General features: G+C 37.0%; 4 protein-coding genes and 4 long non-coding RNA genes across 11 annotated transcripts; 2 read left to right on the plus strand and 6 right to left on the minus strand.

Moving 5' to 3' along the window:
• Positions 1–1145: 1145 nt before the first annotated feature.
• LOC139194615 (uncharacterized) lies at positions 1146–2418 on the minus strand. Its single transcript, XM_070819499.1, has 4 exons — positions 2305–2418; positions 1855–2159; positions 1612–1761; positions 1146–1221 (listed from the first exon to the last, which is right to left on the minus strand). Exons 1-4 carry the CDS (start codon positions 2416–2418, stop codon positions 1146–1148), a joined length of 645 nt encoding a protein of 214 aa, XP_070675600.1.
• Positions 2419–5800: 3382 nt separating this feature from the next.
• LOC139194165 (uncharacterized) lies at positions 5801–9076 on the plus strand. The gene is made up of 3 exons (XR_011578941.1): positions 5801–6155; positions 6407–6938; positions 8308–9076. It is a non-coding gene; the product is annotated as an uncharacterized lncRNA (long non-coding RNA).
• Positions 9077–19457: 10381 nt separating this feature from the next.
• On the minus strand, positions 19458–21826 carry LOC103432459 (uncharacterized). 4 transcript variants are annotated; one of them, XR_011579162.1, is made up of 6 exons: positions 21484–21826; positions 21293–21362; positions 21088–21163; positions 20904–20999; positions 20451–20532; positions 19458–19724 (listed from the first exon to the last, which is right to left on the minus strand). It is a non-coding gene; the product is annotated as an uncharacterized lncRNA (long non-coding RNA). The 4 variants fall into 4 exon arrangements; XR_011579163.1 differs by having other exon boundaries at positions 21293–21389; positions 21484–21787; XR_011579164.1 differs by having other exon boundaries at positions 21293–21396; positions 21484–21787.
• Positions 21827–23901: 2075 nt separating this feature from the next.
• On the plus strand, positions 23902–27762 carry LOC103406656 (internal alternative NAD(P)H-ubiquinone oxidoreductase A1, mitochondrial-like). Its single transcript, XM_029099635.2, has 8 exons — positions 23902–24692; positions 25091–25304; positions 25400–25560; positions 25710–25775; positions 26013–26176; positions 26587–26701; positions 26923–27102; positions 27186–27762. The coding sequence occupies exons 1-8, from the start codon at positions 24210–24212 to the stop codon at positions 27336–27338; spliced, it is 1536 nt and encodes a 511-aa protein (XP_028955468.2). The 5' UTR covers positions 23902–24209; the 3' UTR covers positions 27339–27762.
• Positions 27763–28200: 438 nt separating this feature from the next.
• Positions 28201–30280, minus strand: LOC103406606 (selT-like protein). Its single transcript, XM_008345597.4, has 4 exons — positions 29481–30280; positions 29297–29370; positions 28685–29003; positions 28201–28526 (listed from the first exon to the last, which is right to left on the minus strand). The coding sequence occupies exons 1-4, from the start codon at positions 29661–29663 to the stop codon at positions 28416–28418; spliced, it is 687 nt and encodes a 228-aa protein (XP_008343819.3). The 5' UTR covers positions 29664–30280; the 3' UTR covers positions 28201–28415.
• A 287-nt stretch (positions 30281–30567) lies between these two features.
• LOC103406605 (putative disease resistance protein RGA3) lies at positions 30568–33858 on the minus strand. Its single transcript, XM_017324523.3, has 2 exons — positions 30949–33858; positions 30568–30856 (listed from the first exon to the last, which is right to left on the minus strand). The coding sequence occupies exon 1, from the start codon at positions 33856–33858 to the stop codon at positions 30988–30990; it is 2871 nt and encodes a 956-aa protein (XP_017180012.3). The 3' UTR covers positions 30568–30856; positions 30949–30987.
• A 6608-nt stretch (positions 33859–40466) lies between these two features.
• On the minus strand, positions 40467–52276 carry LOC139194398 (uncharacterized). The gene is made up of 7 exons (XR_011579166.1): positions 51960–52276; positions 51593–51704; positions 51207–51244; positions 50229–50292; positions 50062–50127; positions 49870–49969; positions 40467–40688 (listed from the first exon to the last, which is right to left on the minus strand). It is a non-coding gene; the product is annotated as an uncharacterized lncRNA (long non-coding RNA).
• LOC139194399 (uncharacterized) lies at positions 46254–48357 on the minus strand. Its single transcript, XR_011579167.1, has 4 exons — positions 48227–48357; positions 47959–48136; positions 47689–47827; positions 46254–47579 (listed from the first exon to the last, which is right to left on the minus strand). It is a non-coding gene; the product is annotated as an uncharacterized lncRNA (long non-coding RNA).
• Positions 52277–72089: the final 19813 nt, after the last annotated feature.

Raw genomic sequence — 72089 nt, forward strand, 5'->3', positions numbered from 1 at the left:
GATGATGCAGAACAAGTGCCCGAAACGCCCATCCCTGAACAAGCGTCGGGTTCGACCCGTTATCCAATTAGGCCTCAAGGTAAGAAGGCTTCAAAGAGAAAAGGAAGTGCTTCCAAGCATGATTATGCAAAGTACATGGAAGAACTTACTCACCATAGTGAATTGACTTTGGCGCGGGAAATGGCGAAATTTGAGGCTGATAAGGCTAGAGAGAAGGAGGTAAAAGCTGCACTGTTGAGAGAGAATTTCAAGCTAATCAGAGAGAAAAGAGAGCTACTTAGGCAAGAAAGGGAACTGGTTAGAGAAGAAAAAATGACTTAACGAGATCATGAGATTATGAACATGCCTTTAGAAGGGAAGTCTCCAAATTCTAAATATTTTTGGAAGTCGGAGAAAGAGGATGTGGTGCGTAGGAGGCGTGCAAGAGAAGCGAGAGCAAGAGGAGATGGTCCTAGCACGACAAGAGAAGATCATCCTAGCTCCACAAATTGATTAAGTGATGATGATTAGAGTACTTTTTGTAATCGGAACCCATAGTTTTCCAATCACCTTGGGTTGTAATTTATTATTTATTGAATTGAGTATTTTATGTTGTTTTGAATTTAGTATTTTATTTAAAGTGAGAATAAATTTATTTAATATGGTAATATATTTATACTATAAGAGAATCTTTATTCAAATGACATAAACACACCAAATAAAATTACATAAACACACCAAATAATAAAAACCTCACTAAAATGAACTAAAATAAAACACACCAAATAAAATTACATAAACACACCAAATAATAAAAACCTCACTAAATGAACTAAAATAAAACACACCAAATAAAATTACATAAACACACCAAATAATAAAAAGATCACTAAAATGAACTAAAATAAAACACACCAAATAAAATTACATAAACACACCAAATAATAAAAACCTCACTAAAATGAACTAAAATAAAACACACCAAATAAAATTACATAAACACACCAAATAATAAAAACCTCACTAAATGAACTAAAATAAAACACACCAAATAAAATTACATAAACACACCAAATAATAAAAACCTCACTAAAATGAACTAAAATAAAACACACCAAATAAAATTACATAAACATACCAAATAATAAAAAACACACTAAATGAACTTAATTATCTTCAGCTTGTTTCAATGCCCACTGGTGCTCTATCAAGTCATTTTGCCGGGCATTGTGCATGCCTGGCCTTTGAAATGCAGTATATCGTTGAATGACCCTTTCATTGTAACGTCCATCCCTTTCTAATGGCTCATGTTGCACGGGCTTATCGGTGGCGTCATGAGCACGATATATACGTGTTCTTGAATTGTTCATCGTGTCTGCCTCATATTCATCAACGGCTTCATAATCATACTCATCTTCCACAATCATGTTGTGAAGAATGGTGCACGTCATCATGATGGATCGAAGTGACTCTACATCAAACAATCTGGCAGCACCCCTGACGATCGCCCAGCGAGCTTGGAGGATACCGAAACAACGCTCCACATCCTTCCTGCACCCCTCTTGACATCTTGCAAAGTGTTTTTCCCTTGCACTTCGCCGACGTGACACTGTTTTGACAAATGTTGACCACCTTGGGTAAATGCCGTCGGCTAGGTAGTATGGCCCGTCATACATATGTCCGTTGACCTCATACGTGACTTTTGGTGCCTTTCCTTGCAAGACATTGTTGAACACTGGGGATTGGACAATGACGTTGAGGTCATTTTGAGCTCCTGGAACCCTGAAAAAGGCGTGCCAAATCCATGTATCAAAAGATGCCACTGCCTCCAAAATGATACTTTTTGCTCATTTTCTGTCTCTATAAGCGCCTTGCCATGCACTTGGATAGTTTTTCCAAGTCCAATGCATACAATCAATGCTCCCAATCATCCCAGGAAAACTTCGCATCTCGGCCTTCTTCAAAAGCTTTTCCAAGTCCATGTGAGTAGGTTTCCGGAGGTACTCTGCGGTGTAGATAGATTCGATTGCTCCGCAAAACCTCATCAGGGACTCAAGAATGGTTGATTTCCCCATCCTCGCTATCTCATCCACTTGGTCTGTAGCTGCTTCATACGCAAGCATCTGCAGCGCAACAGTAATTTTTTGCTCGGGAATGAGACCCATAACACCACAAGCATCCTTCTTTTGCACAAAGTAAAAATCATGGTTGCAACAACAATCATGATTTTGTTGAACAAAAGTCGTTCCATTCTAAAACGACATCTGAAGTATGTATCAGTTAATGCACTATTATGGACAAAATAATCGTCCAACAGCTTGTCACCTCGTTGTTGCCTGCTTCTATCAAGGTTTTTGGAACAGGTGGGCCTGCATATATGAGCCACAGCTTGGATGACTCGACGAGAATGTGAGTCTCTGGCCATTCTTGCTTCGTCATCTCTCCTTCTCCGCTCCTCATCCTCTTTCTTCTCATTTTGGGCTACATGGAGATTGAACATTCCTTCAGATTGGTTAAACAATTCTTCCTCTTCTTGATCGATTTCCCACATCATGCTTGAAGAAGAAGACATTGTAAGTAGAAACTATGAATAATGATACAGATTTTGATTTGGTGAAGAATGAAGCAGAAACTATGAATAATGATAGAGATATTGAGAAAATTGGTGTGAGATTTAAAAGGATGGATGATGGATTATATGAAGGATTCTGAAATGATTACGTTGAAGATAGTGCCACGTGGCATGTCGTCATTCGTTAAAAATCTGATCGAAATCTATCCTAAAAGATTCTGAAAAGATAACGACACGTGCCACGATGATATTGGATAAAAATCTTATCGAAATCCATCACCAATAATTATCTTTTCGGATAATGACACGTGGCGCAACGAGAATGATTTAAAATCTGATCGAAATCTATCCTCAAAGATTCTGAAAAGATAACGACACGTGGCACGATGACATTAGATAAAAATCTTATCAAAATCTATGACCATTAATAGTTTTGGGTAAATGACACATGGCGCAACGAGAACGATTTAAAATATCTTATCCGAAATTACAAAAAAAATTATTTTGTAAAAAAAAAAAAAATTATTTTATTGCCTATTGCCAGGGCTATTCAAGTGCAAAGGTGGAGATGCAAAAAGCATTTACTGTTTATTATGGCAGTTTCTGTTCACATGGTGGATTGAATAGTGGATTGTCTGGGGGGGAGGGCTCCAAGAGTAGAGTTGCTCTAAGGCCCTTTTTGTACCTGATGAGATGGCTATTTAAAACATCATTTTATTTATTCATTTTACGATAATATTCGCATCTCTTAGGAATTTCTCCCACGCATTTTCCCCATATAAATTTTTATAATTAGAACGGTTCAATTTCTTAATCTTTATTTGAATATTATCCCAGTAAAAATTATTTGAATCGAAAATTATTTATGCATCCAAACGTAGAACAAGTTATTTGCAAAATCATTCTTAATATTTCATTTACCTATTTCTTTTCTCTTATATGCAAAACTAATGACAACACTTAATAATAATGTACTTATACAACTAATACAACTCATGTACCAAAAACTATAGAAATTACACATAATTTGCATTTCTATAAACCAATGAGAGTGCCTATAATACGATATTGTACTGAATTTTAAAATCCAGACTTGTAACTGCCAAACTACTTGTAGCATAACCTAGGGTTAGGCTTGGTCTTGTTAACAAATCAAAATGGGTAGTGGTGGTAGCGCTTAGATCAAGTTCACCCGTTTTAGGAGGGTAAGAACAAGGTAACGGTAAGGGCAGTGAAATTGATTTTACTCCTCACTCTAAACAGTAATTGTCTTTGTAAACTGATGAATCTACGAGAATTTAAAATGAACTATGTTTCGCTAGCTATTGAAAGAGGAGCAACATGTGTTGCTAAAAAATCAATTATAAATTGACACGTGTCTAAATAATTGAAGTTAAAAACTATAATTAGACAATTATCCATTTGTCATTCGGCATGATTCATTTAAAATTAGATGCTTGAAAGGGTTAAGTTTTTTAAAGAAATCATTCAAATAGTAGTTCAAATTGAATTGTACTCCATTTGGACTGTTTTACTGAAACTATATTTTACGTCCTTCTCAAATCTTTGCCACGTTTTATCGGACCAACGACCGATCGTTAAAAGTAGGGGTGGGTTCGGTTTAATTCGGTTCGGTTTTTTGCCAAAACCGAAACCAAACCGAAATTTCGGTTCGGTTCGGTTCGGTTCATTTTTTTTTCGGTTTTTTTCGGTTCGGTTTCGGTTTTTTGTTTTTTTTTTTCTTTCAAAAAATGAAAAACATTGAAATTTTAAATTTTAACGTATCCAACACAATCATAACATAAGCATTCTAACTATAATCAAAGACAATGAAAATAAACAACTTGATTAGTAAAAGAAATGTGTGGGTGGATTTATTTAGTGTGTGTTGGATTCTTTTCCATCACAAATTCCCTAAGTAATCTACCCAAAATAAATGTTTATGGATTCTGTTACATGTTATATGAGAGTAGATTTGGAAAAGAAAGCTGAGACAGAAGTAGACAGTGCTATGGAGATGGATGTAGGTACTTCAGGATGAGGTTTGGTTCCGGAACCTTATATGGGGGATAAATAATAGGTTAGGGTTTAGAGTTTTTATAGGATTTTTTTTTTAATATTTTGAGCTTAAAGTTTGGCAACACATTGGGTTTAGCACATTTTAACTTACAAATTGGGTTTAGAAAATAATATCCAAAACAAATAATTAAATAAAAAAATTAATTTAATTAATTCGGTTCGGTTCGGTTTGGTTCGGTTTCTAGATCACTAAAACCGAACCGAACCAAAAGAATTCGGTTCGGTTCGGTTTTTTCAATTCGGTTCGGTTTTTTTGTTCGGTTCGGTTTTTTCGGTTTCGGTTCGGTTTGGTTTTCGGTTTTTTTCGGTTTTCGGTTTTTTGAACCCACCCCTAGTTAAAAGTATTGAAAGTTGCCCTAAGACATATCACGTGCTTTTATTTTGACACTCATAATTTTTCTTAAAATAAAAATAAATAAATAAAACTCTTAATGTGGCTTTCGCATTCTTTGTCCCCCTTAGTAATAGTAAACGAAAAACTTACAACTCGTTATTTGCCAAAGAAAAATAGGAGATTTTTTAGTGTGTTAAAAACACAACTCGATATATTAAATTGTGGACATTTGAGAAAAAATTTCAACCATTTTATGACATTTGTATACCGGCCAGTGATCCCGGTACATTAAAAAATTTCTCAAAAAAAAGGAAGAGATTGAACAACACAATTGGAACCCAAAAACAAAACGCAAAGTGAGAGAGAGATATATTTAATACAGCAAAAATGAATTTGAATCACCCCGGTTCTTCTCTTCAAATTGTCGACTTCTAAAGCCAATCCACCTATTGAAGGAGTGGTCGGATTTTTATTCCAAAATTAAGTTTTAATATTTAGAACCTAACCCATATCTGGTGAGTTACTGTGACCCATCACTGAAGTTATTGTGACCCATACACGCTGCAAAGCAAACTCTATAGCCTACCGACTTGCACGGATTGGACTAACTCTAACCCAAAGTTGTGAATGGGATACCTCCCGTCCGAGTGTTATTATTGATTTGCAGAAGAATGTACTCTAAGGCATTGAAAACTCTTATGTAAACGCTTGGGTTTTACCATATGAATGAAATGAAACAAATTATCGTATTTTTCATAAAAAAAAAATAAAAAAAATAAAAAAAACCATATCTGGTGAGTTGGTCGGTAGACCACTAAAATGCCCTCCTCTACTGTTTACCACTGTGACTAAACGTTATATGCCCCAACTCTTCTTAAATGGATAGTGCCCTTTTTATATCATGGAGAATAATATGTAAATTTAACAAAAATTTCAGCATAATTTGTAGCGAACCACTAAAGCCCGTTTCTCTAAATTTAACAACCAATTCAAAGTGGGCACCTTTTTAGTGCCAACTTGAAACTCCGGATTGTTCTTGAAACATCAACAGCTTCTCTTTTCCTTTATTAACTGAAGGATAGCAAAACAGCGATCGGCTGAAGTTTTCCTTGAGTTCTTAACTCCCGATCCCGGCGCGAGTTAGCATCTCGGAGAAGTTAAAGATACCTGAACTTGCTTTCTGCGGCGCAGGTTAGCCTTCTGTGACAAACTCTTGTATGATATATGTATATTATCTTCGTTTTTTGTCAATTTATTTGATATGATTGGGTTCGTATAAAAAAGAAAACAATTGTTCTGTTTTTGGTTTTTTATTCAAATTTTTTTATTAGATTTTAGGGACTTTCAGGTGAATTTTTTTTTAGACTTTTAGGCTGCTTTCTTTTTTTGATAAACGTTGCGTTCGATCTCTTAGTTTCTGAACTTTGTTGATTTCTTATCAGTTATCAAGCCTGATGATTGATGATTCTTGAACGAAAAGCCACAGCAAGGGAAACAAGCATTAAACAAAGGCAACCCCTAAAGTCTTCTGCAGCCACCCTAGTTTTTTTTTTTTTTTTTTTTTTTTTTTTAACACCCGCCACCCTAGTTTTCAGTAGCAGCAAGTCCTATCGCTGTCCTTCCTGCAGCAACATGCTGCTGCTCCTAGAAGCTACGGTCTTAGGGTCTTTAGGTGACTCCTTGATGTAAATCTCCTTAAATCAAGGAATGCTTTGTAATCAGTCAAAAGTCATATGTTTAGGCCTTAAATCAAGGAGAAGGTGGCGTGTATCTTCCCTTGTGTTTTTTTGCTTCATATAACGCCTCTTGCTGTAAACACAAAACATCAATTGGAAATATACCAAAACTCATTTTTCCACAATGATAGATGGTTCAAGTTTGTTTAATGCGCTCTCGTTAATTCCTGTATTCGTGTCACGAGTGTAAGGTTGGTGTTGGTGGAATCAATTATTGACAGTAAGACAACGCAACATGGTAGGTAGATCGTTGTTTATGATCATATTGTATTAGATTAGACTGTTGGTGTCGGTTGAATGAATTTGTGAGTTTGACAATGCAGCATGGTAGATTGTTCTTATTTATGTCATGATAGATTAGATTGTGTTAGTGTCGGTTGATGGAAGGATTGACAGTCTAACAATGCGACCTGATGGATTGTCGTCATATTCGTGTTATTAGATTGTGTGACATGAATTATAAATTATCATGTTTTTGTTCGTTACAATCTTCATGTATTTGTTTCTTTAGGTGCAACTTTGATTGATGGGTCGTATTATTTAATATGTTATGTTTGCATAGAGCGGAGTGTTAGCAACGTTTAAATATTTTTCACTTAAGGTGGCTCACATATTAGTCATTAATATTTAGTTACTGATATTGGTAATTAGTTAAGATATGAATTAGTCAAACAACCCACTCCAAGCATGACTCTAGTTGATTACAATCCACTAAGAGCATGACTCTAGTTGACACATAAGAGGAGTGATTTTGACTCAGCGAATCCCTTGATGGTAGGGATTAGTGGAGTTAATTTGTTTTCATGTGAGATTAAGAGGTATGTAGCCTAGCCTATATAAAGCCTTGCATTCCTTCTGAGAAAGGTACTCGAGTGGCAATAGGCTAGAAGTTCACTTAAACTAGAGTTATAGGAGCTTTCGATTATTTTGTGCCGCTAGAAACCTGTTGTTGGACAATCATGGCTGGATGTTAGTTTGAATTCTATTTACATGTTGCTCCGTTAAATGTGATCACCAAAACTGATAACATGTGATATCAGAGCCACCTTCAGTACATATTGTTCACAATTCAGTTTTCCTACGGCACGAAGTGATATTGTTTGATCGTGCTTAAGGGTTCAAACTTGTTTAATCTATTCCTATTACGAGTTATATTTCATTATTATATGGAACCTGTAAGTTGATGCCATATCCATGTATATTATGAGTTTTCATTTGAACTTAGTAAATTGATACATATATAATTGCTTCATGTTGATTTAAGATTAGCCACATCATCTTTAGTCTATAAAGTGTGTGCTTTAATCACTTAAGGAGTTTAGTTTTAAAAACATGAAATAAGGAATGAGGCATCTACAAATTACAGTAATCTAAATAACTACTCTACCAGCAGGAAGTAATTATTTAATATTAGTGAAAAGCAAAATGACAATGTAGACATATAAGTGTTGGTTTTTCTATTCCCACACGTATGGATTTTTGGTTTTGATGTCTTGATTACATAAAAGCATATGTAAATTCTTGTGTTATACAACCTTTGCCCACACGAAGGTGTGAATTTACATTTCGAAAGCATGATTATTGTTTGTTTTTTCTTTGGTTTGCAGTTATCTCTTTTGATTCATCTCGTGTTCCAATGTTGTGTGGTGACAATTTTTATGATTGGAACGACAAAGTCCTGTTAGCTTTGGGGTGCATGTATCTCGACCTTGCTCTCCGTGGAGATGAACTACCCATGCCCATGGAATCAAGCACTCAAGAAGGCAAGGCTGCGTATGATTGTTGAGAGCGATCTAATCGCTTAAATTTGATGCTCATCAAATCCAATGTGAGCAAGAGCATTCAGAGTTCAATCCCAGAATGTGATAAGTTGACAGATTTCATGAAAGCCATTGAAGAACAGTATGTGAAATCTGATAAGTCACTTGCTAGCTCCTTGATGCAGAAACTTTCAAGCATGAAGCACAACAATTCCAAGAGTGCGTGTGCACATTATGGAAATGAGAGACATTGCAGCTCCATTAAAGTCTTTAGAGATAAAGATTTCTGAGTCACTCTTGGTTAATTTCATTCTCAATTCTCTCCACTTGAGTATGGACCAATCAAGATTTCCTATAATATACAAAAGGAAAAGTGGTCTTCCAATGAACTTCTGACCATGTGTGTTCAAGAGGAAGAGAGATTGAAACTTGAGAAATTGAAATTTGCTCATTTGGTAATTAACGAGCATGAAGGTGCCAAGAAAGGTCCTAAGGTCAAGGGAAAGAAACTGATGAAGCATTTTGCCAACAAGGATGCATGCTTATGTTAACGAAGTCAAGCCCACAACGACATTCCTGCAACTTGAGGAGTCTTCATCAGTTCAAACTCTTCTCTTTATTTGTTCCTAGTTTATAGGATTGTTGACTTTTTCAAATGTTTGTTGTAACTAAAGCTGCGCATGCAATTTGATCAGATTTGTAATTTTTGAATGGTTCTTGTATCTCGGATAAGAGGAAGGGTTGAGCATTTTTGCAGGTCTGCCTGTCCGTTGGGGATGGAGGTCGACATATATAGGAGTCTCCCTAACATCAAGTAATAATGCTATTCCTTTACCCTGCTTGGTCATAGCACGGTAGTGGGAGCTGCCAGCTTCACATGTTTTAACTCTGTCAGAGCACTTTGAAAAAGTGGTCTGTAGTATCTGGAAAGCTGATGTTGCGTGTGAAGATTACAGACAAGCTTTATCCAAGGAGATCCAGCTCTTGAAGTTAGGAAAGTGGTGCCTCTTCGGTTTTTGAACAAGCAATCCTGTCGGGGATCTAGCTCTCGAGATTCGGAGAACGATGCCTCTTTGATTTTTGAGAAAGCAATCTTGCTGGGGGTCTGGCTCTCGAGATTCGGAGAGCGGTGTCTCTTCGATTTTTAAGAAAGTAATCATGTTGGAAGTCTGGCTCTCAAGATTCGGAGGGCGGTGCCTCTTCGATTTTGGAGCAAGGAATCTTGTTGGGAGTGTTTTCTCGAATGTGAGTAAAGGTTGGGCATGTTTGCTAGTCTACCTTGCCACGAAGCACAGAGGTTGACACACAGGGACTTTCCAATTATCCAGCAGTGGTACTGTTCCTTTAGCCTCTCTTCGATTTTTTAGAAAGTAATCATGTTGGGAGTCTGGCTCTCGAGATTCGGAGGGCGGTGCCTCTTCGATTTTGGAGCAAGCAATCTTGTTGGGAGTGTTTTCTCAAATGTGAGTAAAGGTTGGGCATGTTTGCTAGAGGTTGACACACCGGGACTTTCCAATTATCCAGCAGTGGTACTGTTCCTTTACCATTGTGGGTAATAATATGGTAGCTAGACCTTCAAAATTTATGTGTCTAAACTTTGTTAGTGTTGTTTCTTTGCTATTCTTTTACCCTTCTTGGTCAGAGCGATGTAGTGGGAGCTGCAAGCTTCACGTGTCTCAACTTTGTCAGAGAACTTTGGCAAAGTTATCTGTGGTACCCATGAGCTACTGTTGCGTGTGGGAAGTGGGTGATTGAACAGTACGATTCATGTGCTTTCTACTTCGCCAGAAATCTTCGACAGAATGCCCATAATTTCCGCAAAGCTGAGTGTGCGTGTGACAGGTACTGACAAGGCTGGAAAAGTAGGTGTCTCTTCGATTTCTAAGATTGGCCCTCGTGGTCTCTGAGCAGCTCAGCTTTTGAGAAAACAAGCTTCTTCGATTTCTGAGATCAGCCTTCGTGGTCTTTGAGCAGCCCAGCTTTTGAGAAAGCAAACGCCTCTTCGATTTCTGAGATCGACCCTCGTGGTCTCTGAGCAGCCCAGCTTTTGAGAAAGCAAACGCCTATTCGATTTTTGAGCAGGCGCCTCTTCGATTTCTGAAGCTTCGTCGAGTGCAGATTTTTATAGGGGCTGACATTAAGTTCCAAAGCACACTTGAATATCCACCAGTAGAAGCTCCATTCTTGCACTTCTAAGATCTTGATTTGTCCGACCTCTTCTCTCTTCAACACCTTTGAAAATGTCTGGCCCCTCCGACCGTCGTTTTGACTTGAACCTTGTTGAAGAGGCAACCTCGCCTTCTCCAGACAACATATGGCGCCCATCCTTCGTCTCCCCTACTGGTCCTCTTACCGTTGGGGATTCCGTGATGAAGAATGATATGACCGCTGCGGTAGTGGCCAAGAACCTTCTCACTCCCAAAGATAACAGACTACTTTCCAAACGGTCTGATGAGTTGGCTGTTAAGGAATCTCTGGCTCTCAGTGTTCAGTGTGCAGGTTCTATGTCTAATATGGCCCAACGCCTATTTGCTCGAACCCGCCAACTTGAATCATTGGCGGTTGAAGTGATGAGTCTCAAACAGGAGATTAGAGGGCTCAAGCATGAGAATAAACAGTTGCACCGGCTCGCACATGACTATGCTACAAACATGAAGAGGAAGCTTGAACAGATGAAGGAATCTGATGGTCAGGTTTTACTTGATCATCAGAGATTTGTGGGTTTGTTCCAAAGGCATTTATTGCCTTCATCTTCTGGGGCTGTACCGCTTAATGAAGCTCCAAATGATCAACCTCTGATGCCTCCTCCTTCTAGGGTTCTGTCCAGTACTGAGGCTCCGAATGATCCCCCTCCGGTGCCTTCTCTTTCTGGGGCTCTACCGACTGCTGAGACTTCTCCTAAGCAACCTTTGTGAAGGCTCCCTCTTGTTTGTTTATTTTGACTCAAGCACAAAACATCAATTGGAAATATACCAAAACTCATTTTTCCACAATGATAGATGGTTCAAGTTTGTTTAATGCGCTCTCGTTAATTCCTGTATTCGTGTCACGAGTGTAAGGTTGGTGTTGGTGGAATCAATTATTGACAGTAAGACAACGCAACATGGTAGGTAGACCGCTATTTATGATCATATTGTATTAGATTAGACTGTTGGTGTCGGTTGAATGAATTTGTGAGTTTGACAATGCAGCATGGTAGATTGTTCTTATTTATGTCATGATAGATTAGATTGTGTTAGTGTCGGTTGATGGAAGGATTGACAGTCTGACAATGCGACCTGATGGATTGTCGTCATATTCGTGTTATTAGATTGTGTGACATGAATTATAAATTATCATGTTTTTGTTCGTTACAATCTTCATGTATTTGTTTCTTTAGGTGCAACTTTGATTGATGGGTCGTATTATTTAATATGTTATGTTTGCATAGAGCGGAGTGTTAGCAACGTTTAAATATTTTTCACTTAAGGTGGCTCACATATTAGTCATTAATATTTAGTTACTGATATTGGTAATTAGTTAAGATATGAATTAGTCAAACAACCCACTCCAAGCATGACTCTAGTTGATTACAATCCACTAAGAGCATGACTCTAGTTGACACATAAGAGGAGTGATTTTGACTCAGCGAATCCCTTGATGGTAGGGATTAGTGGAGTTAGTTTGTTTTCATGTGAGATTAAGAGGTATGTAGCCTAGCCTATATAAAGCCTTGCATTCCTTCTGAGAAAGGTACTCGAGTGGCAATAGGCTAGAAGTTCACTTAAACTAGAGTTATAGGAGCTTTTGATTATTTTGTGCCGCTAGAAACCTGTTGTTGGACAATCATGGCTGGATGTTAGTTTGAATTCTATTTACATGTTGCTCCGTTAAATGTGATCACCAAAACTGATAACATGTGATATCAGAGCCACCTTCAGTACATATTGTTCACAATTCAGTTTTCCTACTGCACGAAGTGATATTGTTTGATCGTGCTTAAGGGTTCAAACTTGTTTAATCTATTCCTATTACGAGTTATATTTCATTATTATATGGAACCTGTAAGTTGATGCCATATCCATGTATATTATGAGTTTTCATTTGAACTCAGTAAATTGATACATATATAATTGCTTCATGTTGATTTAAGATTAGCCACATCATCTTTAGTCTATAAAGTGTGTGCTTTAATCACTTAAGGAGTTTAGTTTTAAAAACATGAAATAAGGAATGAGGCATCTACAAATTACAGTAATCTAAATAACTACTCTACCAGCAGGAAGTAATTATTTAATATTAGTGAAAAGCAAAATGACAATCTAGACATATAAGTGTTAGTTTTTCTATTCCCACACGTATGGATTTTTGGTTTTGATGTCTTGATTACATAAAAGCATATGTAAATTCTTGTGTTATACAACCTCTGCCCACAGGAAGGTGTGAATTTACATTTCGAAAGCATGATTATTGTTTGTTTTTTCTTTGGTTTGCATTTATCTCTTTTGATTCATCTCGTGTTCCAATGTTGTGTGGTGACAATTTTTATGATTGGAACGACAAAGTCCTGTTAGCTTTGGGGTGCATGGATCTCGACCTGCTCTCTGTGGAGATGAACTACCCATGCCCATGGAATCAAGCACTCAAGAAGGCAAGGCTGCGTATGATCGTTGAGAGCGATCTAATCGCTTAAATTTGATGCTCATCAAATCCAATGTGAGCAAGAGCATTCAGAGTTCAATCCCAGAATGTGATAAGTTGACAGATTTCATGAAAGCCATTGAAGAACAGTATGTGAAATCTGATAAGTCACTTGCTAGCTCCTTGATGCAGAAACTTTCAAGCATGAAGCACAACAATTCCAAGAGTGCGTGTGCACATTATGGAAATGAGAGACATTGCAGCTCCATTAAAGTCTTTAGAGATAAAGATTTCTGAGTCACTCTTGGTTAATTTCATTCTCAATTCTCTCCACTTGAGTAAGGACCAATCAAGATTTCCTATAATATACATAAGGAAAAGTGGTCTTCTAATGAACTTCTGACCATGTGTGTTCAAGAGGAAGAGAGATTGAAACTTGAGAAATTGAAATTTGCTCATTTGGTAATTAACGAGCATGAAGGTGCCAAGAAAGGTCCTAAGGTCAAGGGAAAGAAACTGATGAAGCATTTTGCCAACAAGGATGCATGCTTCTGTTAACGAAGTCAAGCCCACAACGACATTCCTGCAACTTGAGGAGTCTTCATCAGTTCAAACTCTTCTCTTTATTTGTTCCTAGTTGATAGGATTGTTGACTTTTTCAAATGTTTGTTGTAACTAAAGCTGCGCATGCAATTTGATCAGATTTGTAATTTTTGAATGATCCTTGTATCTCGGGTTTTTCAAACCCTTTATGTAATCCTCAAGTCAATATAAATACATGCATCCCATCATTAATTGGGTATGCAATTGAAGTGAAACAAACTGAGTCTTTAAAGTTTTACATGGTATCAGAGCCCTACTATCTAACAACAAAAGATCTTTTCTTTTTTTTCCTCGCTTCCAATGGCTGACAACAATGGTACTTCCTCTCAACCTTCCACTACCGTCACTTCAAAGCTGCACCAAGATTGTTCAACACAATCTGTACTAACATTCGTGCTCCAACATTCTTCTTTCAGTGGTCAGCAAAAGCGTGCTCCAAGATTGTTCAACACAATCTGTACTAACTCAGTGGTCAGCAAAAACGTGCTCCAACATTCTTCTTTCAGTGGTCAGCAAAAGCGTGCTCCAACAAAATTTTGATATTAAGGATATGGGTGAAGTCTCCTATGTCATAGAGATTCACAGAGATAGATCTCTACAAACATTAAGCCTATCTCAAAAGTCCTACATTGAAAAGGGTTTGGAAAGATTCAAGATTCAAGATTGTTCGCCTAGTATTGCACCCCTTGTCAAAGGAGACAAGTTCAGTCTTAATCAATGTCCACAGAATGACTTGGAGCAAGAATAAATGAGGAATATACCCTATGCTTCAGTTGTTGGCAGTCTAAAGTACTCACAAGTATGTACAAGACCTGATATAGGATTCGCAGTTAAAATGTTGGGTAGATACCATAGTAATACAGGCTTGGAACATTGGAAGACTGCTAAGAAAGTCATGAGATATTTACAAGGAACCAAGGAATATAGGCTTACATACAAACACTCCAACTTCTTGGAAGTAGTTGGTTATTCAGACTTAAAATTCGCTGGCTGTGTAGACTTAAGTAAGTCTACTTAAGGATACATTTATCTCCTTGTTGGAGGAACTGTGTCTTGGTGGAGCGCCACGCAAACTTTAGTTGCTTCGTCTACCATGGAAGCATAATACATCGCTGATTTTGAAGCTTCTGCGCATGCGACTTAGTTGAGGAATTTTATCACCGGTTTTAAGATCGTTGATACTCGATAGTATTGCAAGTCCTTTGAAGATTTATTGTGATAATATGGCTGCAGTTTGTTTCGCAAAGAATAATAAAAGTGGAAGTTACAATAAGCATATCGACATCAAGTATTTGGTTGTTAGAAGACATGTTAGAAATGGTGACATTTCTATTGAACATATAAGCACTTAACAAATGATAGAAGACCCCATGACTAAAAGTTTGCTAGCAAATTTGTATAAGAGTCAAGTGGTAATATGGGAATCATTGAATCATCTCTGTAATTAATTGTTGAGCTTTGTATTTAAGTATTTTGAACTCAATAAAGTGTTTTTAATTTTGTGCACAATAAAGTTTTTCAATTCAATGGAATTGATAAAGAAGGACCAAGAATAACAAGTTAAAGTTGTTCATAAAGGACTCAAATGGAGAGTTTCAGACATTGTAAGAAGGGAAAGGGTTTTGAGTCTTCACCGCAATGATTTATATTTGAAATGTTCTATTTGGGTTATGTTTCTTATCATTATTTGTCTGGGAAGTTTTGATCAACCTATCTGTTTATTCAGGTCTATATCATTCTTAATGTTAATACGTGGACCAAGTGGGAAAATGTTAGCAATGTTCAAATATTTTCACTTTAAGGTGGCCCACATATTGGTCATTAATATTTAGTTATTGATATTGGTAATTAGTTAAGATATGAATTAGTCAAACAACCTACTCCAAGCATGACTCTAGTTGATTATAATCCACTAAGAGCATGACTCTAGTTGACAAATAAGAGGAGAGATTTTGGCTTGCGAATCCCTTGATGGTGGGGATTAGTGGAGTCAGTTTGTTTTCACGTGAGATTAAGGGGTCGCTAGCCTAGCCTATATAAAGCCTTGCATTCCATCTGAGAAAGGTACTTGAGTGGCAATAGGCTAGAAGATCACTTAAACTAGAGTTATAGGAGCTTTCAATTTTGTTGTGCCGCTAGAAACTTGTTGGACAATCATGGCTGGAGGTTAGTTCGAATTCTATTTACATGTTGTTGCACTGAATGTGAACACCAAAACTGATGACACGGAGCTCTCTATATTTGTGGTTATGTGTTGGGCAATGGTTTTTATTCTATCTTTTTGCATCCCAATAAACTATCAATAATTGGTTTAGGTTCACAACATATAACGTAAATATGCCAAAATGTTTGGTTAGATTAGACAGTGACAAGAATATATTAGTCTTCATGTTTTTTATGTTAATTTTAAATTTAGTACTTTAATGCCTGAGCTTTGTCTTGTATCAATTCCAAGTCCAAATACTAGCACCATTCAACGTCTGTCTGATGTCTGCAGATCATTAAAAAGTGAGGGATGGCCAAACATCACCCTGATCTGATAATGTGCCGGAAACAACCGGGGATCGCCATCGGACTGCTATGCGAGAAGTGTGATGGCAAGTGTGGTCTGTGACTCCTACGTTCGTCCTTGCACGCTTGTGAGGGTTTGTGATGAATGCAACTACGGATTTTCCAGGTTCGCTAATGTTGTAGTGATTTGTATTTGGAGATTGTTAGATATACATTTGACTCCTTGATGTAATGAGATCAAATTATTGTAGTTTTAATTATCACTAATGCTCTATCTATATATGGCTACAGGTAGTGCATGAACCTAGTTTCGCATCTTCTCTCTGTTTTTGTTAATGTTACTTAGTACTGGTTTGGTACTGAGGTGATTTTACAAAAAATGGGTATAAAAAAAGCTGAGTTCAAAAATGTGTTTGATAAACATTTAAAAACAACTTATTTTCACAGTTTTGGGTTAAAAAAAGCTGAAAATGTGAAGCAACAAAAATGAGTTTATTCTCACAACCCCGAACTTCGATGAATGTCTATAGATACCTTAGGTGCTGACCCTCCAAACTTCAATGAATGTATATGGATACCTTGAGTGTTACCCTTTTGAAGATTAGAGTTGGCTTTATATTTGCCCTCCAACCGACTTCAGGACTACCAAAACCCGATGAATGTCCATGAATACCTTGGGTGCTGTCCCTTGCATACATTAACATGTCTGTAGTATGCATTTTCAAATGACTTCAGGCATACCAAGACTTAATGAAATGGCGATATGCATGTTATTTCTGGTATAAAAAAATATGCGCGCTGCGTGCGCTATTCTTACTAACCCCCATAATATTATTTTCTGAATCCGTCACTGTTCACAGCACAATAAAAACAGTTTTTTTTTTTCAAAACACAACAATACCAAACTAGCCCTTAAAGTACCATAACAACCTATTATATCCAAAGTGAATGGAGGGATGTCATGTGGTTGGGCATATAGGCCCGCTCAATAAGACATTGTTTGTTACTGTGTGGTCGAATTAACTGAAAAATAGGAAGAGTACGTGTTTGTAGAGATTCTGGTGTAACAAATATTTAATGGACAAATAATTTATTATTTGAATACATGACAATGATCAATACCATCAGTGATGCATAGTACATGGACTACAGTAGAGAGCGATACAATTAATGGCCACAAAGTAAATATACATGAGTACAACTTTTGAATGAGAAAAGGAAGCTGCCGTTGCTGCCTGCTTCCGTCTGGTCATCGCTTGGCTTCCTAATCTATTATATATAAAGAGAACACGAAAGGTGAGTAGTGTTTTGGTGTCATAATATTTTATCAAAATAATTGGACAAAAATACTCCAAAATAAAAAACTTCAAATGTATCCCAAAATAATGCATCAAATAAGAAAATGACATTTTCATCATTTTAATAGTATTTTTTTAATAATTAATGATTTTGTGTTTTTTTTTTGTTTTTTTTAATTAGTACCTCATAATAGGCTAGTAATAATGTAATTCAATTTATCTATTTTTAAACACGTTCAAAATATCTTAAGAGGTGTATAATGCCGGTTATAAATTCACATGCGAATAATAATGTGATTAAATTAGTTGTCAAATGATTTTTTATTTGTAACAAACGATATTATCTATACTAAGAGGAAATGAAGTGGGCTTAGTCTCATAATTGGCTATCAATAATGTGATTCAATTAATTGTTTATTAAATATTATTCTCTCTATTTTAAACAAGTTCAAAACATCTTAACAGACCTGTAATGCTGGTTATAAAAAAAATCTTTCGCACACAGATAATAATGTGATTAAATTAGTTGTTAAATGGTTTTTTTTAACAAACAATATTATCTACACTAAGGGGGAGGGGGTGGGCTTTGCCTCACAATGAGCTAACAATAATGTGATTCAATTAATTGTTTATTAAATATTATTTTCTCTATTCTTAATGTAAATTCTATAAAGACTTATTTTATTATGTGAATTCAGCTGCTTTAATTAATTTATATAGGGTTTCTTCTAGCATGATCTAAGATTATTCGTTTACTTCAAATATTTGACTTTTCTTTTAACATGATTTAAAACGTGTAAATCACGCGTAGCATGCCGTGATTCAAAAAATATCTTCTGAACGCGCATGCCCGTGTGCATGAAGGCTAGTCGGCTAGTCTGGTAATTAAAGGAGGGGATCGACATCATCACCGTTGACTTTTAAAAGTCAGCATCTTCAGAGGCACTCATCCAGGAGTCTGCCTTTGTTCATTCGTATGTGAACGTGACAACCATGATGGCATGATCTGTTAACGTCAACTTTTAATGCATAGCACGTAGAATAATACGTGACAAATGTTTAGGGTTTAGGGTTCATATATCTCTACTTATAAGATATATTAATAAAAATAATAAATATACGTATGATAATATGAGTGAAATAATACACATCATGATAAAGGATGCCGAAAAGTCTCTCCGTAGTAGTATTATTCAACCTATAAATGGAGCAAATATTTGGCCTCCGATGCTTCTTGTATATAATCATATCAGAGCCAACCACAGAGAGAGAGAGAGAGAGAGAGAGAGAGAGAGAGATGGGCTTTGGAGGTACTCAGCTGTGCTTGTGTCTCTTGCTTGCCTTCGCTGTAATATCTTCATCTGCTCGGAACACCATTCTATTTTCAGGTATGCCGCCGTATATGTCTCTCTCTACCTTTATCTACTTCAACCACTTGTTGGCGTAAAACTTACCCGCAACGAGTCGAGTTTCATACCCTTCTTTCTGTGCATCGATCTTCATTGATCATGTGAAGAGAGAGGATATGAAACGCGTTGCAAGCAGGTCTTCTCCTACCGTCCTTCAACTGATGCATAAAAACAATCATTCCAAAGCCATTGAATTTGCTATTCTTTTCCAATCTTAACCATTGGAGGATTATTATGTTGGAAATTAATTCTATAATACTCTGTATATTTTGTCTCGTTACGATATACAAATGAACCTTACTATTATTTAATATAAAGAATATAAATCTAGGAATAAATGATTCATTATTGATCAGCAAGCGTCAGGTATCCGTTGCCTGCGTTTTGGAATTGGGTTGGGGGGTGTTGAAGTGTGTGCAACACCAGCTGGGTTTGCGCATTCATAGTCGTATAGTCTCTTGACTCTCATCTCATGCATCCATATATATGTGTTTTGTCTCTTTTATATATTACTAGCAAGTGAGGCCCGCGCGATGCTGCGGGTTTCAAAATGATCTTAAACGTGTAAAAAGTAGGGCTTATATACATGAGAAAAATTGGGATGGTCGTACGCCATAGCCAGAGAGTTCTATTTACATTCATATATTACATGCAAAAAGTTGAGGATGTTAGTATGTCATCCTTAGGGATTGTTTTTCAAAAGCTATGGTCCTATCCCAAGGAGACTTTTACGTCTAAAACTGTACAAAGCTCAAAAAGTAAGATTTGTTCTACTAAAGACACCCATATACGTAACTCCTCCATCTTGGATGACAACGATGAACTGAAAAAAAAAAATTGACATAAGAATTGAATGACTCTAAATTGCATATATTTTGCTACCATACTAAATAAACTCTCTATTTTCCAGTTGGCCTCATCGACAACCCAAATGAAATATTTATATCTATATTATGCAATATTTATAAGATATAGTTCTGTGTTAGAGAAACTACTCATTGAAGATGGGAAAAAAATTGTTAAGATATAGTTCAGTCTATACCGAATCAATCTCAATTTGTCAGTGTTATACCTACTCTCCGTATAGAAGTTAGGTCTAATATAGTTGTTATCATCTCTTATGTTTCTTTGGTAAAAAAAAAAGTTATTTCATTCCAAAACCTTGAAAAACAACCTAAAAGCATCGGTATGACCTCAAGTGAAACTGGTGCCCTTTGTAATTATGTAGTTGGTATATAATTTCTCACCTCAGATTTGTATATTGACCTTATACTCACTTAAGCTCCAAAAAACATCCATCAGTCCTAAACCACACATTCAACGTACTTAAGTTTTTTAAAGCCTACAAATTGAAAATACAATGGAAAAAGAATGAATCTTGGTAAAAACGAAACTCCAAACTATTTTTGGAACTTAATCCTCTAAACTATGACCAACAGCCTTTGAGATTAAAATTTAGAAGACCAGGCAATACTGTTTCCACGTTCTGCCTCTGAGCTTAATTTATCAATAATCTAAGTTCAAAAATGGTAAAAGTGAGGAAACATACCTATCACCCTGCTCTCTGTGATCTATGAAATCCAAGTTCTGCTACGTGACCCTCTGCTTAGTCACTTCTAGAGGCAAACGCCCTGAAAAGGTTTAGAGTAGTAGCAGATTGGTAATAGGCTCTCATCAGCCTCTAGGCCTCTGAAGATCAAAAATACCATAAACTTAATCTTTACCAAAAGCTATAAAAATAAAAATAAAAACTTAAATAAAATATAACTCTCCCAATTTAGCCAAGAAATATTTGCCGCACCACTAAATATTTCGCAATTACCTCTGTACATAATCTTGTTGGGGTTTTACCTGTGTGCTTTCTTTTCTTTATTAATTTCCCTATCTCTCTCTCTCTTACTTCAAATCTTACTTCAAATCTTGCATCTCCAGAACAATCCCCAGAAGATAACTTTAATTTGCACAGAAATCTTTGAAATCTAAAGTAGAATAAATTGCTTACCTTCCGTAAATACAGTTATCCGAAACGACGCGGATGCACTGGTGGTAAGTCGGCGTGTGACGTCCAGCGATTAGCCGCCGGGGGGTTGTTACCATCCTTCAAGGCAACCAGAATTTTCACATAAAATCACATAAAAAAAAGCCCCAAAACCTTAAGAAAAGATTAGGGGTTCTCAATTTCTTACCCAAATCCACAAATTTGAATCAAATCTCTGCTACCCAGCTTGAAATCCCTTTGAAATGACCTACACGAACACAGATCTTACATGCAGAACATTTTAGATGAAGTTGTGAGAAGGGTTGATGGAAATTGAGGAAACAACCAAATTCCAATCAAAGTTTAGACATGCATTCAGAAATTCACACCCATAAAAACGTTTCAAAGCTTACCGATGATGTTGGGGTGGAACCGTGAAAGTGAAGGGGGAAAGAAGAGGCGGTCGGATTCAGATGTAAACTCCTGTAAAACCACCCTTCTCTTAAACCCCTGAAGACTAACTCTTACATCATTTATAGTGCAAAATTTGATGAATTAAATAACGATTGTCAAAATTTTAGAATTTTAAAGAATCAAAACATACCTAAGATTTGGTGATTGGATGACTGTGAGGGCCTCAAAAAATACAGGGAAGCTAGCGGACTCGCCGGAAAACCTCGCCGGAATCTAGGTAACGGATTGAGCTTCAATCTTTTTCAAACCTTCACCAAATCGTACATGAAAGCCACGAAATCTTGACCTAGAAAGTAAGAATGGGCTCAGACTTGAGTTCGTGAGGTCGAAGGGATGAGAATGGTGATTGTTTTGGGTGTACCTGGGTTCGTGGGTGGGGTTGGGGGTTTTCGGGATGTTGAGAGAGCGAGAGGAAGAATGATGATCAGCAGAGAGAATAAGATTACAAAATAAATACGGACTGATTTCTTATCACACTGCCCAAAAACAATGAACGGTCCAGATTCAATCAGATTTAAATTAGACTAATATTGAAATTACAGACAAATAAGCGAGGGCAAAATCGGAAATTCACTGTGATTATGAACAGTGATTCAGGCTTTTTTCTCTTTTAGTATAGATTGAATTTGTATATTTGCTAGTTGTGCTTATGGACACTGCTCACACACTAATTGAAACTTTGTTTAAACCATTTTCCCTAGATCCTTTCGTTGGAGATGAACTTCCATATCCTCGTTTATTGTTCATTTATCATGTAGTGAGACATAAGGACAATTAATATTCTCATTTCCATCTCACGTGAAGTGAGAAATAAAGACAGGAGCCAAAGAAATGGGTGGAGAAGTCCTTAGACTAATAAGCAGTGTCATTTTTTCTCTTTGACCCTAAGATAGAGGGTATATAAGGATATGTATTGTTTTCTTTGATTCTTGATTAGCTAAGTGTGCTTTGTATGTTCACAATATAGGTCTCATAACGTTAGTGTTTATAAGGCAATATAAGTTTGACAATAAAACATTATTTCGTACATACTAATATACATATATCTTTTGTAATTAGTTTGTTAACAAGGTGTTTATTTATCGTTGTAATGTACTAAATATTATGCAATGGAGTCTAATTTTCTTCTTTCCTTTGTTGGTGCTTGGTTATATACTAAAGATGATGAGGTGGTGATGGCCATGGAGATGGAGGGTAGGTCTTTGAGGGTGACGACAAATGACTACAACGACCCAACTGCCAATCGTGGGCATGATCCCTCCCCCGCCTCCTCAAGAGTCAAATCCAAAGGAGACGGCGGCCGGAAGGGCTAAAACTTTAAAATGTAATATATTGCTTGAAAAGGCTAATATATTGCCTCATACATGACGTGTTTTCATTTTTTTCCATTGAGTTCACCCAAGTTGTTTCTCAAATAAAATTGTACTCAAAATATTCTTATTCTAACTTTTAGCTACATTAAATAAGCGATGACTGTAATCTATATTATCTGTTGACAAAATTTTTTTTGTTAATTAAAAAAGTGTGGAAAGACGATTTGGTCTAATTCCATAAAAATATCAGAAAAGAAAAATTATGGACATCAAGGTAGTTGCACCTAAAGAATTTTATGTTTATTTTTCTCTTCTTCAAAGCATCACACCCCACTCTATCTCTACCCAACGCCTCTCTTCTTAACTGCACAAACCTCTGAAAAACAAAACAAAACAAAGTTAGGCTAGTAGTTAATAATACTTACCTGTACACTGAGATTTTGTGCTCATAAGAAGAAAACATATGTAGAATAAGTACTCTAGCTTATCTCACTTTTAATTTGGGAAAGTGGATCAACTTTATTGTATTATTCACCATTTTTTCAATGTATCTTCAAAGTATTTTATGATCTGACATTTTTTTCATTAAATCTTATTCCTTATATTTTTTACTAGAATGTAATAGATTAATGAGAGCTCGAAGTATAGCCGAAAATCTCGAAAACATGTAACATATTACAATTCAACGTGGTAATTTCTGGTGTATGATGTTGAACTTGGAAATTTTGTATAGAGCATTTCTAAGGAAGATGTCAAAGTGTTTATCAGCAATAATAGTTAAAAAATAACATTAATGTTTTCCAACCAATAAATTAAATCTAATGTAACATAACATAAAATGACATCTCTAGCCTTTACTGCCAAATTTGATAGCACTTTCAAATTCTTTTAATATATTATTAAATGCGTTCTATTAATTTTTTATTTGTTTAAAGCATTGCCCTTTTATTGTTCATTACCAATGCAATGTTTAAATATTTGTATACCTTTTAATTCATTTTCTTTCATTACCAATAAAAAGAAAATAAATATGAATTTCTATTTTATGTTTAAAATTTGACATATAAAGTGCCACATAAACTATTAAATTTAAATTTAGCATATCATTTAGAGATGAACTTAGTGTATCAAATACACTGTCCGATAAATCAAGAATTGTAAAATAATTGGTTGTTATTTAATGACACGTGTACTAGGCGGTGTTTTTGATATGCTAAAAAATTTCTCTTGAACTTGGTTGGTTGTTCTCCAAGTCTTTACGGATTTACCAAGGAAACGCTAGAAACGGTACGGATAGAATTGCAGCTTGTCCGAACGTTTCAGCCAAGCCAACTGTAACACGAATGTAACTGCCACGAGAACGAAGGCCACTGTTGACGTGTCAAGTTCGTAAAACGACCTGCCACAGATTCATCACAACCGCAGAAAACGACACCAAATTATTGGAACTTTCTCCACCTTCGTCAAGCTCACGTATATGTGCTGCAGAGCCACTTTCTACTCTTAACTTCCACTAAACGACGTCGTACCGCATCCGAACGCCATGTCTTGGTTCAGGAGCCTCATCCAAGTCTCAGCCACCACCGCCAGATCATCGGCCCGACCCAGAATTTCCGACCCGTTCTCCTGCACTCTGCTCTCCCGCTTCAGCTCTGAGCCGGCTCGCCCGAGTCCGATCCATGAGACTCCGGCTCCGACTCCGACTCCGACCCCTCAACCGCCGACCTTTTACTCGGGTCTGGGCCCCACGATGCCCGGCGACAAGCCGAGGGTGGTGGTCCTGGGCTCGGGCTGGGCCGGGTGCCGGCTTATGAAAGGATTGGACACCGAGCAATACGACATCGTCTGCGTGTCGCCGAGGAACCACATGGTGTTCACGCCGCTGCTGGCGTCCACCTGCGTCGGAACTCTGGAGTTCCGGTCCGTAGCCGAGCCCATTGCGAGGATCCAACCCGCTATTTCGAGAGAAACCGGGTCCTATTTCTTCCTCTCCAATTGTATCGGCCTCGATCCTGATAAGCACATGGTACGTCAATTTGTTCCTAGTTTTTTGTTCTTGAATAGTAAATAGTGAATTGAGTAGCTTTAGATTTACGGGATTAGTGACTTTCTTGGTAAAAGTTTGAAACTTTTGGGTTAAGTTTGCAATGGGTAATCATTACTTAATTGAACTTTTGCTTTTCTGTACACTGTAATGAAAAATGTGGATCAAATAATTAGCTTCTGTGTTGTTAATCTTTGGTAAATAGTATATGATTTTTCAGCTGAAAGTGGCTTAATTTTAACTCATTATTTGATTCAAGTGCTACAAAGATTTGAGCTTTTTTTTTTAATTGTTTTGGTGGAGAGAATATACAAAATGTTGGAGAATGTTTGAATTTTAAGATTGCCTTACTTGCAAAAATGCTGGTTTGGGAAATGAAGGTGAAATGCGAGACGGTAACTGATGGAGCTGAACCCTTGAAGCCATGGAAGTTTGAAATTGCGTATGACAAGTTAGTAATTGCTTTGGGAGCAATGCCAACCACTTTTGGCATACAAGGTGTACATGAACATGCAATTTTTCTTCGTGAAGTCTCTCATGCCCAGGAAATCCGTAGGAAGCTGCTCCTAAACTTGATGTTGTCGGATGTGCCTGGTATACTGCTGCAGTTGGATTTAATTACTAGAGAACAACAATCACATGATATGAGATCTCATTGTGTATTTCGTTTGATTTTGGTTTGGAGGCAGGTGTTTCAGAGGAAGAGAAAAGCAGACTCCTACACTGTGTTGTTGTTGGAGGCGGTCCCACGGGAGTTGAGTTCAGCGGTGAACTTAGTGACTTTATTCAGAGAGATGTTCAGGAACGATATGCTCATGTGAAAAATTATATTCATGTTACCTTAATTGAGGTTTGTTCATTACCTCGCCTCGAGATTCAACCATGTTGAATACTCCTTCATGTCTTATCTTTTGCAGAATTATTAGATAAAAATGTAGTCCATGCAACTGAGTAAGTAGATTTCTATATGGAAACTTAGTAACATTCTTGTCTTCATAGGCAAATGAGATATTATCATCATTTGATGATCGGCTGAGGCACTATGCTACGAAACAACTGACGAAGGTAAGAGATATTTTATTCATAACAGAACCTATTGCCCTGTTATTAGTCAAATGAGATCATCTCTGAGAATCGCTCTTATGCACATAATGGGAACTTCAAATCCTTACACCACCTGTTGTATTAAAGAACTAAGACTGGTTCGCAGAGATTATCTCCCACAAACTACAGTTGTTGATTGCTACAGTTTTCCCACTAATCCCTGGGTGTGTTCATTGCACATTTGATTGTTTCTCTCAGTCAGGAGTTCGTCTTGTCCGTGGGATCGTTAAGGATGTCAAGGATAAGAAAATAATTCTTAATGATGGCACAGAGGTTCCTTATGGTCTTTTGGTATGGTCTACCGGTGTTGGTCCATCACCTTTGGTGAACTCATTGCCGCTTACAAAGTCTCCTGGTGGAAGGTAATACTTTAATTTGTTTCTAATGAAATGAGTTTGTTCCTCCTTTCAACTACTGGAGTTTCTAACAAATCTAAGCTTATGGTATAGTATTGTTCTGATCTTCATCTTGGAACCTCATGAGTTTTCATAAATTTCGGTACCTTGTGGTGAACTTTTTACTTCACTTTTCGCCCCAAAATCAGTTGATATTGTTCCATTTCCTCCTCTACAACACAAATCTTTCATTTCAATACCATCTGTCTTTAATTGTTTTGAATGTCATATTTCTTTTCATATCATAAGGTTTCGGTATGATTTGGTCCATGTGTTCCCATTCTTGCTCCCTATTTCACTACCCAAATTGTTTAGTATGCTTTAGAATGACATATCCTGTTAGCATAATTTTTTGTGAACCGTTTCTCTAATTGCAGGATTGGTGTTGACGAGTGGCTGCGTGTTCCTGACGTGCAGGATGTGTATTCAATTGGAGACTGTAGCGGTTTTGTTGAAAGTACCGGAAAACCAACTCTTCCTGCCTTGGCCCAGGTTAGGATTTGTTTGAATTATCTATTCTCATAGAATCCCATCTCCCATGTGTGCAAAAGTCCATAAACTTTGTGTAATGGTAGTATTATACTATGAAGGTCTAGCCAACCGGCAAATTCAATGAAAGTATTTTCTTTTTAAAAGTTATTCGAGATTTTACGGTCTGCTGTTAAAGGGCAACTGAAATGATCTTTATGCATCTCTGTTTAAAATATATGAAGGTTGCAGAGAGGCAAGGAAAGTATTTGGCCAATTTACTGAACAAAATTGGCAAAGCTGGTGGAGGACGTGCCAACGCTGCAAGAGAGTATAAATACGAGGAACCATTTGTGTACAAGCATTTAGGAAGCATGGCGACTCTGGGGAGATACAAGGCTCTTGTGGACCTCAGACAGAGCAAGGTGAATTTCAAGCCACTTCGAAGCCTCTGCTCTCGCACTTTAAGCTAAAGATAACTGACCTTATGTAGCGCACATATTTGCAGGCGGGTAAAGGTGTATCTATGGCTGGGTTCTTCAGTTGGTTTGTTTGGCGCTCGGCATATTTAACCCGAGTCATAAGCTGGAGGAACAGATTCTATGTGGCGATCAATTGGCTTACAACATTCGTGTTTGGGCGCGATATAAGCAGAATCTAGATTTGACAAGGAAACGAAGAAACTTAGTAGCATGAATACTGCTACTAGGTGATGCTGGCGGCAGAGGCAAGACCGAACTGCGGTGGCAATGATGATGTGGCGGCGGTAAGTGTTGTGATGGTTAAGGATTGGATTCAATGGACGGTTGATGGTGGCGGTGGCGATTGAACCACTCCCGCGGTAAAATAAACAAATAAAATAAAGTACTTAGAGATGATGTAGGTATGATGACGATTGCCATGTTTTGTGTCCCATGACGCGGTGCTCTTATTCACTCTACTTATTGTTCATTTCTAAGAACATATGGCTTTCGAACGACGGGGTTACACAAGATGGTCTTGCTGTTTAGATTTTATAGGACATATTGTGCCTGTTTATATGAATACTAATGTGATTTGGTTTCCTTTCGGATATCATTCTTGAAGTGCAGCGTTGTCAGCACATCGTATTATCGTGTATTATCGTCCCGTGGTGTCAGTTTAAGTTCTTTACAAGTACGTACAGTTACAACTCGAGACACTACTGAAACTTGTTTACATTGCAATTCTGTTGGCAATATAACCACCGTCGTCGGCCATTTCTTGATATGAAACGTAAACCATCATCTCCCTTGAGTTAGAAGTTTTGAACAAAATAAAACACATGCATTACGTATCCATAACACCTACATAAACTCAAGAAAATTGAAATGCACGTTCAAGTTCCATTTCATTCGAGGCAGTTCCGGTATGCAGAGCAGAACTTAGAGCGAGTACATGATCAAGTACCCAAAAAACATACTAATACGTGCAATCCAGGAAGAATAATACATACTTTGAGTAGATACGGAATAATCCGAATGAAACTATATTAACAGGCTTAATAGAGTTGAAATCGATTTTAAACCGAATCAATGACCGTCTCAGGACGCAAGCAGGCCCAGGTTATCGTTCATAACTTTGTATAACAGTGATGGGAAGCAATTCATTACAACTCCTAGCTCGAAGCCTTTGAACCTACTAAGCACGTATGCGAGCCAGTATGCAAGCTTGAAACTCCAACCGCAAGCATTTGGACTTTACAAACCCAGCTACTAGACTAGGACCATAAAGCCGAGTCTGTGATTCTTGAACTACCCAACTTACTCGCAATGGCATCTCTTAGTTCAATCTCTCCCGGAAATCTTCCCTCCTTCAGCTTAGAGAAAACCTGCAATATACAGGAGAACACAAGCTAACACTCACTCGTATGCATCAATCAAAGACAAGCGTTATTGAAAAGGCCAAAAGCTGTTTTCACCAAAAGGAATTCAACGAATAGGAAATGATAATCTAGCTCCCAGCAAGAAGAAAAAGGGGTTTGCGCACCAATTCATCGTTGAGGTAAACTTCGAAAGCACCAGTGCCTTGGAGGAAGGACTGCAATGCATTGCCAAGAAGCCAAGTGGATGCAATGGTACCAAATCTATTTGCACGAAGAGAATAATACCAAGCAGGAGGTGTCGTAATCCCCAACATAGGAAATATCTGCTCGCCTGCCATTATAATCCCAAAAACTCCAACTTGAGCAACCGGAACCAGCTTGCTGACTAAACGCTTTGGAAGGGGCGGGGGATAGTTCGAAAGTTCAACATGGATTCCAGGAAAAGAAGCCTCCAACATCTTCGTCATTGTTACCGCATTCCCCCTACCAAATGCAAATTCTTTCGATAAGTAAATATAGCCCAACCCCGATGATCCAATCTAACATGTTCAGAGCAAAACAAGTAGAAAACCACATATTTCTCGGAGCACTAATTCGGAGCTAAAAGATAAATCAAGAGCATTTTACAGGGTTAACTGATAAACCCCAGGATCCGAATAACCAATTCAATTTCAAATGAATAGCTGTTCAAGTTGATCTTCTATTATCCCACATCATAATTCGACATAAAATTAAAACCCCAATTCAAGAAATCACAAAAGAAACAAGAGAATTACTTGTAAGAGCAAGAAGTGCAGAAGCTAATCTTGACCGTGCTGCCGACGCCGATGGCACCGAAAGCGCTTGGTTTCTGAAATCCGACCAAACCAAAGAATTACAGACGTGAATTAGAACACGATATAAATATGCAATCAATTGTAACAAAGATTGGGAATTTAAGAGGAATTCAAATTGAAATACCTGTGAGGGAAACTCTAGGGTTTCTTTGGCGACTGGAGGAGGTTGGTGTTGGTGTTGGAGGTGGGGATGGTGGTGGTGGGGAGGCTTGTGGGGCGGAGGAGGGGGCGGAGTGAAGAGGTTTAGGAGGTCCGTGCAGAAGAGGAAGAGCGGAAGCCCTAGCAGAACAAGCTGTGCTCGATCCATTGATGCAGTCTACAGAGACTGTAGAGAGAGGGAGAGTGTTGGAGACGAAAATGGTTGTTTTGACTCTACCGGCAGGTGGCAGATAATATTGTTTGGACCTCAAGGAGACTTTGGGCTCAGTTCCATCTATGTAACCCAAATAAATTTGGGCTTCTGGCCCATAACTAGCACATCGATGGTCATTTTTCTCATTTTATACGAATATGAACAATAGTGGGGGAGATAATGATTTAAAGGTAGGAAAATAATAAACACACACCGTTTGTAACTTTGCACATTCCTGTTTAATTTAGTTTGTTGGTTTCGTTTGATTGATTCAATCCGATGATCAAATAAAAAGAGGTGCATGAAGCTAAAAAGAGTGAAAATTACCTCCCTAAAAGGTAAACGCTCTTTACCTACTTGAGTTACAAATGTCTTACTAAATAGTCGCTTTTTGTGGAGAATTATACAAAAATATTTTTGAAAGTATTATGATCTGTAAGAAGCTTGAAGTTCACATGGTGAAAAGTATTCATTCCTTAAACAAAATCGCTTGCATAACAAATAATAAAAAAAATTGGTTTGGGTATCCAAATAAGTTACAAATAGACCAAAATTAAACCTTTACAAGTTACATTGATTTGATATAATAGAGAATCTAACCCTACAACTATAAACTGAAGACAAAAAAAAACTTAAAAGAAAAGGAAAGGAGGACGAAGAGGATGACATCCATTGATAGTACAGAAATAAAAAACGATAAACTCTTCATTGATGGAATGATAATTGCAACATAACTTAAGTGGTTAAGAACGCTCATGCATACAAAGTCAAAATTACATTTTTTTTTTTTGAAAATCTCGACGGTACGAGGAAAATTTTATTAATAACGAAAAAAGCAATTACACCTAGTCAGGCGATATAAACATAACCCTCATAGTACAAGAAAAAAAAAAAGAGAAAAACAACTGCAAAAGAAGGAGGACATAAACCATACCCTTCTAAAAACAAAACAAAAAATACAAGAAAGTGAAACAAACCCTCTAGCTTAAATCAAATCATGCTTTGCTGGTTCAAGAAATTACCCATCAGCATCAGTAACCCTCTAGCTTAAATCAAATCATGCTTTGCTGGTTCTGTAAGAAGAATATGCCTAGCGTGTCACCACTTGATCGCCATTGCTCCTTTACAAAATAGTGTCCAGAGATCATCTGAAGATATAAAAGAAAAATAAGAAAACAAATATAAGGGCAGTGACAATTTATAATCTCATACATAAATATCTCCAAAATAGCTCAATTACCAGAAGAGGTGGACGAGATCGGTACGGTTCGCCTCTAAACTAGTATGCGCTCCACGCTGCAGAAGCCCCCACAGACCGCCACTGGATGTTTGGGATATGAGAAATCCCGGGCCACTCCTCTCCACTGCCTCTTTCGCAACGCTTTTCAAGGATGTTCGAGCATCTGTTGACGATAAGATTCTGTAGTGGTACTTTGCAAAGGAAGTCTGGCAGTGTCCGCAAGGAAAAGCAGGCATCAATTTCTAAGTAAGAAAGGCATGGCATGATTGTAATTTCAGATTCTTCTTTCTTACCCCCTTCCACGCCTTCCCACTCTTCCCAGTTACCCATCCTGCGAAGGCGGAGTTGTTTCAATTTTGGGAATGATGATGGCAATGATCTGGATGATGTTTCTATTCCCAAAAATTCACCACCAACCTTTCTCACTCTGTTCATCCCATCTATGGATAGTATTTCCAGGGACTGAAGTTTTCCAAGAGGCGGCAAAAATTCACACTCTTCCCACCCTACAATGGTAACGATTCTCAAGTGGTTTAACGATGCCATCCAAATTGGCCAGGCGGTCCCAGTATGCTCAAGAATGTCTAAAGCTTCCAAACCTTTGTGCGGTCGTAAGACATTCAATATTTCTACACTGCTTGTCTGCATGTAGCGCATATAACTACAATCTATTCCGAGATGAAAAAGTTGTTTTTGATCCCACAACTTAGCTTTCTCAACCTCAGTCGCATCTTTTACATCCCCAGAAAGACGTAGGACGAGACTGCCCTGAAGGTTGGTTCTCAGATCTTCAAATTGTAATGCTTCTTCCTTGTCACCGCAACACTGAACAAACGTATCGAGTGTCTGCAAACTTGTTAACCTCCCAATCCCTTTTGGTAAGTACTTGAGAGAAGAACATCCTTCAATATAAAGATGTTTTAAGCTAATCAATCTTCCCATGTTATCAGGTAGTTTTACAAGTGAGATGCACCATAAAAGGCACAAGGTACACAAACTGAATAACTCACAAATACTATCCGGTAATTTCTGCAACCAATTATTGTAAGACAAATCAATATGCTTCAAATGTATCAATTGTCCAATCTCCTCTGGGAGTTCTTTGAAGCAATTAAGACTTGTCCTTCGACCACTCAAATTTAATGTCCTAAGACATTTTAATTGTTGAATAAAATATGGGCTTATCGTAGTAATTTTTGAATTAGAAGTTGTGACTCTGCGCAGATTATTGCAAGTGGAAGATGGGATAGCTAGTGAAAGTCGACCTTCGGGCACTGAAACTAAGGTCAAATTGCGAGCCTTATCACCCAATACTGCTATTTCCTTGGTAGCACCCTCACCCTCAATAATCAAGCATTCATTCCTGGTGAGAAATTGCAAAAAGTAATACACAATATCATGCATTTTGCAACCTACAATTTTGCCACTGTCACGATCTTTCTCAAAATCTTGGAAAAAAGAACATGCTACTAAGTTATCAAAATATTTTTGACCAATCATTCTCTTATCTTGATTGCATTTCGAATTAAGATAATCTTGTGTCATCCAGAGATTAATCAAACAATCTCTGTCAAACTCATAATCTTTAGGAAAAGTAGCACAATATAATAGGCAACATTTAACTTCGGGGGCCAAATCATAATAACTTAGTAACAATGGTTGGAAAACTTCTTGCTTGACTTCTTCTAGATCCCACATTTTACTTCTCAAAACATCTTGCCATTCTCTCCGTGTTCTCTTGTTGTGCATCAGACTACCTAAAGTCTTTGCAGCAAGAGGCAAACCTTTACACTTCTTTACCATTTCTTGACTAATATCTTCGAACTTTTTGGACTCATCTACTTCCCTTTCATAAAAAGCCTTGTGATTGAAGATTGACAAACAAGACTGTTCACTCAGTTCTCCCATACTGATCATGTGACTTGTTGCTCTCATCATATCAACAACCTCATGTTTTCTTGTTGTCACCAATATTCTACTGCCTCTACCACCGCTTTGGATCAATGCTACCTCTAATTGTTCCCACTTTTTACGGTCTCGAGTCCACACATCATCGAGGACAAGGAGAAACTTTTTGCCCTCAATGGATGCAGACACAGCTCGCAAGACATCGTCCAACTCATTTGAACTTGGGAGATCATTACCAATAATAGCTTTGGCAATCTCAATCTCCTCAAAAGGATCTGACGCACAAACCCATATTCTCTTTTCAAAATGGGTTTTAACTTTGGGATCATTATATACTAGCTGTGCCAAAGTTGTTTTGCCCATTCCTCCCATCCCTACAATAGGGATGATAAGGGTTCCCCTCCCTTGTTCACTACTATCAGTCAACAACTTTGTTATCAAAACATCTTGTTCGTTTTCTCGTCCAAATATGTTAGATACATCGACGAAAGACGAAGTTATCCGTCGTTCAAGTCGTTGACTGCCTTTCTCTATGTGAAACCCATACATTTTTCTTTGCTTATCAATCAAAGTTAAACTCTCATTCAGCTCTTTTATCCTAGCAGCAATGTCATGACGAAGAAAGACCTGACTGACTTGGCCAAAACAAAAGCAACAAGACGAAACAGAAAATCTGACCTTCTTTTCAGGAACAAGAGCAGCTGCGCCCTCTCTTTCTTGCTTCTCAACCTGTTGCCTCAGAATGTCATAGTTCCACTCGTCCAGCACATCCCCCATCTGGTAAAATATTTCCTTGAGGTCATCCAACCAGTTTCTCACGCTTTCGTCCTCCACTTGCCTTCCCTCTGCGTCCTGAAGCACAGATTGAATAGCTTTGAACTTGCCAGCGAATTCTTGAACGTCTTTCTTAAAGTTCAAAACAAGTTTCAACTCATCATTTATGCAATGAAAAGTTGCTGAAACCAACTGCTCTAGCAGCACGGAAAGGATCGCATCAGCCATGTTTAGTGTTTGGAATCAACTGACAGTGGATTAGTGAAACGAGTAGGGAAGTATGAAAGGCAGGATGGTTGTGCAAATGCCTTTCCTCTACCAAGTTTATAGTTTTCAAGGTAAACTCCAAGTCAAGACTCAATTATATTTGAATTCAACGAAAATCAGATGGGGACACCCTGTCTTGATACATGAATCCAGCTCAAATTATAATACGTTAAACTCAATTAGTATAGAGATTTTTCAATGTATCCAGAACACAGGATGCTACACCAAGTGTTCTTATATAAGTGGTGAGAAATTTTATTTTTTATATTATTAAGTTTTTAACATAAAAATCTCACAACTTGTATAAAGGCACGTGATGTACCATCCTGTGTTCCGTCCACATTGAAAAATCTCGCTAATTAGTGAATTATAATATATTAAGCTCAATTAGTATAATTATTTGAGTTTAATGTACTATAATTTACTTTTGAAACCGATTTTGTCTGCTTTAACCCCTAAAGAAATGTTAAATTTAAGGATATTTTGAAAATTCCAGTTTTTATAAATTTATGGGATTTTTATAGCTCAAAGCAGTAGAGTAAATTAATTGAAGTATTAATAAATGTGAAACATGTTGTTTTGAGAGTCTCCTTAGCAAGTGATTAATATAAAAACGATAACATTAAAAATAAAATAAAACAAATTACATAGTTTGCGATCATGTTAACATTTTCAAGCACCAACTAAGATTGCTGATAAACCAAGACCTATGCCTGCAAGTGGGTGATAAACATAAGCAAAGACATCGTAGTTAATGGTCATTGTATTGCATTTGATCATTTGGTAATTTTATCAGTCATTGTTAGTGGTCTTTGATCTTTGTTTTGCAATTATAGCCTTTTTTGGAAGACATTGTAGTTAAGTCAGTTGGCTCAAAAGGTGTTCTGCATTCAAAATTTCGGACCAGGCTCCTCTCCTGAGCTAAGGATGAGGATCCTCCTCATCAATTGGTGTGGGCCGTTGGATGAAAATCCAACGGCTACAAATAAGGAGTCCTTTTAAAGTTATAATAATTGTAACCGTTGGATTTTCATCCAACGGTCCACATCCCTTAATGAGGAGGATCCTCATCCTGGTCCCATAATTTCTTCTAAACTCTCGTAAATTAGAATTGTTTAGAATATTACAATGTGAAAAGAAGAAACTAGTCTCTTACGTGTATACACAATCGCATTGTGTGGATCAAACCCTGTCATCTTTTTATTTATCAAACCCCTGTTGTCATCTTTCGGTTGCCCTTTCTTGTAAGGTGAAAGCTTCGTAATGAATTTCCAACATTTGTACCAAGTATTTTGGCTTTTTCTTTTTTTTGCTTTGACTCTTTTTACACGCCAAAGAAAGTAATAAAGAATTTAACTTTTTTTTGTGTTTACATTCTCTAATATCTCTTACCTTCTGAATTTATAAAAATATAAAAAAATTTATCAAACTATTTTTTATTCTGCGACATTAGAAAGGGAAAAAAATTTCAAACACGAAATTTGTGATGTGACTACGGTATCAGTAATTTACACGTTTAAAAAAAATCATCACATTATAGATGCATATTGAAATATTATATACTAATTTATATTTTTTAATGGTTTGATAAATATATTATTATAACTTTATATTACATGATGTTTCTATCAAATGAAAATTTTGGAAACAATGACATTGTACCAAACTTGGAAGAAAATGCCACCTAAAACAACCGAAACCAATCAAGTCAGAGTCACTTTTGGTTACATACACCATATTTATTTTCAGAAAGAAAACTCATGTTAGATACTTACAACTTGCACTAATTGTATCTCAAAACTGGGACCCATTACTTCAATTATTCATCGAACATATCACTTTCTAGCTCTTCCACCAAAAAGATTAAGGAAAATCTGGAAATTCTTCAATCACATCCATTTATCGTATGTTGTACGATAAAAAATTATTGTAAATTTTTATTTAAAATTAAATATAAATAGTACTTAACAAAAACTGATCGCACGATATACAATAAACGAATGTAATTGGAATATCCCTAGTATCCTCATAAAGAGGATCTGGTGAGGATCCTCTCTCAAAAAAAAAATCACTTTCCAGCTCTAAAACGATCTCACATTTCAAGTGGCCATCACAATCAACTCTAACTTGCCACTTTTGCCAGCTGTAAAAAAAAATCACAAAAAACAGAAAGGTGAAATAGAAATATTCCCATGCAAAATAGTTGTTGTGCCTTTTCATGACGGCGTTTATGTAAATTTTATCGGTTGCAAATTTAACAAAATCCAAAACCAATTTGAGATATCAGATTTCTGTAACTCAAATGTTCTAAGTTCAAGTGGATATAAAGATGCAGTGGTCCACGTTTTATGGAAGTGACTTGAAATAAATTTACCTAGTTGTACTAAATAAGGAAGCATATTTATTCACTACCCTTATCAATAGGATATGTTCACCACCTATTATGGTTTGCTATGTGTCCCAATGACCAATCAAAATTAACTTTTTAAACAATTACTTTATTCCTTTTAGTTTTAAAACATATTTAAAATTTAAAACTAAACATAAAATAATTAAGAAACTTTAGTACTGTGGCCCTACCCCTATCCATCTCACCCTCTTCTTCCCCACTCATCCGTCTCCCCCCTGTCCTCCTTCCTCCTTCTACTAGGCTCCCGTTCGGCAAAGATTCGACGATGCTGATGATTGTTCAGTGCCGGCAAGGTGAAGACGTGAGATTGGTCTGGGGTGACAGTTCCTGCAGCAGCCAGGCCAACCCAGACAAAATTCAACCACTTCTGTAATTAAAATTTCTCAGATTAATCTTCGATAGTTCGCCATTATTGTTCTTGCCGTTGCAGATCAGAGCTTGCAAATCCTCAAATCTAAAACTTACATTATATGAAGTTCATTCATGAAATTCCTTGCTTTTAACTGTGTGATCAAATTTCAAATATTAATTTGGTAAATTTGATGGAAGGGATTCGAAGAAGATTCTTTTCCGAGTTGGATAACTAGAACAAATAATTAAGTAAGGCAGTAGTATAGTTAATTAAGTAATGATGGGTTGGTGGGTGACAATTACACGTGCTTAGCTGCTTATCCCAAGGCTTAAGTAATGATATGGGTTGGTGGGTGACAATTACCCGTGCTTAGCTGCTTATGCCAAGGCTTAAGTAATGATATGGGTTGGTGGGTGACAATTACCCGTGCTTAGCCGCTTAACCAAGGGATTAAATTTAAATTTAATAAAACTGCCATTTAATCTTAGTTTAATTTCTGAAACTGATTTTGTCTCGCTTTAACCCTTAAAACTAACATTCTTAACTTTTTTGATCTCACTTCCGTTAAAGAATTTTAACACACAAAGCAGTAGAGAATAAATTAATTGAAATATTAACAAATGTGGAACGCTATTAAACCAAGACCTATGCCAGCAAGTGGGTAATAAACATAAACAAAGACTAGTTAATGGTCTTTGTACTGCATTTGATCATTTGGTAATTTTATCATTCATTGTTAATGGTCTTTGATCTTTGTTTTGCAATTACAGTGTTTTTTACACACATCGTAGTTAATTTAGTACTTGTTTGGTACTGATGTGCTTTTATAAAAAGTAGATATAAAAAAAGCTAAGCTTAAAAATATGTTTAGTAAACACTTAAAAACAGCTTATTTTTACAGTTTTGGATGAAAAAAGTTGAAAACGTGAAGCAGTAAAAATGAGGTTATTCTCACAGCATAGTAGAAACAGTTTTTTTTCAAAATACAGTAATACCAAACCAGCCCTTAAAAAATGTGCCGCATTCAAAATTTGTTCTCTCTCATAAATTAAAACTATTTAGAATATCATAATGTGAAAAGAAGAAACTAGTCTCTTACGTGTACAAACTCACATTCGCATTGTGTGGATCGAACCTTGCACTGACGTGTTCCGCAACTTGCCGCCCTTGTTGTCTTCTTTTTATTTATCAAACCCTTGTTGTCATGTTTTATATTTTTTTAATAGTTTGATAAATATATTATTTATAAGTTTATATTACATGATGTTTCTATCAAATGAAAATTTTGAAAACAATGACATTGTACCAAACTTGGAAGAAAATGCCACCTAAAACAACCAGAACCAATCAAGTCATGGTCACTTTTGATTACATACACCATGTTAATTAAATAAAAAAATATTAAAAAATAAAAAAAAATAAAAAATAAAAAAAACTCATGTTACATAGTTACAACTCGCACTAATTATATCTCAGTACCAAGGAAGAAAATATCGGTAATATCGGTAGTTCGAAAACACGGAAATATCGATGGAAATATCGGGATAATATCGATATCGATAAAAATTACATGGAAACCACGGAAATTGTAAGAAAAACTTGGAAATTTTTATTGAAACTTTGCAGGATGTTTATTTAGTCAATTATCTATTAGTTTATCACAAAAAATTGGAAGGAAATGCATTGCATGATGGATTTAACATTATCAAGTTGATTAAATAGCGAGCTGACAAACATTGTGAGTGTATAAAATATGTAGTAATTAATGAAAGAAGTCTAAACACACCATAATCATTTATATATAATGAATTAGTACAATATTTTACACTTTATACATTGCACGGTAAGATACATGAGTGACTTAGTACCACATAGAGTTCCTATGAGGTTCAAATTTTTCACTATCTTCATCATCTCTATGTGTAGAGTAAGTGTATTGTGAAGAGTAGTCAGCAACCATGACAATGGTTTTCAAGAACCAAAACCCAAAAGTCAATAGGAAACCGAATACTTCGGTATTTTTCGGGATTACCAAAAAAATGGGATTTGGAAACCAATCCCATATCGAAAATTTCGGTATTTTTCGAGATGAGATTCCCGAACTTCAGGATGATTTTGGTTTGGGATTTTTCGGTTTGGGACTTTTTCGGTTTGGTTTGGGATTTTCGGGAATTTTTTCCAACCCTACCATGTAAGTCACCAAATAAAAAATAGAAAAATTAAAAACCACATGCCATTAACTAAGTAATTAATTGACACAATTTAAAATATAATACCACAAAAAATTTGGAATATGTGCAAATTTGTTTGTAAAAAGAATTCAAAACAAAATTATATATATAAATATTTTGGCATATTATCGCAACAGTATAAGTGATATGATGGTTAAGGCCTTAAGGAGTTAAATGGGAGGGGTTCGAATCCCTCTAGTTTCAAAACTGAGACTTTTCAAACAATTTTAAGTTATTTTTGGATTTCATATCGCAATATTTAGATAATATCGCGATATTTTGACGAAAACTCATTGGATACCTAATAAAATATCGATAACTCAAAAATACGAAAATATCGATGATATTTCGCCGATATTTTCGATATTTTATTCCATGCTCAGTATTGGGATCCATTACTTCAATTATTCATCGAACAAATCACTTTCCAGCTCTCTGAAACCATCTCACCTTTCAAGTGGCCATCACAATCAACTCTAACTGTCACCATGTTCATGAAAGACAATACAATAAGACTAAAATCACAAAAAAAAAAAATGGAAAGGTGAAGTAGAAATGGGCTCATGCAAGAAAAGTGATCAGCCATTTCACCACGTAGATGCAAACTTTGTCAGTAATTAATCTAACAAAACCTATTATTTGACAAAAAATAAAATAAAATAGGCCCATTTCCTTCCACTTGAAATCATCCACCACCAATCCAATTACCATTCACCTAAAGCCTCAACCACCAAAAAATTTGTACCTAACTACAGTTTGGCCCATACTTTGTTCATTACAATGACAAAAAAACACAATTTACATCCGTCACACCTGTCTTGTACAATCGTTACACCTTCATGTGAAACTCATAAGTTTATGATGCAAACCTTTGATACTATCATATTAACAGAAATTTGTAATTAAATTGGTTGAAAGCATTACACTTACAATTGCACTCGAAATCTCATTTCCTCTTCCCTCGAACCCTCAATATCAGTTGTGTAAGACAAATATTATCAATACTACGTATTAAACTACACTAATTTCGACTATAAAATAATTAAGTAATGCAGTACTATCTATTCTATTAAGAGAACCCTTATTATCAACCTTTTACCCCTTTCTTCTTATTTTGCCCTTACTTTTGATACACAATATTGACAATGAGGAGGGCAAAACAATAATTTTGTACCTTTTGAGAAAATGACAATCATATCCATATTTTCCCTATTTTACCCTCTTTTTTTAGATAATGACAATCATATTTTTTCAATTTTACCCTCACTTTTGATACACAATATTTACATAAGGAGGATAAAATAGTAATTATGCAATATTAAAATAAAATATGTATTTATTAAGAGAAATTGTTCACACAAATGTATGCTCTTTGTCAGTAGTTAATTAAGTAATGATGGGTTGGTGGGTGACAATTACACGTGCTTGGCTGCTTCTCCCAGGCTTAAGTAATGATATGGATTGGTGGGGTGACAATTACCCGTGCTTAGCGGCTTAGCCAAAGGATTAAATTTAAATTTAATGGAACTGTCATTTAGTCTTAACTAGCAAGAGAAGCCCGCGCGATGCTGCGGGATTGAAAGTTGTACGTAGTATTATTTACACACAAAAGATAATACTTGATGTGTATTCATATTATTTATATACAAAAGATTTAGTAAATAACTATTTACATATAAAAGATAATACTCGATGTACATGTACACAATAGTTACATACCATAGATTTACTATATTGTCCACTGGTCCTTTACTTTGATAGTACAGTGAATCGAGTTAAAGCTTGCAGCTTCTGGGAACTGAAAAAGGAGGAAAAGAAAAGTTAAGACTATGTAATGTGTATTTACTTGGGAGTACTACGTGGTGCGATGAATATAATTAAATCGAAGAGATTAGAAGTATGAATATTAACAAACATAGGTGTATCCATTCCCCATTTTTTTCTCATCCAAATCAACAACATGCCGAATCAACTCAAAAATAAAGCTAAGTACATGCCGAATCAACTCAAAAAGTCACATAGATAGGCGAAACATATAAAAATGATAGTCCATTGCAATCCATAGTTAGCAATACAAACATATTTTCATCTTAAGAAACAAAAAGCACCAACTCATTAACTCATAACAATCTGATACATGCATATAAAAAATGCACATTTACCACCTTTTCCAAGTATTAGAAATTTGGAAGGAAACACCAAAATAAGAGCAAAACGAAATGCATAGCTAATTCCAAATATTCGTTGGGAGCAAGCATTGTTCAACTTTAATTGCAAATGGCAAATAAAATGGCTATGTATTTTTAATGATAAAGAGCTTAACAGATATTGAAATTTTTAAAAATAAGTTGTGTATTTGCTTATGCTACCAACAACTATATTTCAATGTGAACTATGTAAATAAATTTTGATATGAACAATGTTGTCCAACAGTTTTTCTTGTATATATACATAGATTTGGTTATCTTAGGTTGGGTCAACTTCATCAGTATGTTGCTTAAAAGCAAGGATTTTTGTTGGCTTTTTCAAATTACTAATGTTAGAATTCCAATGTCTTAGCCAGGTGTATTGAAATTATGTGTTTCATTTGATCAGCCCTTTGCAATTTTGCATAGTGATAAAATTTCAAAATCAATTCCAGTCTGTCATTGCTCAAACAAATTAGAATTTTAGAACCAATCTCACTGAAAAATAAGCAGCTAACATAAATAGCAATGAGCAGATAAATGAAGAGTCTCAATTGTGATTTGCTTGAAGGTGACCAAGTAAAGAGATAAATTGGAAAATTAACGAAAATAAGGTTGTAACAGGATGAACTATGTTACCAGATTGCTCAGCTACTGTATTAAATATGAGAAATAGAGTTAAAGAGCAATCAATAGCAGTTGAGTTCTCTTCAAGTATTTGCCCTGAGTCTTCAATATGAGAAATTGTGCCCAAACTTTTATGCATGGCTAAAAAATGTTATTTCTGAAATGGTCTCTCAAACTAACTCCGTCTGTGTAAGTTTATCTTATATTGCCGGTCCCAAGCCTAGATAAAGGAGGAGGGGAAGGGCGTCAAGTAGTCGACAGCCGGCACTCCACAGTTACGTCGAATCCTTATGACAATGAATCCAGAACGAAATCGCGCTAAAGCTAGGATGTCACCCGTAAGTGGCGCGCTGTGTGGCCCGAGCATAGTGATAAGTGAGCAAGGGTCGCTGTATCTCCATCGGCACCCGGATGCAGTGTTAAATGAGCAAGGGGGCTATAGAAACTTCTTTTCGAACGACTCCACTCAAAGTTGTTTGGGAGCATATGCTCCTATCAACTTTACACAAGACATACAAAAGAAGTACTTTGATCCTATTAGACGGGGGATGGTGAAGAAGCTATGACGAAAGGGTAGAGTTCAAGAGAGTAGAATGCATTTAGGAACGTGGAATATAGGAACCTTAACGGGAAAATCTATGGAAGTAGTGGAAGTTATGGTGAGGAGAGGATAAATATTATGTGCCTACAAGAAACTAAGTGGGTTGGTCTTAAGGCAAAGGATCTAGAAAACTCAGGGTTTAAGCTTTGGTATTCGGGCACAAATAGAACGAGAAACGGTGTTGGCATCATTGTGGACAAGACATTGACACAAGATGTTGTAGATGTCAAGAAGGTAGGAGATAGAATCATGACAATCAAGATTGTAATACGACAAGAACTCATCAATGTGATTAGTGCGTACGCACCTCAAGTAGGGTTGGATATGAGTTCGAAGGAGAAATTTTGGGAAGATCTTGGAGACTTGGTGCAAGGAATTGCTCAGACAGAGAAGTTATTTATGGGAGGAGATTTAAATGGACACGTGGGCAGGGAGATAGACAACTATGGAGGTTTTCATGGTGGCCATGGTTTTGGGGAGAGAAATGAGGATGGGGAAGCTATCTTGGATTTTGCAATGGCATATGATCTCTTCTTAAAGCGGGAGCCTTGTGCACTGGGTACGACATTTTTTTTTTTATATGATCTCTTCTTAGCCAACACCTTCTTTAAGAAAAAAGAAGAACATGTGATCACCTACAAGAGTGGGTCGTCAAAAACACAAATAGATTTTCTTCTAATGAGGAAAGGGGATCGTATAACTTGTAAGGATTGCAAAGTTATACCGGGGGAAAGCTTGGCTAATCAACATCGCTTGTTAGTGATGGATGTACATATCAAAAGAGTGAGAAAAAAGAACAAGACTTGGAAGTGCCCAAGGACTAGATGGTGGAATCTAAAAGGAGAAAAACAAGTCATTTTCAAAGAGCAAGTAATCACCCAGTGTGTGTGGGATAGAGAGGGGGAAGCTAGCCAAATGTGGGATTCCATGGCTAGCTATATCCGAAAAGTAGCAAAAGAAGTATTAGGAGAGTCTAAGGGCTTTGCTCCACATCAAAAGGAATCTTGGTGGTGGAATGAGGAGGTACAAACAAAGGTGAAGGCTAAGAAGGAATGTTGTAAAGCCTTATACAAGGATATGACCGATGAAAATGGTGAAAGGTATAGAAGAGCGAAGCAAGAGGCGAAGAAAGCTGTGAGAGAAGCTAAGTTAGCGGCTTATGACGATATGTATAAGCGACTAGATACCAAAGAATGAGAGTTTGATATCTATAAACTAGCTAGAGCAAGGGAAAAGAAGACAAAGGACCTAAATCAAGTGAGGTGCATCAACGATGAGGATGGAAAGGTTCTTGCTACAGAGAACGCGGTCAAAGACAGATGGAGAGGTTATTTTCATAATCTTTTCAATGAAGGACATGAAAGGAGTACTCCTTTAGGGGAGTTGAGTAACTCAGAAGAGTGTAGAAACTACTCCTTTTATCGTCGAATCAGGAAAGAAGAAGTGGTTGTAGCTTTGAAGAAGATGAAGCATAGAAAAACAGTGGGCCCAGACGATATACCGATTGAAGTGTGGAAAGCCTTTGGAGAGACAGGTATAGCATGGCTCACTCACCTTTTCAATAGAATTTTGAAAACGAAGAAGATGCCAAACGAGTGGCGAAAAAGCACCTTGGTGCCTATTTACAAGAATAAGGGCGACGTACAAAATTGCATGAACTATAGGGATATTAAGCTAATGAGTCATACAATGAAGCTCTGGGAGAGAGTCATTGAGCTTTAGATTGAGGCAAGAGACACGGGTTGTGGACAACCAATTCGGGTTCATGCCAGGACGCTCAACCATGAAGGCAATCTATCTCTTACGAAGATTGATGGAAAGATATAGAGATGGGAAAAAGGATTTACACATGGTCTTTATAGATTTGGAAAAAGCGTATGATAGGGTCCCAAGAGACATTCTTTGGAGGATTTTAGAGAAGAAAGGAGTACGAGTAGCATATATCCAAGCTATAAAAGATATGTATGAAGAAGCAAAGACTGCCGTAAGAACTCATGAAGGACAAACCGAAAGCTTCCCCATAACTGTAGGATTACATCAAGGCTCATCCTTAAGTCCTTACCTTTTTGCGTTGGTAATGAATGAATTAACAGGACATATTTAAGATGATATTCCTTGGTGTATACTTTTCGCAGACGATATAGTGTTGATAGATGAAACTCAGGAAGGGGTAAATGCGAAGCTTAACCTTTGGAGAGAAGTGTTGGAATCTAAAGGTCTTCGCCTAAGCCGATCAAAGACAGAATATATGGAGTGCAAGTTCAGTGCAAATGGAGGCCAAAATGAGTTAGGGGTGAGGATCGGAGATCAGGAAATACCAAAGAGCCACTGTTTTCGCTACCTAGGATCTATCTTGCAAAAGAACAGAAAATTAGATAGAGATCTCAACCATAGAATACAAGCTGGATGGATGAAGTGGAAGAGTATCCAGCGTGTTGTGTGATCGTCGTATGCCACTGAAGCTTAAGGAAAAAATTTATAGGACGACAATAAGGCCGGCGATGTTGTATGACACAGAATGTTGGGCGGTGAAGCATCAACACGTACACAAAATGGGTGTAGCGGAGATAAGGATGCTTCGTTGGATGTGTGGGCACATGAGAAATGATAAGATTAGGAATGAGGATATCCGAGGTAAAGTAGGAGTAGCTGAAATTGAAGGAAAACTGAGAGAAAATCGGTTACGGTGGTTTGGACATGTGCAAAGAAGGCCTACTGACGCTCCGGTTAGAAGATGTGACTACGGGACAGAGGTTCAGGGCCGAAGGGGTAGATGAAGACCTAGGAAAACTTTGGAAGAGATTCTAAGAAAAGACTTAGAGTACTTAGATCTAACGGAGGACATGACATATGATCGAGCACAATGGCGTTCTAAGATTCATATAGCCGACCCGACTCAGTGACTTGGATTTTTTAAGTCTCCAATCGAGAAGTTTTCCCCACTCAGGAAATTAAGGGAACACTACCTCAACCTACATGCTCCACTCACAAAGCTTCAACATACAAGCTTCAACAAAAGAAAAATTCAAAGAACTTAGTGAAGAAGGCTTTGGTGTATTTAACATAATACGTTGAAATGAAACAAAGCTTATTTATTGATATCTCTAAGAAGTTACAAATATGTACATATACACGAGTCAAAATAAACAAACAAGAGGGAGCCTTCACAAAGGTTGCTTAGGGGAAGTCTCAACAGTCGGCAGAGCCCCAGAAAGAGAAGGCACCAAAGGAGGATCATTCGGAGCCTCAGTACTGGACAGTACCCTAGAAGGAGGAGGCATCAGAGGTTGATCATTTGGAGCTTCATTACGCGGTACCACCCCAAAAGACGAAGGCAATAAATGCCTTTGGAACAAACCCACAAACCTCTGATGATCATGTAAAATCTGAACATTAGATTCATTCATCTGGTCAAGCTTCCTCTTCATGTTTGTAGCATAGTCATGTGCGAGCCGGTGCAACTGTTTATTCTCATGCTTGAGCCCTCTAATCTCCTGTTTGAGACTCATCACTTCAGCCGCCAATGATTCAACTTGGCGGGTTCGAGCAAATAGGCGTTGGGCCATATTAGACACATAACCTGCACACTGAACACTGAGAGCCAGAGAATCCTTAACAGCCAACTCATCAGACCGTTTGGAAAGTAGTCTGTTATCTTTGGGAGTGAGAAGGTTCCTGGCCACCACCGCAGCGATCATATCATTCTTCATTACGGAATCCCCAACGGTAGGAGGACCAGTAGGGGATAAGAAGGATTGGCGCCATATGTTGTCTGGAGAAGGCATGACTGCCTCTTCAACAAGGTTCAAGTCAAAACGACGGTCGGAGGGACCAGACATTTTCAAAGGTGTTGAAGAGAAAAGAGGTCGGACAAATCAAGATCTTAAACATGCAAGAAGAGAGCTTTTACTGGTGGAGATTCAAATGTGCTTTGGAACTTAATACTAACCTCTATAAAAATCTGCACTCGATGGAGCTTCAGAAATCGAAGAGGCGCCTACTCAGAAATCGAAAAGGCGTTTGCTTTCTCAAAAACTGGGCTGCTCAGAGACCACGAGGGTCGATCTCTGGAATCGAAGAGGCGTTTGCTTTCTCAAAAGATGGGCTGCTCAAAGACCACGTAGGTCGATCGCAGAAATCGAAGAGGCGCTTGCTTTCTCAAAAGCTGGGCTGCTCAGAGACCACGAATGCCAATCTCAGAAATCGAAGAGGCACTTGCTTTTTCAGCCTTGTCAGCACCTGTCACATGCACACTCAACTTTGTAGAAATTACGGGCATTCTGTCAAAGATTTCTGGTGAAGTAGAAAGCACGTGAATGTTACTGTTCAATCATCAACTTTCCACATGCAACATCAGCTCACGGGTACCACAGATAACTTTGCCAAAAATCTCTGACAAAGTTTAGACACGTGAAGCTTGCAGCTCCCATTACATCGCTATGACCAAGAAGGGTAAAAGAATAGCAAAGAAACAGCACTAACAAAGTTTAGACACATAAATTTTGAAGGTCTAGTTACCATATTATTACCCACAAGGGTAAAGGAACAGGACCATTGCTGAATAATTGGAAAGTCCCTGTGTGTTAACCTCTGTGCTCCGTGGCAAGGTAGACTAGCAAACAGGCCTAACCTTTACTCACATTCGAGAAAACACTCCCAACAAGATTGCTTGCTTCAAGATCGAAGAGGCACCGTCCTCCGAATCTCGAGAGCCAGATTCCCAACATGATTACTTTCTCAAAAAACGACGAGACACCGCTCTCCGAATCTCGAGAGCCAGACTCCTAGCAGGATTGCTTTCTAAAAAATCGAAGAAGCACCGTTCTCCGAATCTCGAGAGACAGATCCCCGACAGGATTGCTTGTTCGAAAACCAAAGAGGCACCGCTTTCTCAACTTCGAGAGCCCCTTAGATAAAGCTTGTCTGTAATCCTTACACCGCTTTCTCAACTTCGAGAGCCAGATCTCCTTGGATAAAGCTTGTCTGTAATCTTCACACGTAACATCAGCTTTCCAGATACCACAGACCACTTTTTCAAAGTGCTCTGACAGAGTTAAAACACGTGAAGCTGGCAGCTCCCACTACCGTGCTATGACCAAGCAGGGTAAAAGAATAGTATTACTCCTCCTTGTTAGGGAGACTCCTATATATGTCGACCTCCATCCTCAACGGACAGGCAGACCTGCAAAAATGCTCAACCCTTCCTCATATATGAGAGGGCACTCCCAACGAAGCCTCTCGAAATACTCAGCTTTCTTTCCCCCCGAGAATAACTCTGCAAACAAGCCACACCAGAGCAAGAATATCTCATATCATCAGGGTTAAAACCAAGAGTATCCCATATCATGCTTTTTCCATGTCTTTTCCTTTGGCCTTGTTCTTACCTGCAAGATAAGGAGAAAGAGAGCAATCAGTCAGCACTTGGAATCAAGCTTCCAGTCTGGAACTGACTGCCTGGAACCCCATTGCTCTCGAGTACTCATCTTCAACATCTTATGCTTCCCGAGAAGATACCACATCTGCCTGAGGAACAAATAGGGCAAGTGAGAAGGATACAAGGAAGCATGTGGAGACAAGCGCAACAGAACACGTGCCGATACATCCACTACTTTGTCAACAGCAAAAGTATCCCATATCAGCAGGGTCGAACGTACTCTAGATTTGATGGACTTGTTTTAACCCTCAAATTCTTCAGTCGACCTTATACTCTGGCGGAAACAAGAAAACCTTCCAGCCCAGTTCAAGAATAAGCATGTGGAAAGTTACTTCTTCAAAAGCAAAAGTATCTCATATCACATTTTCTCATTTTCTTCTCTTTATCCTTCATGCTACCTGCAAGATAAGGAGAAGGATAACAATCAGCCGGAACTCGAAATCAAACTTCTGATCTGGGACTGATTGCTTGAAGCTCTGATTGCTTACCTTGTCTGTCACATCTTTCAGCAGATCCCCTAGCTCGGCGACTTGGGGGACTCCTACTCCATGGTTTGTATTGCGTTTAACCAAGCCTGAAACTACAAGTAAGCGTCAAGTGAAATTGAGACATTACCTTGTGCATCTCCACCAGTTAAAGATACCACCCCTGGAGGGAGGAATAGTACTTCCAAAGAAGATGTCACATCTACCTATGAGACAGATAAGGCAAGTGAAGACGATACCACACTTCGGTACTTAAAAGTTTCGTGATTACAAGATCATTCTTCCACAATATTTCCTAATGTCATTTGTACTAAATCATTCACTTGTACTCACTAAAGAAGAGCTTGAACCTATATATTGTGTAAATCCTTCACAATTAATGAGAACTCATTTACTCCGTGGACGTAGCCAATCTGGGTGAACCACGTACATCTTGTGTTTGCTTCCTGTCTCTATCCATTTACATACTTATCCACACTAATGACCGGAGCAATCTAGCGAAGATCACAAACTTAATATTTAAGATGATATTATTTGGTGTATGCTTTTCGCAAACGATATAGTGTTGATAGATGAAACGCAGGAAGGGGTAAACGCGAAGCTTAACCTTTGGAGAGAAGTGTTAGAATCTAAAGGTCTTCGCCTAAGCTGATCAAATACAGAATATATGGAATGCAAGTTCAGTGCAAACGGATGCCAAAATGAGTTAGGGATGAGGATCGGAGATCAGGAAATACCAAAGAGCGACCGTTTTCGCTACCTAGGATCTATCTTGCAAAAGAACGGAGAATTTGATGGAGATCTCACCCATAGAATACAAGTTGGATGGATGAAGTGGAAGAGTGCATCCGGCGTGTTGTGTGACCGTCGTAAACCACTGAAGCTCAAGGGAAAATTTTATAGGACGACAATAAGACCGACAATGTTGTATGGCATAGAATGTTGGGCGGTGAAGCATCAACACGTAGGTGTAGTGGAGATAAGGATGCTTCGTTGGATGTGTGGGCACACGAGAAATGATAAGGTTAGGAATGAGGATATCCGAGGTAAAGTAGGAGTAACCGAAATTGAAGGAAAGAGGAGAGAAAATCGGTTACGGTGGTTTGGACATGTGCAAAGAAGGCCTACTGACGCTCCGATTCGAAGATGTGACCACGGGACAGAAGTTCAGGGCCGAAGGGGTAGAGGAAGACCTAGGAAAACTTTGGAAGAGACCCTAAGAAAAGACTTAGAGTACTTGGATCTAACGGAAAACATGACACAAAATCGAGCGCAATGGCGTTCTAGGATTCATATAGCCGACCCCACTTAGTGGGAAAAGGCTTTGTTGTTGTTGTTGTTGTTGTGGTCTCTCAAACTTGCGTGCATGGTTAAAAGTAATGAATTTGGTCTGCAAGGATGTTTGAAATTTACAATTTTCATTTTGGTCTTAGAAAAATGAGAGAGAACTATAAAATAAAAAAGGGAAAAAGAAAATTTGGGAATCTAATCTGTGCATACAGAAAAAACCCAATAGCCTAAAAAGATGAGTATATGTAGTAGCAATCATGTAAGAGTAACAATACTGGAAAAATTAAAACGCTTTTGTAAGATCTAATAAAAATTGAGGTAAAAGAAAGGATTTGAGATGTGAGAGACATATATACCATGTGTGTTCTAAGTTGATGTGCAATGTAAAGGTGGCGGTGGCTAATGAGTAAAGGCTGATGCCATTGATCATTTTTGGGAGAAAATGGGAAGAAGGATCTGCAAAAGAGTGAGAGAGTGGAGACTATGTTGCATCTATAGGATGGTAATTGATAAAGGCAAGAGTGGATCATAAGATGAGATTGACTTACAACGGTGACATATTTTGTTATTAGGATGGTCCTTATATTTCACTCTGAGATGCTTCTTATATAAAACTGAATGAAAAATTTATAGAAATAAATTACAAAAATTAAATCATAGTAAAAAACGATCGATTTGAAGAGAGAGAGAGAGAGAGATACAACGTTGATCATACATGAAAACGATGAAGGCATTGGTAAGCTTCTTAGGATTATTTGGATCCTTTGCAGCCTTCTTGCCTGTGCCAACACTTTTGCTCTTTAACATATCAAAATTGAAAAAAAAAAGAAAAAACACAAACAAACCACTACTATTATCCTGCTCACCCTGTCCAGATTCCATGAATCCAAATAAACCAAAAGGGAAAAACAAACACAAAAAGAATAAGGAAAAATAAAACATAGGTAAAATTTCACAAACAAATTAGCAACAATTTTCCATTAAGAAAAAGAAGGGGTAACAATTGTCCCTCAAAGAATAAAAAAAGAATGGCCACAATTTTGTTTGGCAAATACTCCAGCTTTGTATCTTCCTAACATAGGATCTATTCTTTTCCTGTAAGAAAAATTATTGTCTCGACGCTCATTGGAATATAAGGGGATGCATGTTGTTTTCACATTTTGAAAACAACTGAAGTTCTTACAAAAAATAGTAAAATTGTTTGCAGTCTGTCTTTGCGTACCAACAATGTGAAGCCAAAGTGCCAATGCGAATTCACATTCCAAATTGAAGGAAAAAAATGAAAAACTAATGATCCCAACCTTTTTGTTCAGTTTGATGGCTGACAATTTATCCAATGGGAATAGATTTTTCTTTTGAAAATTGCAATTGTGTTCCCCAAAGCAAAGTGCAATAAAATCGAAGAAGGCATTTGAAGATGAAATGAAGCCCAGGTAAAATAAAAACAAATGAATTGAAATTTAGATAACCAAAAGCAGATTACCAAATGTTTTTCTTAATTTCCTCTTAACATGGGAACACATCACATTCACAACCACCAGTAGCAGAACAAAAAAAGATCAAGTTAGGATCAAGTTTAGATGAATTGATTCAAATCCTCCTTCAGCAATCTAATGATGCATAAATTAAGCAAAGAAATCACTTCATAAACCCTAATTACTGGAAATGAGCAATCTTTGAAAGGGAAGCTCACCATTGCTATCAGGGCTTGAGCACAGAGGACGTCAAAGGCTGAAAACAAAAGCCCAAAAAACCAAATTAAACACTCACATGTAGAATCAGAGGCTACAAACAAAACCCTCAAAATCACAAAATGGAAATTTGAACACAAAATCCATTTGTAAATCCAAAATCAAAAGAAAAAGAAATTCAAACAAAACAAAACCCCCAGATGATATCGATATTGTTTTGTAAACAACAGAAAACTCAAGATTCTCAAATGCATATATTTTCGAACATATCCAGGCAAACACAAAATTCAAAACTAAATTCATAATCAAAACATTTAAAAGCAAATCACATTGATAATATCAACCCAAATCAGCAAAGAAAAGTAATATTGGGAAATATCCACACTACCTCAGATGGAAGCCCCCTTTTAATAATCCTCTGGTTGTTTATAAACCCTTTGATGGGCACATAGATGCCACGCAGAGCCTCAAGGGTGATGCGACCACAACACTAAAATTTCCTACATAGATAAAAAGAAATCAACAAAATTTAGCCAACTCTAATTTCAGCAGAGGAAAAAAAAACCTTAAAACAACAGGAAAAAAAACACCCTCAAAATTCAAGAAAAGGGAAGGACAAAAATCACAAATCACAAATCACATAACCAAAATTAACAAAACAATAAATAAAATAAGAAAAACCAACATCCAGAAACACAAAAATAATGGGTTAAAGCAAGGAAATCCATCTATAAAGGAGTTTTTTTGCTCTGAACCTTGACAACAGGATCTCCTGAACAGTAACGCGATGATCAGAACGAACCCGGAAAATTTTGAGCCCAGGCTTGACAAAGTTGATCTAAAGTGATATCAACGTTTTAAAGGGTCCAACCACAACCGGAATCAGCAAGACCAAAACAGAAATTGAGAAGATGTCGTTGAAATAAAGGCTTGATCGATGATGGCTTCTATGGTCTGACAGGTACGAAGACAGCCGGAATCCATGAGGCACCAAAAAGTGACAGCGAAAAGCAAGTTCTAGAATGATAGAAAATAGATCGGTAGAGGATGGGTCGATGGTGAATGCGTGGATACAAAGGGCAGAAGAGTCACTCGACTATACAAAGAGGGCAACAGCAGGGAAAACAGAGGAAAAAGCGAGGGCATTTTCGTCTGGACACTGTTCATGAACAGTGAAAAACAGTCTCGAGGAAACCAAGTTTTAGTATAGATAAAATTTACCCTTTAAAATTGATTTTGTCTCGTTTTAATTCCTGAAACTAACATTCATAACTCTTTTGGTCTCAATTTTGTCAAAGAAATGTTAAATTTAAGGAGTATTTTGAAGATTTCACTTCTTTTTTTTTTAATATAAGGGATTTTTACATTTCAAAGCAGTAGACAATAAATTAATTGAAATATTAACAAATGTTGAACATGTTGTTTTGAGAGTCCCCTTAACAAGCGGTTAATATAAAAATGATAACATTTAAAATAAAATAAAACAAATTACATAGTTTGCGATCATGTTAACATTTTCAAGCAACAATTAAGATTGCTAATAAACCAAAACCTATGCCAGCAAGTGGGTGATAAACATAAACAAAGACATCGTAGTTAATGGTATTTGTATTGCATTTGATCATTTGGTAATTTTATCTTACAGCATTTTTTTTTTACAGACATCATAGAGTTGGCTAAAAAAATGTACCGCATTCAAAATTTGTTCTAACTCCCTTAAATTAGAACTGTTTAGAACATTACAATGTGAAAAAACTAAAAATAAAAAATAAAAAACTAGTCTCTTCCGTGCATACACTCGTAATCGCATTGTGTGGATCGAACCCTTGTTGTCGTCCTTTTATTTATCAAAGCCTTGATGTCATCTTTTTATTTATCAAACCCTTGTCGTCATCTTCGGGTTGCCCTTTCCAGCAAAGTGCAAGCTTCGACATGAATTTCCAACATTTGTACCGAGTATTTTGGCTTTTTCTTTTTATGCTTTGACTCTCCTTACACGCCAAAGAAAGTAATAAAGAATTTAACCTATTTTTGTGTTTACATTCTCTAATATCTCTTACCTTCTAATTTTTATAAAAATATAACAAAATTATCAAACTATTCTTTATTTTACGACATTAGACCATCTCTAATACTTGGTTTGAAATAATACTTAAATATGCTAACATTTAAGGTAAGACAAGTGGAATGTCTTTGGAAATAGCAAAAATCATATTTGAAGGTAGCTTCAAATTTGACATCTCTTTGTCCATGTCAGTTTAGTCTTTTTTCCATATCAGCTTTGATATCTCGATTAGAGTAAATGGTACGTCATTTGTTACTGTTATAGGTCTATGTAGTAATTTTTTGCCATCTCCTTTGGAGATGGTCTAAATCTACGTTCATAAATCATCCTTGCAAAAAATCAAGTATTATTTAGATATAGACTCTTACAACTCTTACTTCCTAGACAAAAACCCACCTACTATCAAACATCAAAATAAAACCCAAATTTAAAAAAGACTGCCAAGTAGGAAAGTAATTGACCTATTAATACAAAATATTTACAACTTGTACCACAATATTCAAATCAAATCCATAAATGTTATTATTCACCTTAATTGTAATGAACAAATAATTATTGGACATACTATTATATAGATATATATACACACACACACACGTTCAAAGGATATTGTGCTGCTATAAGTTCAACATATATACATATACACACACAGACGCACACGCGCGCGCGCACACACACACACATATATATATATGTACAGGGAGCTTAAGAGGAGGGATCCCCATTTTTTCAAAAAAAATGGGGACACGCTCCCCACCGTTAGATTGACTTTAATGAAATTGTGTGGTTGAGATTAAAACACAGGCCATAGAATCTCAACCACAGGATTTCATTTAATTCAAATCCAATGGTAGGGAGCGTGTCCCCATTTTTTTGAAAAAATGGGGATCCCTCCCCTTAAGCAATTCCTATATATGTATATATATATATATATATATATATATATATATATATATATATATATTATATTTCTTTATTTGTATAATTTGATACACACATATGTAATAAAAAAATGCTTGATATATGTAAACATTCATGCAACATAATTTACCCAATATATGTAAAATACATGTGAAAGTTTACCTACATAATAAAGCAAACCCAATATATGTAAAATACATACAAAATAATTTACTTACATAATAAAGCAAGCCCAATACATACAAAATAATTTACCTACATAATAAAACAATATTATTTTATACAACACTAATTTACCTATTATTTGTACATATAGTAATAAAATGTGCCCAATATAAATATGATATTGATACATACAAAATAAAATACCTACATAATAAAGGAATGTTATCTGATTCAAAATTCATTTACTTACAAAACAAATCAATGTTATTTGATTAAAATTAATTTACCTAGTATTTGTACATATATCTTATAATAATAAAATGTGCCATATATATACATATATAATAGTACATGGAAAATAAATTGCCTACAAATGAAGGAATGTTATTTGATTCAATAATAATTTACCTACAAAATATAAGTTATTTGCTAATCATAAATTTACATATAGGTAAATTAATTAGTATAATATTAAGCATGTATTATTACATGTTTTATTGTTTTATATATTAGGCAATGAATTTATACCATTATTTCTTCTTTTTTTGGCAGAATCATTAATCTCCCTTACAATTCGTATGAAATTAATTGTGTATATCAAACATTAAAATAGAGGTAGTTTAGGCATCCAAAAACTTTTAAATGTGTAAAGTCAAACATAATTAATGAATTTGCTAATGTAGAATATAGGCAATGGGCTTTGTTTAAGTAAAAATCTTATGTCGGGTTTTATGTGGGAAAAATTGTGTTTCAGGGGCTAAATACATATTTTTAGAAAAATCAATTAGATACCTTAAACATTTGACATCTCCTTTTGAAATTCTATCAAAAATATGTTCCAGAGCCGTACACAAGATTTCATCTCATATAGCTCCTCCTTTACCTACATAATGACAATAATACGTGGAATATAAAATATTGGATCCCTTGAAATTAAAGGCTGACCAAAGACCTACGTCAGCAAGTGAACTAAGGACTATGTCAGAATTGGATAACTAGAACAAATAATTAAGTAATGCAGTAGTATAGTTAATTAAGTACCAGCAGATTTGTGTATGTGAATAATTTCATTTTGTTTTTTGTTTTTTATTAAGGAGTGTAATTAGTTTTTAAATTTTTAAAAAGAGTATAAAATAATGATGATGTGACAATTTCTCTTAATAAGTGCATATTTTTTCTTGATATTACATAATTAATGTTTTATCTTTCTTATGTAAATATTGTGTATCAAAAGTGAGGATAAAATAGAAAAACTAGGAATATAATTGTCATTTTTAAAAAAAAAAAAGGTAAAATAAGAAAAATAGGGATATGATTGTCATTTTCTCAAAAGATACAAAATTACTATTTTACCCTATTCATGTCAATATTGTGTATAAAAAATGAGAGCAAAATATAAAAAAATAGGGCAAAAAGTTGACAAGAAGGGTTATCTCAAGGGAACTTTAACGAAAAGCACCTGGTACTGTTCACTTTAACGAAAAACCACATTTTTACACTAAAAAATCAATCCTGGTACTATTCACTTTACCCTTTATTTTGTTCTTATCATTAAAACTCAAAGTTTTCAAAACCTTTTCATTAGTTTTCCTTTATCTTAATAGAATAGATAGATGATGGGTTGGTGGCTGACAATTAAACGTGCTTAGCTGCTTATCCTAAGGCTTTAAGTAATGATATGGGTTGGTGGGTGACAATTACCCGTGCTTAGCCGCTTAACCAAATGATTAAATTTAAATTTAATGGAATTGCCATTTTGGTCTTAATTTATCCACTGAAACAGATTTTGTCTCGCTTTAACCCTTGAAATTAACATTCTCTTTTGGTCTCACTTCTGTCAAAGAAATGTGAAATTTAAGGGTATATTGAAGATTTCACTTTTTATAAATTTAAGCGATTTTTACAGCCCAAAGCAGTAGAGAGTAAATTAATTGAAATATAAACAAATGTGGAACATGCTGTTTTGCGAGAGTCTCCTTAGCAAGTGGTTAATATAAAAACGATAACATGTCGATAAAAAAAATATAAAAAAAAAACGATAACATTTAAAATAAAATAAAACAAATTACATGGTTTGCGATCATGTTAACACTTTAAAGCAACAATTAAGATTGTTAATAAACCAAAGACCTATGCCAGCAAGTGGGTGATAAACGTAAACAAAGACATCGTAGTTAATGGTCTTTGTATTGCATTTGATCATTTGGTAATTTTATCATTCATTGTTAATGGTCTTTGATCTTTGTTTTGCAATTACAACATTTTTTTACAGACATCGTAGTTAAATCAGTTGGCTAAAAAAGTGTACCGCATTCAAAATTTGTTCTGACTCCCGTAAATTATAACTGTTTACAACATCACAATGTAAAGAAAAAAAAAACTAGTCTTTTACGTGTATACACTCGCAATCGCATTGTGTGGATCGAACCCTTGTTGTCATCCTTTTATTTATTAAACCCTTGTTGTCATCTTTTTATTTATCTAACACGCCCCAACCTAGATATCCAAATAACACCTAGATGGTACGTGCAGGCCGACATTCAAGGGTGACGAAAGCCCCAATTGTATAAACGAACACGAATAATACGGAACAATAAATGCTAAGTGACAACAATAATGATGTAAAATCCACATGAACGAAATAGAAAGATCAACGATTATTGTGGATGCAAATTTCCGTCTTCTTCTTCTTGGACAAAAATGCACCTACAAAATAATCAACACCTAAGATCAAGGCCAAAAGTCTCATGCGTCCATGATGAATGGGGGAGCTTTGGCCGAAGAATCTTCGATGCCAAAGTTAAAATTTGAGAGAAAATGTTTAGAGAAATTTGTAGAGAGAATTGAACTCAGGTTTTTGGAGAAATGAAAAGGTATATATAGGGGTGTGGTCGGCCCTATTTGGAGAAATAGGGACCGGCCACTTATGGTGGTGATTTGGATGTAATTGTAATCAATTAATTAGCTAATCAATCTTAATTTAAAAAGAATAATGCGGGGGTTACCTTGTAGGGAGGATTTGATGAGGATTGATGAAAAATGTTTTGAATAAATACCATATAGGTCACCTTTGACCTTGATTAAGCCGTTATTATCCGCTGCTTGAGCATGGGAATCTCGTTGTGCCTCGAGGGTAATTTTGTCATTTTCATCCAAAAGTCCACGTGTTGCCTCCATAATTTTTTTGATTATTTTTTGCTCCACAAATGCCCCTACACCTGCTAGGCTGCTCGCAGGAAATGGCATCAGGTGTAGGGATCTCCAACTTTGATGCAAATTCCCACTTGGACTTGAAATTAGATTCTTCTGGGAAAAGGAAATAAATCACCTCTGAAGCCTATTTAAGCCTACATTAAGTAGGGGATTAAATCAACTTCGAAGAGCAATTATTTATCCCTACAAAAAAGAGAGAAAGCTAGAGGATATTTGTTCCCCCTTCCCTATCACTCTTCTTTGCTTGCCCGTGCAAAGAATCATCTTCCGTTGATTTCTCTATCTTCTCCACACCGCACCTATGTAAGAAAAACTTAATTTTCCTTATCTTCTTTTTGGGTGGTGTTGACACGGGGCTGCCGTCGAGGTGTTGCGGCACGTCGGCTGACAGAGGCCAAGAGTTGGCTTGGCATGGGTCAAGGAAATGGTGTGGCTGGGGCCACTGTTTTTGCTGCTCGGCTTGACTGAAACCAAGGATTAGCTCAGCATGGACTGAGGAAGTAACGTGGCATGGGCCATGATTTGGGCTACCACGTCTGGGCTGCTTGCAAAAAAATGAGGAAAATGCTTAAATTTGATTTCTCAACTGTCGTAGATAGAGCAATCAATGATGAAGCTACCAAGATCAGAGCTGCTGAAGATGAAGTGTCGGAAGAGCGAACTGTTGAGTGCAATGTGGCTGCTGCCTCCTGACCATTTGCTGCTTAGTTGGCATTCAAATATTCGATCTTTTAAGCTATGTGGCATTCTTGCACCAGAGAGCTTACCTAGATGGGTGTTAGGGGATTAGTTTACCATCTCACACTTTAGAGCAATTAGTTTACCATCTCGCAATAGAGAGCAATTTTTTTATCCTCTCGCACTGGAGAGCAATTAGTTTATCCTCTCGCCCTCTCTCGCTAGATAGCAATTAGTTTACCTTCTCGTACTGGAGAGCTTACCGATACGGGTGTCGGGAAATTGGTTTACCTTCTTGTACTGGAGAGCAATTAGTTTATCCTCTTGCGCTAGAGAGCATACCCAAATAGGTGTTGGGGAATTGGTTTACCCTCTCGCACTAGAGAGCAGTTAGTTTACCCTCTTGCACTTGAGAACTTACCCAGATGGGTGTCGGGGGATTAGTTTACCCTCTCGCAATGGAGAGCAATTAGTTTATCATCTCGCGCTAGAGAGCAGACCCAAATAGGTGTCAGGGAATTAGTTTACCCCCTCGCACTGGAGAGCTTACCTAGATGAGTGTCGGGGGATTAGTTTACCCTCTCGCACTGGAGAGCATGAAAGTCGTTGTCGTGAGTGCAGCTAAGGAAAGCTGGACTGCTGAACAACTGAAATACTCATCAGCTTGCGATGTCTTATTTGGATATCTGCTTGAGACTTCGAACTGCTTGTGGAACCCGCGTAAGGGTGTAAGTGGGAAGTGCATCGAGCTGTTCCCGAACTTTCTTCAAGTATTATGTCATCATTAGATGTTTCGTCATATGCCCTTTTAAGACTTGGTTTGTCACATCCCAGCCCAAGCCCTCACCACATCCAGGGCTCGACTCCACCGTAGCACGATATTATCTGCTTTAGGCCCTGACCACGCTCTCACGGTTTTGTTTCTGGGAACTCAAACGAGCAGAACTTCCCAGTGGGTCACCCATCTTGGGAATGCTCTGGCCCCTTTCTTGCTTAACTTCAGAGTTCTACAGAACCCGAAGCCAGTGATCTCCCAAAAGGCCTTGTGCTAATGAAGATGGGCATGTACATTTAAGGCATAGATGATCCACTCCCCTGGGTGATGTGGGATCTAACAATCCACCTCTCTTAGGGGCCCGACGTCCTCGTCGGCACACTTCTGGCCATGGATTGGCTCTGATACCAAATTGTCACATCCCGGCCCGGGCCTCCACCACATCCCGAGCTCGACTCTGCTGTAGCACGATATTGTACGCTTTGGGCCCCGACCACACCCTCACGATTTTGTTTCTGAGAACTTATGCAAGTAGAACTTCCTAGTGGGTCACATATCCTGGGAATGTTCTAACCATTTTCTCGCTTAACTTCGGAGCTCATATGAAACCCGAAGCTAGTGAGCTCCTAAAAGGCATTATGTTAATGGAGGTGGGCATGTACATTTAAGGCATAGAAGATCCACTCCCTTGGGCAATGTAAGATCTAACATGGTTGGTGATCAGCTGAGAATTTGAATGGATTCCAAACTTTTTCACCGCTAAGTCTTTCGCTAGCAGGGGTTGTTAATAAAGCCTTGTCTTCTGCTCCATCGTTGGAAGCTTTGAAGTTTGGAGTGCCATAGGCTTGGTCGACGCGATTAGGAGCCATAGGGTGACATCGGCAAAGCTAGAAGTCGTGGTGCAAGATCGGTATGGTTAGGGGCCATGGTGATAGATCAAGGGCTGTCGGGAGCCGTGGAACAGGTAGGCAATATTAGAAGTCATAGCGACAGATATAGGGCTGTCGGGAATCGTGGAGCAAATAGGCACGGCTGTGCGCGCAGAGCAAGGGCTGGCTTGGGCTAAGTTGTGCGCAATAATTGGACCACTAAGTTTGTGATGCTCGACTACTGGTGATGTGCTGCTTCAGTATTGAATTATCTGGAGTGTTGAGAACAAGGTCTGCCCCAAGTTCTTGGTAGTTGAGCTGGTGTGTCCTTCTGGCACTCGTTTGCCTTGACACGTCATTAGGCTGAGCTGCTACCTTTGTCGGAATAGAAGTAATCTTTGTATTCGACAATCTATGTGGGATAGTCTCGTTTGCTCGATCTTATCATTGAAATGTGACCCGCTTATGTTGTTCATGTCTCATCGGAGCGCCTCGTCAGTAGCTTTGTTGCGCTGGAAATCGCACAATCACTCAATCAAAAGCATCTCTACTTTTTCCTGAATTTGCCTTTGTTAGGGTAAATAAGCTCTCGGCTGCCCCCGGTCGTGACTTACTGGTCTAGGCTGCTCTTCCATGTGTTCGGCTCGTCTAACTTGTAGGCTGCTGGTTGAACTTGAGCCAGATTGAGTGACTGCTTCTCTCCCTCTGCTGTGCTTTCTACTCCGATGTGAGGTGGATGATGCTCCTTGCGGGCCTAGCCGCGAATGAACACTTCACCTAGAAGGTTGCTCATGTTGATTATCGGAGTGTGGCCCCAACCGTAAGTGTATGTTCGTCTGTGGGCCTAACTGAGAGTGCATGCTCCTCTGTGCGCTAAGACGAAAGTATATGCTATCTCAGAAGCCCAGTCAAAAGTGTACTTCGCCAGAACGCTTGGTTCGTGATTGGTCAAATGGCTGCTTGTCAGGACGCTGCTAAAGAGGTTCATTATCTACCTTTGTCCTACTTTGGGACACCTCGTCTGAGGCACATTGCATTTCGGTACGCTGCAAGAGCTGATTCACCAAGGTTGTCTGTTGCGCGAAGGCATGTTGCATCCGAAGTAAAAGATGCAATATGTCCAAAGCATACCAATAAATAGAATGCTAAAGAAATGTGAACATCAAATTACAAGAGCTAAGAAGAGCCATATGTAAATAGAAGAAGCAGGATCACTGGTAGGGAAAAGCCTCAAAGCTCGGGTCGAACTCTTCGTCGTTATGTTCTGAGGGGGTACAAAACAGAAAGGGTGAGTGAACCATAATTTATAATAATACTAATAGTACGAAAACCAGTTTATTTTAGAACATATTAACCCTCTGTTTTGCAAACATGTATATAATACTACATATAGGTTTTATAAAAACCCTAGCATGCCGTGTAAAACATTCATAAAACATCTGTAAATCGTAACTGTGATGTACTCAACTAGGGGTATCATAGTCGCATGAAGGCAATACCTGTCTATCATCCGAAGGTGAAGCTAAATAACTTGTCTATCACCCGAAGGTGAAGCTGTATAAAGTAGCATACATCCACACAAACATTAGTCGTGGCTAGTAAAGCTGTCCGACACTACTTTCGGCAGTGAAGCTGGGGGTATATCATATATCATATCTCACTTCTCCTCATCAATTGCGTCATATGGCCATAGACATCTATACTCGTGGTGTGTGGATGTGTTGTATGATAACCCACTAGGTAAGTACCAAAAACATATCTCAAAATCTCGTATCAAACATCAGAGCTCAAAAGCTCAAACCTCGTCTCATAAATCCATGGTACCATAATCATAAATCCATAATAAACTTATACGTGAATCCAAATTTCATAACCGAAAATCCAATGATTCATAACCTTTAGTAATATATAAATTCGATAAATCATAATTATTCCATAAAAGCAATCTAAATAAATCATCAGTATGAAAATCCGTAAAACATATTATAAATCATGCTCCGTTAATAAAATATGCAATGCATGCTAGGCTAATAGTTTATAAAAATATATAAGTTATAAAGGGATCCACTCACAAGTACTCCACAACCGGAAAGCCACTCGAACTAGGATGGACTGGATCACTTTTAACCGTCGCACCTAAACACAAAGAGATTACATTTAATAAAAATCTACTAAAACGATGGAATTTCATAAAACAAATAGTGGATTCAGCACGTCGAATAACCTAAGGAGGGACCTCGAGTTTCTCCAAGCGCCGAGATGGGTCGCCGAAAAAGTCGCCAGCGCCGCCGTGGACAGCGGCAAAGGTGCGTGTGCTCTACACACAGCCATAACGCCCACCCACATGCAGGCCACGCACCGGCCTTAGAAGCTGGGTTGGGTTCTCGGTCACTGGATTAGGCCGAGGATTTTTGGGCCAATATTGATTTGGGCTTGGGTTAGGTTCAATGGGTTGGGCCTAGGCTAAATGGGTTGGATCTGATTTAGGCTGGGCTATTTCTTAGGCTGGTTTTGGGGTCTCAGGTCGGGTTTGACCTGGTTCCAAGCAGTGGGTTCGGCCAGTAAACCTTCCCGAGCTTCGTTCGAGCTTAATTTCACACCATTTCCAATGATTCAAAAAACCAAAATGAAGATAAGAGAGTAAGGAACAAGAATATACCAAGATGGGGTTAAGTCACGGTCAGGATCAGCTGGAAAATGGCCTGCAACCAACGAGGTCCACCGAAAAATATGGAGAATGCTCCCCTGAGTTGTTCCTACGTTCAAATGTCACCCCCAAAATGTCTCAAAAACTACACTAACATACTTGGTACATTTAGGATAAACACGTGCATAGTGACTGTGCACATAGGTGAGGGAGAGAAAATAGGTCTAAAGGGTGATGATGATGGTGGTGGTCTCGTTGTGGTTGCTCTGAGTATTTGTGTAGATATGTGTGTGTGTTTGGCTTGTCGGAGAAGAGAGCACCAAGACATAGATAAAAGAGAGTGAGGGAGGGTTCTAGAAAGAGAGTGAGATGGGTCATGGGAAGGGAAAAGAAAAACACCCCAGAAATTGGGGGGTGTTGCCACATGTCGACCATGTAGAGGTCCAAAGTGGGGAAAAATCTCCAATTGTGAAATTACCAAAATGCTTTTACGTTAAAAAATTCGTATAAACTTCATTTTAAATCCGAAATCGATTCCGATCACGCCTACGCGTTCATATCGACGGGTGCTACAGAAATAAAATAAAAGAAATTTTCTAACGTGTCATGGGACGAAGGTCAACAAAAGTCAACCTTCAAATAGTTAAGGGTATTTTTAGTAATTTCAATTAATTAAAACATAATTTTTGAAATGGGTCGTTACATTATCAAACCCTTATCGTCATCTTTCGGTTGCCCTTTCCTGCAAAGTGCAAGCTTCGTCATGAATTTCCAACATTTGTACCGAGTATTTGGCTTTTTCTTTTTTTGCTTGGACTCTCTTTACATGCCAAAGAAAGTAATAAAGAATTTAACCTATTTTTGTGCTTACATTCTCTAATATCTCTTACCTTCTAATTTTTATAAAAATATAACAAAATTATCAAACTACTCTTTATTCTACGACATTAGACCATCTCCAATTCTTGGGTTAAAACTTAAAAATTTTAGTCCAAAAAATTTAAGTTTTAACCCAGAAGCAGCTTTTATGTTCCAACCCTTATGGGATAAATTTATAGCCCCATATTATTAAAGAACAAATTTAGGCTAATTTTTCCTTTTTAAAGTAATTTTAAAAAATACAATTATGTAGATTATCTTAATTTAATTTTATGAACATTTTAACCTAAAAATATTTAGATTATGATAAATATTGAATCACTAAATCGACACCATAAAACTCATGAAACACTATGGGAGAAAATGAAATACATGGTAGAGATGTATACTAGATTTTGTATAGCCATTGGATTTAAATTTGGACCGTTAAATCTTTTTTTACTGTTGAATTTGATCGTATTAGATCTCAGCCGTTGGATTCAATGAATTTATAAATATAAAATTAAAAAAAAAAAATTAGAGTGGGGCTGCAAAAGAGCGATTGGATCCAATTAATCCATGCCATAGTTGAAGAAAGAGTCGTTGGGCTCAGCTACAAGGCCGACAAAACCCATGTGGGTGGGACCTCTAGGCTTTAAAGCATCGACATGTTTGAGGCGTGAGGCGCGTTAAGTGCCGAGCGCTTGCTTTTTTACTCACAAACGCAAACTCAAATCTTGATCGAAATTTGTCTCAATTTTGAGTTTTAACCCGTAATTTCATTTTGGCCCATAGGTTGGAGTGTTTTGGGGGGAATATAAGTTAAATTTTGAGACTTACTCCAAGGATTGAGATATTCTTAAGGAGGAAAAAAATTTAAACACGAAATTTGTGATGTGGCTACGGTATCAGTAATTTGCGCGATTGAAAAAAAAAAGTCATCGTCACATTATAGATGCATATTGAAATATTATTTACTAATCTATATATTTTAATAGTTTGATAAATATATTATTTATAAGTTTATATTACATGATGTTCCTATCAAATGAAAATTTTGAAACCAATGACACTGTACAAAACTTGGAAGGAATGCCACCTAAAATAACCAAAACCAATCAAGTCAGTCACTTTTGGTTACATACACCATGTTACTTTTAAGAAAGAAAACTCACGTTAGATACTGACAACTCGCACTAATTATATCTCAAAATTGGGACCCATTGCTTCAATTATTCATCGAACAAATCACTTTCAAGTGGCCATCATAATCAACTCTAACTTGCCGTTGTTGCCAACCGTGTCACCATGTTCATGAGAGCAAGTCCACCCATGGACATTGCTCGGGGGACAGGGGAGAGGAAAGGGCCCGAGGCCCGATGGACAGTGCTCCAGCCTTGAAGAGCCTGAGGGCCGGGGGGGGGGGGTGGGGAATCGACGGGCCTGAGGGCCAAGCCTTATTTAATTTTTTTTTGTGTCAGGCGCGTGCCTCTCACTCGCGAGTGGGAGCGCGTCGCCCGACCGGAAATCAGGCGCCAAGGCCCGCGCGCGCAGAGATGCCCAGTGACCGATGGGAAGCCACGTGGCTTCCCACGGTCCGTTTGATCCCAAAAGTTTTAAATACCAACCGTCCGATGCAAGGGTAATAAAAAGAAAAAATTGTTTTAAAATTAAGAAAAGTTACCGTTGTGACACGTGGCACAATCTGGAGTGTTAGGATTCAAATTTTTTTAAATCCAACGGCAGAGATTAATTATTTGAATAAAAAATTTTAAAAAAATGTAAAAAATCCGAAAAAAATTGTAAAAAATATGAAATTATGAAAAAATTTGTAAAAAATTCTTTTTACTTTTCTATAAATACCACTTCTTCTCCATCTACCTTACACGTAGCGCAACGAGAACGATTTAAAAATTCTTATCCGAAATTACAAATAATTTTATTTTGTATTATTTAAACAAACAAAAAAAACTAATATTTTATTGCCTATTGCCAGGGGGGAGGGCTCTAAGGGTGGAGATGCAAATGGCAATTTACTGTTCATTAATGGTAGTTACTATTCAATAGGGTGGATTGAATAGTGGATTATCAGGGGGGAAGGCTTCATGGGTGGAGTTGCTCTAATAAAAAGGAAAAAAAGACTAAACTTGCAAAAAAAAAAAAAAAAAAAAAAAAAAGTTATGATGGCTTGTGATAAGTTGTGTTGTACTTGTGTAACTTTGTTGCAGGTAGACATTGAAGTATAATTCGATGCTGGGTGAGGTAGAAGTAGAAGAAATGGGGTGTGCTATCCACTTATCCCTTTTTATTTCTCACAATCCCTTTGTTAATTTCTGTCATTTGATATTCTTCAATTCATCCAATCCGACGACCAAAAATTAGAAGAGTGTGTGAGAAGTAAAAATAGGTGTGTGAATATCACACCCCTAGAAGAAATTGTTGTTGAAAGAGAGGATGTAAAAAGGGGTGTGAGGCTACTGACATTCTAAACCATAGCTACTAAATTGTTCTTGTCTGTATTTTATAGATGATCAATTTAGATGTCATTCAATGGCACAGCAAGCCATAAATGCATGGAAACAGATTGTCTGTTTACAACTAGTTTGTTAGCAATACTCATTCCAATTGCTTACGCTTTTGTGTAACTACATTAAGAATGTTTCGTGGACAAACCAAGTGTTGTCCAATGACTTGTCTTTGCTTTTCATGTGTAGATGATCAATTTAGATGTCATTAAATGTTAGACCAACAAAAACTGGATGGAATTGAATGATGCATGACTGCCAATTGGAGGTATATGATGGCTTGTGAACAATGGTGTTCAGGCTATCAGGAACTAAGTTCACAACTTCTTGTTCATAAAAAATCCTTCCGAACCCTAAACATTTTACTGTAACGACATTAAGAATGTGTTGTAATGGCATCAAAATGTTGAGTTCATATACTGTTAAGTTCAATAGGGCAAAAATATTGACGGTTTTGTATATGTGTGTGTTTAAAAGCAGCTATGAAGAACACTGTCTGCCCTCACACAGTCTTGTCACTTTGGTCCTTTAAGTAGCAGAAAATAAATTTTGAAACACATAAGTGAGACAAAAAATCAATACTACACAGAAACATGTGACAACTCCCACATCCAATGTTGACGAAAGTGTACAATTATTTGTGTTCCAAAAAACATGTACTCATCCCACTCCCACTATTGAAGACATTCAACAAACATTTATGTTCCAAAAAACATGTACTCATGTACTCATCCTACTCCCACATCCAATTTGGAAGACATTCTACAAATATTTTGTTCCAAAAAATCATGTACTCATCCAACTCCCACATCTAATTATAAAGACATTCTACAAACACTTCTATTCCAAAAAAAAAAAATATGTACTCACCCAGCCCCATGAACTTAAATAGGTGAAGCATTACCATAACCAATGACCTCGTGTACGGCTACTTAAAGAATTTCTTTATCATTGGGCATCACAAGTTGGGCATAAAACTTCATAGAATTAACCCTTTCATGCGCATCATGTTTCTTCCTCATTTCAACTTCCTCCTTAATGTAGATGCACCCCTTGGAATTTTCTACTAAAGTTTCATTCAAGTGTTTCATATGGTGGATGCCGAATAACAACTTGGTTGCCTCCGTCGTTTAAGTCTTGGTTATGCTTTTCAACAGTACTCAACTCCCCACGAATACACTCGATTTGCCCTTCCAACTTAAGGTGTATACTCTTCCAAAACAAAATACATTGTGTTGTGATATGTCTACCTGATGACACACGCTTGTAAAGATGCATAACAGCACTTGGCTTCGGATGGGGCCGCTTCTTGCCATAGTTTGATTCTTTCACATTGGGTGTATTCACGGTGATTAGATGCTAAGATTTGGAGTTTGGTGTAGGGCGAACACAATTGCCATTGGGAGTATCAAAGATGATGGAATTTGTTTTGGGAGGTGGGGTATTAATTATAGGAGGAATTATGGATGCTGGTGTATTTAAGAGGATTTGGATGGAGTTTTTGGGTGTTGTAGGTGTATTGATTTGGAATGGAGGCGAATTGGGTGGTGTTGCCATGATTTAGTGCAGTTAATGAAACTGTAGGGTTGAGAGCGTTGTGGCCGGTTGAAATAAGTGGAATGCAATTAGGTGGGAAGGGGTGGTGGTGGTTTAGGTGATAAGATGGGATTACAACCCCCTTTTGTGAGTGTGCAAAAACCTAAGGATTATGAGGGAAAGGATCCCCCTCAGTTTTGATTTGCCGCCTAAAATGATTCAGGTAGCGGCCTCAAGGGGATGCCATGTGGCATTGCAACATTTTGTTAAAAAAAAGTACAATGACCAATTTCGAAGAATTGACACTCGCCATTGTTCACTGCAGCAAAAAATGTGTCTAAGATGTCTTCCCACTCGCCATTGACACGCTCAATGAGGACAAGTCCAAAGCTATAGACATTACTCTTTTCTATGGGCGAGTATGTTACTGTTAGGACTAGGGATGGGCAAACAACTATTAGTTATGGGTAACTTCGATTACCCACCAATTTAAATTTTATGGTTACGGTTATGGACAACGGTTTAGATAAATTAAATGGTTATGGATGTAACCGCTTACCCATGAAATTTAAATGGATGGTTATGAGTATTAACAATAGTTATAAATGAATACCCATTTACCTTTTTATTTTAATATATATATATATATATATATGACGAATTTATAAAAATAAACAAAAAAAACCTAAGTTGTTCTTTCTCTCCACCAGGACCAAACTCTCATGTCCGCCGCTTGTCTCTCTCTCCTCGCTGCTGTCTCTCATCTCTGCTGCTCATCTCTCTCTCCTCGCTGCCCTCTCTCATCTCCGCCGCTCATCTCTTTCTCCTCACTGCTCATCTCTTTCCCCTCGCTGCTTATCTCAATGCCCCATCTCGATCTCCCCCCACCCACCTCTCAAGGTGCGGTTTACCCTTCCGATTTCTTAATTACTGATTTATTTGTTAATTAATTGTTTCCTTTGTTGTTGACTCTGTTGATTATTGGGAATCTCTTGATGTCTGAGTTCATATCTTTAGGATCTTGTTTGATTTTTCATCAGAATTGGTGTAATGTGGTTTCGGTTTGAGGTTGACTTTGTACAGAATTGATTTTTATCGTCACCACATTAGCCTACATAAGTTTTTGATCAGAATTGGTGATGATTTTTCATCAGTATCATAATAAATTGCATTAGAGTCATGATACTAATAAATTCATAATACAGTACTGCTGGGTATTTCGGTTTGAGGTTTTAATATGTTATTCCCTTACAAATTAAGTTTTTGAGGTTTTAATGTGCTATTTTGAGCACTAAATCACAGCACTCACTTTCCATAGAAATTGCATCTCGATGTTTTGATTTAATTAGTTTCTATGTTAAACTTAATGCGCCACTGGTGTTCAATTGATTTCTTTTCCTGTTCCATTGTTGTCATTGACCATAGGACAATTTTTCTTCCGGTTCAGGAGAGGAAGAGGTAAAGATCTATAAGTTCTAACTAACGGGTTTCTTTTTCTTTCTACTGATAGTATTGTCCCGCTTTTTATATGTTTTATATGTACTTACGTAGTTATGTTCGAGTTTTCTTGGTTGAGTTTACATCGACTTTCAAGTTGAATATTTTGCATTTTTTTGTCTGAACAGGAAATGCATGTTCTTGTGCTGCAGATTACTATATAAGTATATCTTAGCCAAGCAAGTGTTCTGAAATTGGTGCTGATGGGAAAACCCATAAAAGTCAGTCAAGCAAGTGTTCTGCACTTAAATTGTGCTTAATTTTGTTGTTACTCTTATCATTGTTTGTTGCATATATCATCATCAGTATTGATTGTGTTTTGATTCAATTTTAGATAGAATAAAACCTCATTATATAGTTATTTCTCTGTTAGATTCATGCTCATTGTCGTCGGAGTTCCTAATTCGGATACCAATTCAATTTATACATTTCTTTTCTAGGCCTCTTTTAGTGACCACGAGTTGATGATACTTTGTGATTGAACATGCTAAAGCTTTTAATTTTGAATCATCTAGTATTCAAGATAATGACTACCTTGAATTTTTAGAAGCTTTACTTTGTAATCATATAGATGTTATAATTGAAGACTTGCTTGGGTATAGAAGAAAAATATGTTGAAAATACATGAATTTTCTTTTCAATATGCTTGCTCAAGTATTGAGACATTTTGTTAGTAACAAATCAATTCTTAGCAAATATATTATATTACCTTGATTGATAACAGTTAAAAACTAGAAAATAAGCCCGCGAGTTGCGACGGGAACCAACTGTTTCAAGCATGAACAGAGGGACATTTAACCTGAATAAATTCAACACAATCATGAATGAACAGAGGGACACATGAGGGAATGAGGTCGATAAGATAAGCAGAACTTATGTAATCATGTTAACTACAAACTGAGAAATGACTTTCTTTCCTGCATAAAAATTTACTAAAGAAACAGAACTTATGTAATTATGTCAACTACAAACTGCACTACAGAAAATTTGAAGTATTTCCAAATATAAAACCAATCAATGTGTTAGCCTAGGAGTATGACCGAATTTTTTTTTCTGGTCAGATAAATGACTCAGAACTTGCAAGTAAAATATGGAAATCACAACCTAAAACACAAATTAACAAATGCTATCATTTCAGATTTTCACATACAACACAGCAGATAAGGAAGAGTAAAGAAAATTTGAGAGAAATTCGAACAGATAAAGGAAAACTACCAATGCAGAGACTTACCATTATCACCATTAACATTCCTCAAAAGAGAGATATACATTTGGTGACAATCATACATCTGATTCCTACAATATTTCATGTCTTGCATAAAAATTAGAAATTAAAATAAATAAATAAATAAATAAAAACTTAAGATTAACCATGCAAGGAAAAACTTAGAAAATCAACCATGCAAGGAACAAAACTTAGAAATTAAACAATTATCAAAACTTGTGAAGAATGCTAAATTCGAAACATAAAGTAACCCGAAAGAGATAAAACTTATAAATTCTATATAAATTATAATCCTTTAGAGAAAATCTCCAATATCCATTATCCAATTAACCTAATTGTATTAAAAACCTAGCAAATCTGTATTAAATTAAGCATATTTTGCAGTAAATTATCCATCTTTTCACAGTAAAGCAATAAAAATATCATAAGCAAGTAAATCTGGACCACTACGATCAAAATTCCAATAATCAATAACCATATTTATCAATGTTGACAAACTTACAGTTGCTACAGCGTTTGACAATGATCAGGCAAAAACTGAATCTTTCGTGGAGCCACAGATGTTCTATCAGAAAAAATGAATAATCCAATTAGTTGATTAAATTTACGAAAGAAAGAGAGAAGAGGGGAATGGAGGAGAACAACAGAAGGAGACGAAATCAGATTCAGAGTTTGAGAGTCAATTGCTGAATTTAGATGAACTGACCTTTTCGATCACACAGTCAAACTGGAATGCACAGGGAGAAGCGGAAGAAGAAAAAGAAGATGGAGAGGGGGTGGTCAATAGCTTACCCAACGCTGGTTATGGTCGGAGTTGACAGAAATCAGCGAGGCCCTGCGCGATTTCGTCGTTGTGAGCTGTGAGAGAATACGATGGTCACATGACTCAATGTAACATCCAGAAAACTTAGTACTACAACACTAAACTTAAAAGGAAAAGTACAGAAGAATTGAAACCATTATAATTCCTTACATGATATTGAATGTCGGCTAGTTAGAAGAGCCCAAGAAGCAATTGTTCCAGCTGCTAGCAATCGGTGTCTCCTGGATCCATCTACCAAAGATAAACACCAAATTAGATGGAAACACAAAAGAGAAAATTGGTGGGGCTAGCCAGCCATCATTCTAGAGGCGATATAGCGACTCACTACTAATTAACATTGCCAACATTCATTTCCTTTTGTATTTCATTTAGTTAAGCTTCCAACATGGGATTTTAACATTCTCCAGCCCCAATAGCTTCAATCAACACAATACCACAAACCCAAAATTGTGCATAAAAGAACAGAAATCAATGACTGATTACAAATTTACATGAGGGCAGTAAAAGCTAATAATGCAGGTTGATTTCCACATTGTTAGCATCATAAATATTCTCATTACACACTTGTGCACCACTTAAAGCAGGATATTATGTCTTTTTCCGCTGTCTCTTGCTAGTCCTAGTTTTTTTTTTGCGCATTGCAGTTACAAATTAACATTGCCAAGCAATAAACTGATAAAAAGGAAGGGGGAAAATACAACCAAGCCACCTATAGACCAACCAAGCAAAACCAGATGCAAACAAATATACAAATAAGCAAACTTCAAAAGATACAATAGCAAAAAACCAAACAAATATAACCACAATCTAAGAGCATTTTAATCACAAAAAAGAAAACTGACCTTTTGCGTGGGGGCAATGAGAAAATATAGAGAAGAAGACCAACTATTTGAAAAGGTAAAAACAAAAGACTGAAATCAAGCAATGATATATCGGTCTCCAAAATAAATGTACAATAAATTTACATGCAATAAGTCGCATTATTACTCCTACAACTAATGTACTTCCTATATTAGACCACACAACACATGCACCATAATCACTTCATTGGTGCTCTACCTCATTTGCAAATGCAGTTTTATCTCCAC

Source organism: Malus domestica, chromosome 03, assembly GCF_042453785.1.
Source record: "Malus domestica chromosome 03, GDT2T_hap1".
Taxonomy (NCBI): Eukaryota; Viridiplantae; Streptophyta; class Magnoliopsida; order Rosales; family Rosaceae; genus Malus; species Malus domestica.

Bases quoted from the DNA above. Each gene is read 5' to 3' on its own strand.
- LOC103406605 (XM_017324523.3), bottom strand. From the start codon at position 33,858: ATGGCTGATGCGATCCTTTCCGTGCTGCTAGAGCAGTTGGTTTCAGCA.
- LOC103406606 (XM_008345597.4), bottom strand. From the start codon at position 29,663: ATGGATCGAGCACAGCTTGTTCTGCTAGGGCTTCCGCTCTTCCTCTTC. The intron at 29,004-29,296 runs GTAATTCTCTTG...TGCATTTGGTAG, and splicing joins TGCACTTCTTGCTCTTACAA to GGGGAATGCGGTAACAATGA. The intron at 28,527-28,684 runs GTGCGCAAACCC...TGTATATTGCAG, and splicing joins TTTACCTCAACGATGAATTG to GTTTTCTCTAAGCTGAAGGA.
- LOC139194615 (XM_070819499.1), bottom strand. From the start codon at position 2,418: ATGACGAAGCAAGAATGGCCAGAGACTCACATTCTCGTCGAGTCATCC. The intron at 2,160-2,304 runs GTGACAAGCTGT...GTGCAAAAGAAG, and splicing joins TAGAAGCAGGCAACAACGAG to GATGCTTGTGGTGTTATGGG. The intron at 1,222-1,611 runs GTGGTCAACATT...TGCATTTCAAAG, and splicing joins GCCGACGGCATTTACCCAAG to GCCAGGCATGCACAATGCCC.
- LOC103406656 (XM_029099635.2), top strand. From the start codon at position 24,210: ATGTCTTGGTTCAGGAGCCTCATCCAAGTCTCAGCCACCACCGCCAGA. The intron at 25,561-25,709 runs GTTTGTTCATTA...TTGTCTTCATAG, and splicing joins TTCATGTTACCTTAATTGAG to GCAAATGAGATATTATCATC. The intron at 26,702-26,922 runs GTTAGGATTTGT...AAATATATGAAG, and splicing joins CTCTTCCTGCCTTGGCCCAG to GTTGCAGAGAGGCAAGGAAA.